The 61,909-nt window shown below is 42.0% G+C and overlaps 1 protein-coding gene and 1 long non-coding RNA gene across 9 annotated transcripts; one reads left to right on the forward strand and one right to left on the reverse strand.

Moving 5' to 3' along the window:
* The first annotated feature begins 12,692 nt into the window (after window positions 1-12,692).
* LOC144615311 (uncharacterized) lies at window positions 12,693-60,704 on the forward strand. Of its 7 annotated transcripts, XM_078442207.1 has the most exons (14): window positions 12,693-18,076; window positions 20,341-20,412; window positions 25,684-25,755; window positions 29,610-29,681; window positions 30,405-30,485; window positions 41,205-41,276; window positions 41,840-41,914; window positions 49,729-49,847; window positions 51,881-53,865; window positions 54,248-54,352; window positions 58,529-58,578; window positions 60,116-60,170; window positions 60,250-60,392; window positions 60,494-60,704. In XM_078442207.1, exons 1-14 carry the CDS (start codon window positions 12,708-12,710, stop codon window positions 60,594-60,596), a joined length of 8,373 nt encoding a protein of 2,790 aa, XP_078298333.1. In that variant the 5' UTR covers window positions 12,693-12,707; the 3' UTR covers window positions 60,597-60,704. The 7 variants fall into 7 exon arrangements, with proteins under 7 accessions (XP_078298333.1, XP_081650875.1, XP_078298334.1 ...); XM_081794749.1 differs by lacking the exon at window positions 30,405-30,485; XM_078442208.1 differs by lacking the exon at window positions 29,610-29,681.
* Window positions 18,250-31,258, reverse strand: LOC144615314 (uncharacterized). Of its 2 annotated transcripts, none has more exons than XR_013553729.2 (3): window positions 31,179-31,258; window positions 30,429-30,483; window positions 18,250-19,173 (listed from the first exon to the last, which is right to left on the reverse strand). It is a non-coding gene; the product is annotated as an uncharacterized LOC144615314 (long non-coding RNA). The 2 variants fall into 2 exon arrangements; XR_013553730.2 differs by lacking the exon at window positions 18,250-19,173 and adding an exon at window positions 26,019-26,205.
* Window positions 60,705-61,909: the final 1,205 nt, after the last annotated feature.

Here is a 61,909-nt window from a genome sequence, read left to right on the forward strand (position 1 = left end):
ATACTTATGAAGGGCTGTTTTGTGACTCAGTGTGTGATCTATCTTGGAGAATGTTCCATGTGCACTCGAGAAGAAAGTATATTCTGTTGCTTTGGGATGCAGAGTTCTAAATAGATCTGTCAAGTCCATCGGATCCAATGTATCATTCAGGGCCCTTGTTTCTTTATTGACCGTGTGTCTAGATGATCTATCCATTTCTGTAAGTGGGGTGTTAAAGTCCCCTGCAATGACCACATTCTTATCAATAAGGTTGCTTATGTTTATGAGTCATTGTTTTATATATCTGGGGGCTCCGGTATTTGGCGCATAGACATTTATAATAGTTAGCTCTTCCTGATGGATAGACCCTGTGATTATTATATAATGCCCTTCTTCATCTCTTGTTACAGCCTTTAATTTAAAGTCTAGTTTTTCTGATATAAGTATGGCTACTCCAGCTTTCTTTTGGCTTCCAGTAGCATGATAAATAGTTCTCCATCCCCTCACTCTCAATCTAAAGGTGTCCTCAGATCTAAAATGAGTCTCTTGTAGACAGCAAATAGATGGGTCTTGTTTTTTTATCCATTCTGATACCCTATGTCTTTTAGTTGGCGCATTTAATCCATTTACATTCAGTGTTATTATAGAAAGATACGGGTTTAGAGTCATTGTGATGTCTGTATGTTTTATGCTTGTAGCGATGTCTCTGGTACTTTGTCTCACAGGATCCCCCTTAGGATCTCTTGTAGGGCTGGTTTCGTGGTGACAAATTCCTTCAGTTTTTGTTTGTTTGGGAGACCTTTATCTCTCCTTCTATTCTAAATGACAGACTTGCTGGATAAAGGATTCTCGGCTGCATATTTTTTCTGTTTAGCACACTGTAGATATCATGCCAAGCCTTTCTGGCCTGCCAAGTTTCAAAGGAGAGATCAGTCACAAGTCTTATAGGTCTCCCTTTATATGTGAGGGCACGTTTATCCCTTGCTGCTTTCAGAATTTTCTCTTTATCCTTGTATTTTGCCAGTTTCACTATGATATGTCGTGCAGAAGATCGATTCAAGTTACGTCTGAAGGGAGTTCTCTGTGCCTCTTGGATTTCAATGCCTTTTTCCTTCCCCAGTTCAGGGAAGTTCTCAGCTATAATTTGTTCAAGTACCCCTTCAGCACCTTTCCCTCTCTCTTCTTCCTCTGGGATACCAATTATGCGTATATTATTTCTTTTTAGTGTATCACTTAGTTCTCTAATTTTCCCCTCATACTCCTGGATTTTTTTATCTCTCTTTCTTTCAGCTTCCTCTTTCTCCATAACTTTATCTTCTAGTTCACCTATTCTCTCCTCTGCCTCTTCAAGCCGAGCCGTCGTGGTTTCCATTTTGTTTTGCATTTCGTTTAAAGCGTTTTTCAGCTCCTCGTGACTGTTCCTTAGTCCCTTGATCTCTGTGGCAAGAGATTCTCTGCTGTCCTGTATACTGTTTTCAAGCCCAGCGATTAATTTTATGACTGTTATTCTAAATTCACTTTCTGTTATATTATTTAAATCCTTTTTGATCAGTTCATTAGCTGTTGTTATTTCTGGAGATTCTTCTGAGGGGAATTCTTCCGTTTGGTCATTTTGGAGAGTCCCTGGCGTGGTGAGGACCTGCAGGGCACTTCCCCTGTGCTGTGGTGTATAACTGGAGTTGGTGGGCGGGGCCACAGTCCACCCTGATGTCTGCCCCCAGCCCACCGCTGGGGCCACAGTCAGACTGGTGTGTGCCTTCTCTTCCCCTCTCCTAGGGGCGTGATTCACTGTGGGGTGGCGTGGCCCATCTGGGCTACTTGCACACTGCCAGGCTTGTGTTGCTGGGGATCTGGCATATTAGCTGGGGTGGGTAGGCAAGGTGCACGGGGGCTGGAGGGGCAGGCTTAGCTCGCTTCTCCTTAGGTGATCCACTTCAGGAGGGGCCCTGTGGCAGCGGAAGGGAGTCAGATCCGCTGCCGGAGGTTTGGCTCCGCAGAAGCACAGAGTTGGGTGTTTGCGCTGCGCGAGCAAGTTCCCTGGCAGGAACTGGTTCCCTTTGGGATTTTGGCTGGGGGATGGGCGGGGGAGATGGCGCTGGCGAGCGCCTTTGTTCCCCGCCAAGCTGAGCTCTGCCGTCCGGGGGCTCAGCAGCTCTCCCTCCCTTTGTCCTCCAGCCTTCCCGCTTTCTGAGCAGAGCTGTTAACTTCTGACCTCCCAGACGCTAAGTCGCGCTTGCTGTCGGAACACAGTCCGTCCGGCCCCTCCGCTTTTGCCAGCCAGACTCGGGGGCTCTGCTTGGCTGGCGAGCCGCCCCTCCACCCCAGCTCCCTCCCGCCAGTCCGTGGAGCGCGCCCCGCCTTGCCGCCCTTCCTACCCTCTTCCGTGGGCCTCTCGTCTGCGCTTGGCTCCGGAGACTCCGTTCTGCTAATCCTCTGGCGGTTTTCTGGATTCTTTAGGCAGGTGTAGGTGGAATCTAAGTGATCAGCAGGACGCGCGGTGAGCCCAGCATCCTCCTACGCCGCCATCTTCCGGAACCTTCTATTTCTGGGTTTTCTATTCTGTTACATTGATCTATGTGTCTTTTTGTGCCAGTACCATACTGTTTTGATTACTACGGCTTTGTAATATAACCTGAAGTCCAGAATTGTGATACCTCCAGCTTTGCTTTTCTTTTTCAAAATTGCTTTGGCTATTTGGGGTCTCTTGTGGTTCCATATAAATTTTAGGGTTTTTTTCTAGTTAAAAAATGCGTTGGTATTTTGATAAGGATTACAATAATGTACAGGTTGCTTTGGGTAGTATAAACATTTTAAGAATATTTGTTCTCTCAATCCATGAGCATGGAATGTCTTTTCATTCATTTGTGTTTTCTTCAATTTCTTTCATCAGTGTTTTACAGTTTTCAGAGTAGAGGTCTTTCACCTCTTTGATTAGGTTTATTCCTAGGTATTTTGTTATTTTTGGTGTAGTTGTAAATGGGATTGTTTTCTTCATTTTTCTTTCTACTACTTAATCATTAGTGTATAGAAATACAACAGATTTCTGAATATTGATTTGTATCCTGTGACTTTACTGAATTCATTTATCAGTTGTAGTAGTTTTTGGTGAAGTCTTTAGGGTTTTCTTTTTTATTAGTATGTTTTATTTAAACTTTAACAGTTCCCCCTCCCTTTTTTCTTGCCATTCATTTATTAAAGAAACTGGGTCATCTGTTCTAATATTTCTTACATTCTAGATTTCATTGATTATATCTCCAGGGTGTTCCTCAAATTTTTTTAAGTGTTTTATTTATTGTTGAGAGAGAGAGAGAGAGAGAGAGAGAGAGACAGCACAAGTGGGGCAGGAGCAGAGAGAGTGGGAGACACAGGCTCCGAAGCAGGCTCCAGGCTCCAGGCTCCAAGCTGTGAGCACAGAGCCTGATGTGGGGCTTGAACCCATGAACTGTGAGATCATGACCTGATCCAAAGTCAGACACTCAATCAACTGAGCCACACAGGCAGCCCTCCAGGGAGTTCTTTAAATGTTCCTCTACCACCTACACATTCTGTACACTAGGCAGACCTAAACACTTGATTAGATTTCAGGTTTGCTTTTTTTCCCCAGAAAGAATATTTACACCTAGTATCATGTGCTTCATATTGCATCACATGAGGAAGTGCATTAGCTTATATCTCTTTCTTTTTTTTTTGTTTTTTGTTTTTGTTTGTTTTTTTGTTTTTTTTTTTTTTTTTTTTTTTTGTATCTCTTTCTATATGATGTGAAAATCTACATCTGGACTCTGATGATGTCATTCTGATCCCATCCATCATAATATTCTCTGTCAGCCTTTTACCTAATTAATAGTTTTTAGCAGCTATTGATAATCACTACTTAAACCCATTATTTCACTTGGAGTTGCAAAATGGTAAAAATTCTTCATTCTTCCTGCATTTATTAACTAAAATACTTCTGAAAGAATTCTCTCACTAGTTATTTGGATTTTTACTTTTTAAAAATCTGAAATCTGAATCACTTACATCTTCAACTTAAGAACAATGACTTAATTATTAGATTTATACAAAAAGAAATCAATGTTCAGTCTACAAATTTAGAAAAATATACAACTGTTTGGGTAACAACAAACATCCATATACTGGTATTGCAAAGCTCTTATTACAAGAATAATTCCTATTCTAGTTCAAAGACTTTTTCAACAAGAAGACTATATGACAATCTTGTAATTTAGAAGTAACTATGTATCATAGTCTCTTGGGCACCTGGCTGGCTCAGCGGGCTAAGCGTCTGACCCTTGATTTTGGCTCAGGTCATGATCTCAGGATTCAGGAGTTCAAGCCCCATCTCAGGCTCCGTGCTGATGGTGCAGAGCCTGCCTGGGATTCTCTCTCCCTCTCTCTCTGCCCATTTCCCACTTGCTCTTTCTCTCTCTCAAAATAAATAACTTTAAAAAAAAAAGAATCTCTGTACATCAACAGATGAAGTAAAGATAAGCACCTGTGGCAAATGCTATGTGGATATCTCTGAATCAAGAACAATATCTGCTAGTAATGGAAAGACTGCAGACCCTGGCCACCCCCATCCAAAAAAAAAAAAAAAAAAAAAAAGTTGTTCAAAAGAGTGTCTGGAGATTTTGAACAAATCCAGACAAGCATGAAGAAGCGTGTCTGGAGCTGAGCCATGGTGAGGAGTATAGATAAGACTTGTCTACAGAAACATAGAGGCTAATAGTCAGACAACAGGTGCTCTGCTCTCTTAAGACTACAAAAAGAGGCAGCTCAAAATTAGCTTGCACACTGTCTTTCCTGGGGTCTCCTCAGCAATGAAAAACTACAAGGCTCCGGGGTTTTCTATATAGAGTATCATGTCATTTGCAAATAGTGAGTTTTACTTCTTCCTTACCAATTTGGATGCCTTTTATTTCTTTATGTTGTCTAATTGCTGTGGCTATGACTTCCAGTACTATGTTGAATAAAAGTGGTGAGAATGGACATCCTTGTCTTTGTTAGCCATGGATTTTTCATATGTGACCTTTATTATGTTGAGGTGTGTTCCCTCTAAAACTACTTTGTTGAGGGCTTGTGTCATGAATGGATGTTGTACTTTATCAAATTCTTTTTCTGCATCTAGTGAGATGATCATATGGTTTTTATCCTTTCGTTTGTTGATGTGATGTATGACGTTGATTGATTTGCGAATACTGAACCACCCTTACATCCTAGGAATAAATCCCACTTGATCATGGTGAATGATTTTTTAAAAGTATTGTTGGGTTCTGTTTGCTAGTATTTTGTTCAAGATTTTTGCATCTATGTTTATCAGAAATATTGGCAGTGGTGTCTTTATCCGGTTTTAGTATCAAGGTGATACTCACCTAATAAAATGAATTTGGAATTTTTCCTTCTTCTATTTTTGGAATAGTTGGAGTAGAATAGGCATTAACTATTCTTTAAATGTTTGATAAGATTCACCTGTGAAGCCATCTGATCCTGGTCTCTTGTTTGTTGAGAGTTTTTTAGTTACTGATTTAATCTCCTTGCTGGTAATCATTCACTTCAAATTTTCTATTTCCTCCTGCTTCCATTTTGGTAGGTTATATATTTCTAGGAATTTATCCATTTCTTTTCAGTTGTCTAATTTGTCGGTGTATAGTTTTTTCTAATATTCTCTTATAATTGTATTTATGTGGTGGTGTTTGTTATTTCTCTTCTTTCACTGGTGATTTTGTTTGTTTGAGTCCTTTCTCTCTCTCTCTCTCTCTCTCTCTCTCTCTCTCTCTTTTGATGATGAGTCTGGCTAGTTTATCAATTTTGCTGATCTTTTAAAAGAACCAGCTCCTAAAAATCTATAAAGAACTTATCAAACTCAACTTATCAACTCAGTGAAGAAATGGGCAAAAGACATGAACAGATACTTACCCAATGAAGACATGGCTTCCAATGAAGATGGCTAACAGACACATGAAAAGATGCTCAACATCACTTATCATCACAGAAATACAAATCAAAATCACACTGAGATACCACCTCACGCCTGTCAGAATGGCTAACATTAACAATTCAGGAAACAACAGATGTTAGTGACATTGCAGAGAAAGGGGAACACTTTTGTGCTGTCGGTGGGAATGCAAACTTGTGCAGCCACTTTGGAAAACAGTGTAGAGTTTGCTCAAAAAATTAAAAATAGAACTACCCTATGATACAACTGCACTACTAGGTATTTACCAAAAGGATACAAAAATGCTGATTCAAAGGGGCACGTGCACCCCAATGTTTTTAGCAGTACTGTCAACAATAGCCAAATTATGGAAAGAGCCCAAAGGTCCAGCGACTGATGAATAGATAAAGAAAATGCAAAATATATATGCAATGGAATACTATTCAGCAATCAAAAAGAATGATATTCTGCCACTTGCAACAACGTGGATGGAGATACAGTGTATTATACTAAGGAAAATAAGTCAGAGAAAGATAAATATCATAGGATTTCACTCATATGTGGAATCTAAGACACAAAGCATGTGAACATAGGGGAAGGGAAGGAAAAAATAAGATAGAAACAGAGAGGGAGGCAAATCATAAAAAGATTCTTTTAAAAAAAAGTTTTTATTGTTTATTTATTTTTGAGAGAGAGAAAGACAGAATGTGAGCAGGGGAGGGGCAGAAAGAGAGGGAGACACAGAATCTGAAGCAGACTCCAGGCTCTGAGCTGTCAGCACAGAGCCGGACATGGGTGAACCCATGGACCTTGAGATCATGACCTGAGCTGAAGTCAGACACTTAACCACCACCCAGGTGCCCCCATAAAAGATTCTTAAGAGAGCGGGAAGCAAAGCATAAAAGACTCTTAATGGCAGAAAACAAAATGAGGGTTGATGGAGGGAGGTGGGCAGGGGATGGGCTAAATGGGTGATGGGCATTAAGGAGGGCACTTGTTGGGATGAGCACTGAGAGTAATATGTAAGTGATGAATCACTAAATTCCACTCCTGAAACCATTATTACATTATATGTTAACTAACTTGGATTTAAATAAAGTTTTTTTAAAAATTAAGGGGCACCTGGATGGCTCAGTTCATACGGCATCTGACTTCAACTAAGGTCATGATCTCACAGTTTGTGAGTTCGAGCCCCACATCAGACTCTCTGCTGTCAGCACAGAGCCCACTTTGGATCCTCTGTCCCCCTCTCTCTCTGCCCTTCCTCCATTCATTCTCTCTCTCTCTCAAAATAAATAAATCAACTTAAAATCTTAAAAATAAATAAATACAACTTTAAAAATTAAAAAAAAAATTAATATGAAATTTATTGTCAAATTGGTTTCCATACAACACCCAGTGCTCATCCCAAAAGGTGCCCTCCTCAATACCCATCACCCACCCTACCCTCCCTCCCACCCCCCATCAACCCTCAGTTTGTTCTCAGTTTTTAACAGTCTCTTATGCTTTGGCTCTCTCCCACTCTAACCTCTTTTTTTTTTTTTTTCCTTCCCCTCCCCGATGGGTTTCTGTTAAGTCTCTCAGGATCCACATAAGAGTGAAACCATATGGTATCTGTCTTTCTCTGTATGGCTTATTTCACTTAGCATCACACTCTCCAGTTCCATCCACGTTGCTACAAAGGGCCATATTTCATTCTTTCTCATTGCCACGTAGTATTCCATTGTGTATATAAACCACAATTTCTTTCTCCATTCATCAGTTGATGGACATTTAGGCTCTTTCCATAATTTGGCTATTGTTGAGAGTGCTGCTATCAACATTGGGGTACAAGTGCCCCTATGCATCAGTACTCCTGTATCCCTTGGGTAAATTCCTAGCAGTGCTAGTGCTGGGTCATAGGGTAGGTCTATTTTTAATTTTCTGAGGAACCTCCACACTGCTTTCCAGAGCGGCTGCACCAATTTGCATTCCCACCAACAGTGCAAGAGGGTTCCCGTTTCTCCACATCCTCTCCAGCATCTATAGTCTCCTGATTTGTTCATTTTGGCCACTCTGACTGGCATGAGGTGATATCCGAGTGTGGTTTTGATTTGTATTTCCCTGATAAGGAGCGACGTTGAACATCTTTTCATGTGCCTGTTGGCCATCCGGATGTCTTCTTTAGAGAAGTGTCTATTCATGTTTTCTGCCCATTTCTTCACTGGGTTACTTGTTTTTCGGGTGTGGAGTTTGGTGAGCTCTTTATAGATTTTGGATACTAGCCCTTTGTCCGATATGTCATTTGCACATATCTTTTCCCATTCCGTTGGTTGCCTTTTAGTTTTGTTGGTTGTTTCCTTTGCTGTGCAGAAGCTTTTTATCTTCATAAGGCCCCAGTAGTTCGCTTTTGCTTTTAATTCCCTTGCCTTTGGGGATGTGTCGAGTAAGAGATTGCTACGGCTGAGGTCAGAGAGGTCTTTTCCTGCTTTCTCCTCTAGGGTTTTGGTGGTTTCCTGTCTCACATTCAGGTCCTTTATCCATTTTGAGTTTATTTTTGTGAATGGTGTGAGAAAGTGGTCTAGTTTCAACCTTCTGCATGTTGCTGTCCAGTTCTCCCAGCACCATTTGTTAAAGAGACTGTCTTTTTTCCATTGGATGTTCTTTCCTGCTTTGTCAAAGATGAGTTGGCCATACGTTTGTGGGTCTAGTTCTGGGGTTTCTATTCTATTCCATTGGTCTATGTGTCTGTTTTTGTGCCATGAATATGATTCTTATATTAGGGTCAGCTATATTTTTGTGAACCTTGAAAGTGGTCAGGCTATTGAATAGCATCGATTGTGTTCTCTATTGAGTTCTACGATGGTGTGAATGTTACAGGCTGTGCTCCAAGGGAATTTTATAATTAGTAACGAGTCCCCAAACAATTGCCGCCCCCACCCCGCCCTCGCCGCTTCACAGTCTTGCAGGCTTAGAGACTGAGAAATCCTAGCTAAGTTTCAGAGGCCTTATTTGCCCATAAGAGTTGACCCTGGATTGGTCTCAGGCTTCCAGCCTGGACAGCTCTTGCAGTGAAAGTTGACTTCCCTGGTCATCAGGTAGAATCTCCATTAGCTGTCAATTCTGAGTAACAACCTTTAAGAACCAAACTAAACCTTTGGGTTGCTGACCTCTCCCTAACATGCTATGGTATCCCTTGTACACGATCAAAATGTTGTAGCTGTACTTTGCCTTAAGGGGAATTGTATTGTCTATAAGGGACATGGGCCATTTCTGCCAATAAACTGTCCAAGCGCATTCTCTCCCTCCCCCTCCCCCTCCCCCTCCCCCTCCCCCTCCCTCTCCCTCCAAAGCATTGTTCATCGTATCTGGTGGGATTTTGTTTCCGGGGAGTAGACACTTGCCTTGTTTCTAACATGAAGTATCAGCTATAGTCCATGGTCTGTATTCCAGAACTCACACTGACCTCTACCTAATGCCTTACTGTCTAGTCATCTGATTTTGAACATTGTTGTTTCCATAGTTTTAACTTCCTGTGTCATTATTCCTTAGTTCCTATCTCTTAAGATGATAGCGTTTTTGAACTACACAGTTGTTAACTTCATGTGTATTTTTTCACACATAGTTATGATTAAAAACTGAAGTGTGAGATGAGAAAACTTCTAGGGAAATGCTTTTATTTTCTGCTTTTATAAATAAAAAGAATGTCTAGTTATTGGGTGCTATCATTGTATACAGCTAGTTTTAGAACAAGGAAAATTCTGAATTGATCTTGTTAACTTTATTTTTTAAATGTTGATTTTTGAGAGAGTAAGCAGGGGAGAGGCGGAGAGAGGGGGACAGAGGATCTGAAGTGGGCTCTAGTGCTTACAGCAGAGACCCCAGTATGGGGCTTGAACTCATGAACCATGAGATCATGACCTAAGCTGAAGTCAGACGCTTAACTGACTGAGCCATCCAGGCGCCCTCTTTTTTTTTTTTTTTTTTTTTTCCAATCCTTATTCACTTTATTTCAGAAAGTGGTAAAATAGCTGTGGAATACAGACCCTGTGAAGAGATCACAGATGCCAGTACTGAAGACGAGCTGCAGGATTTAATTCAAGTATGTGGAGATTAAAGTTCAAGGGTGACATAGCCACTGTAGCCATAATGTAAAGCAACCAGCAGAATTTGGAAGACTTTGGCATTAGCTCTATCATCCTTTGGGAAATGTGAAACTCAAAAACTGCTTTTGACTGCAGGGGATTTCTGGGGCTTTTCCTGAAGTCCTGACCCTTGGCTCTGACCCCTTATTTGAAATTTGGAGAGCAAATTTCATCAGAGCACTGCCACAGTTGTGGACATAGGAGAGGACACAAGCCTTTTAGAGCTCCCCTCAAACAGAATCTCAAGGATTTGGGAACAGAGTAACTATGGCCTTAAATGTGATTATACTACAGCGTTTGAAACCATTATGCCATTCAAATAGGATGTATCACCCAGATGTCGGCATCTCATATATATCTTGCGTGAATATCTTGCTGAAGAACTTTTCTGTAAATCACTCACATGGATGTCCTGAATTAGGGATTAAGTTGCCGAAATAATTTCTAAAAAAAATTTTTTTTTTACATTTATTTATTTTTGAGACAGAGAGAGACAGAGCATGAACGGGGGAGGGTCAGAGAGAGAGGGAGACACAGAATCTGAAACAGGCTCCAGGCTCTGAGCTGTCAGCACAGAGCCCGACGCGGGGCTCGAACTCACGGACCACGAGATCATGACCTGAGCCGGAGTCAGCCGCCCAACCGACTGAGCCACCCAGGCGCCCCGCCAAAATAATTTCTAAAAGAAAATAGTAATGTGCCACATACAGAATGTTAAAAAAAAAAAAAAAAAAGCAAAAATGTGTTTCAGCTCATTGAGAGCTTAATTTGGGGCTAGATTTGTGAATTTTTTTTTTAGATTTTTTTTTTTAATGTTTATTTATTTTTGAGAGTGAGAAAGAGCGTGAGCTGGGGAGGGGCAGAGAGAGAGGGAGACGCAGAATCTGAAGCAGGCTCCAGGCTCGGAGCTGTCAGCACAGAGCCCGGCGCGGGGCTCGAACTCACAGACTGCGAGATCATGACCTGAGCCGAAATCAGGCACTCAGCCAGCTGAGCCACCCAGCCGCCCCTCGATTTCTGAATATTTCACTCACCCCACAGTTGCAAAGTTTGTTTTGAAGGGAAGAGAGTGGAGAAAGAGAAGATGGTTACTTTCTGAAAAAGCACTGGAAGATTTTTCGTGCAAAATAATAATGTTAATTGAATCTAAATCAAACCAGTCGAGGAAACTTCAGACGTTTCCAAGTTTAGGCTTTGAGAAGTCTCGCTTCCTGGGGTGCCTGGGTGGCTCCATAGGTTGAGCATCCGACTCTTGATTTTGGCTCAGGTCACGATCCCAGAGTTTGTGGGGTCAGCCCCACGTCGGGCTCTGTGCTGAGCGTGGAGCCTACTTGGGATTCTCTCTGTCTCTCCCTCTGTCCCTCTCCTCCGCTCACGCTTTCTCTCTCTCAGGAAAAAAAAAATTAAAAAAAAAAAGTCTAGCTTCCTGAAAAAGGTGAAAAGATGAGAAAAAGATTCAGCATTGATGCTAAAGATTTCAGAAACCTGATTATAGCAACAGATCCATTCCTGCATGAGGCCAGTCTTGGAATCAGTTCCATATAAAAACTATTCCTGTGTGCTAGACATTGGGATTAAGATAAAAATCCCCTCTCTCTTGCATTTTACATGCTAGAGGTTGTGCCAGACCATAAGCAAGGACTAAAAATACATTAGAAAAGGGGCTGTGAAGGAAGTAAACTGAGTGCTAGTTGCAGTATTTCAAGAAAATTGTTTAACACGCTGACTATAACATCCTAAGTGCCTTCTCCATGTGGGCGCACAGAGTGGACCTCTGAAAAGTGGCCTTGTTACTTTTTCTAGATCAATGGCTATGTCCAGTCAAGATGAGATGGGGGAAGTTTTCCCACCCAGTGTAAATAAAGGGCTAGAATTGGTTTCCGGCCCTCTTTCCCAGAATGAATTGCTTAGCACTCCCCCCAAACTCCTCCTACAGACATTTAGGGGCCATCGCAGATTCAGTGGTAGGCCCCCATCTAACAGCGTGGTGAATTAATAATCAGCCATGGGTACTGAGAATTTAGAGGAAATGGCAACATTTTAGAATATCTGACTGTGAAGTGTGTTCTCCTCCCCATCGCCCTAACTGGTGCTTATTTTGCAGGTCAGCTACTTTTCTTGGAAGCAGTATGGCCAGGGGGAGGAAGAACGTCTCTCGGATTTAAGCTTTGAAGAGCAAGAGTTCAAATTGCTAGAGCTGGACTAGCATTTTTTAATTTCCCAGGATGCCAGGTCCTGTGGCTTCCTTGGAAGCTCTGCTCCACTCCCCCACCCTTCCACCCCTCAGAGCTGCGGGAGTGCGGGGCCACCCAGATCTGAGTCCAAGTACTACCTTGCTGTGAGCAGCCCCGGGCCGGGGAGGGGGGGGGGAGGGGGGAGGGGGGGAGTGGGGGGGGAGTGGTGGCCTTTGCAGGGTGGAGGGAGGCCTGGGCCCCAAGTGATTCTGGGAAAAGGGCCCGCTCTGCTGGTGCGGAGCCCATCTCCAGGGAGCTAATAAAGGTGGCGTAAATAAAGACATCATAAATAAAGGGTGGGACGTGGGCGGGGAGGGCGCACAGTTGCTAACTGCGCGTGCGCATCATGGGGCTGCCATAATGGTTTGGCTCCCGCTCAGGGCCCAGCGCCAGTACCCCACTCGCCTGGGTCGCTGCACCCCGGAGCCTCCGCGTGTCATGTCCCGGCTGCGCCTGTTGGCCCCACTGCTTCTCTTTATGTGGCAACCATTGTGGCTGCTGGTCCAGGCAGCTCAGCCTCCGGAGTGGGCCCTGGACCCTGCCCAGCTGACTTCCGACCCCCTGGAGGCGGCTGAGCCCTGGTCTTCTCACTCCTCTGATCCCCCGCCCGAATCGCCCCAGGCACTTACACCCCCAGCTGAGCCGGGGGGCTTTAATTACCTGGGGTCCTCTGCTCCAGCCCAGATGTTGGCCCCGCCTAAGGAGTTGACCGAGACTTTGGTTCCATTGCTGGACACGGATTCGTTTGGAGAACTACCCCCAGGGCCAGATGAGGATCTGAATCACCAGCTAACCCAGCATCAAAGGCTCCCAGAGGTGGTTCCAGTGCCAGGTTGGGATCAGAATCAGACCATAGCTCCGCCTCCTCATCTCAAAAGTAAGACTAAAACTGTAGGTTTAGATCAGGCCGAAGATCACCAGTCATTTGATTCCAATATGGGTCTCCTGTATCCTGAGGAGAACCTACCTATGGGTTTCCCAGGGGGACCAGATCAACTTCCAAACTTCTCTGAGGAGGCTGAAATTCCTCCACCCTTGCAGAAGACCCCACATCATCTAGAGTCCCCTGAGGAAGCTGAATCTTTTTTGCCCCAAGGGGAGGCTCAGGCTCAGCATCCAGAGCCCTCTGAAGAGACAGAACCATCTCTACTTGAGCAGGAGGCTCCATCTCAGCGTCCAGAGTCCCTTAAGGATGGAAATTCAGCAAACCCACAAGAAGCCCCAGCTGAGCCTTCAAGTACCCCTGAAGAGGTCGAACCTTCTTCAGTCCAGCAGGAAGCCTCAGCTCACCCTACAGAGGCCCCCGAGGAAGTGGAACCTTCTCCAACCCCCCAGGAGGCCCCTGCTCAGCCTCCAGAGCCATCTAAGGACATCATATCTCAACTGTTAGCACATCATGAAGTAAATGTGCTATCTCCAAGTCAGAGTGAAGCTCAGAAGCCAAGCTTCCCCAATGTCACTGTTAAACCTCTGGATCTTACCATAACTCTAACTCAGCCTGCGGAGCACCCTGAGGAGGCTGGACCTACCCCAGTCCAGCAGGAGGCCCCTGCTCAGCGTGCAGAGCGCCTCGAGGAGGTTGAACCTACCCCAGTCCAGCAGGAGGCCCCTCCTCAGCCTGCAGAGCGCCTCGAGGAGGTTGAACCTACCCCAGTCCAGCAGGAGGCCCCAACTCTAGTTCCAGAGTTCCCTATCGAGTATTTAACTCAACTTGCAGTAAGTGATGAGGTGACATCTCTACCTCTAGGTCAGTATCCAGATTATTTAATGTTTCCCAGGGTTATAGGTAAGCCTTTAGATGTGGAATTTACCACAACTCCAGGGCCTGATAAAGGTGTTGAATCTTCTATAGCCCAGCAAGAGGCCCCACCTCAGCCTCTTGAACATACTGAGGAAGCAGAACTTTCTCTAACCCAGCAAGAGACCTCGGGTAAGCCTCCAGAGGAGGTTGAGCCTTCAAGTGAGCAGGAGACCCCAGGTCAGCCTTCCGAGCCTCCTGGGGTGATTGATCCTTCTCTAAGGCAGCAGGAGACCCCAGCTCAGCCTTCAGTGCCTCCTGAGGAAGGTAAGCCTTCTCTAAGCAAACAGGAACCCCCAGCTCAGCTTCCAGACCGTTTTGGAGAAGCTGAACTTTCTCCAACCCAGGAGGAGGCCTTAGCTCAGCTTGCAGAGCTCCTTAATGAGGCAGAATCTTCAACCCAGCAGGAGACTCCAGCTCAGTCTCCAGGGGAGATAGAATCTTCTGCAACCCTGCAAGAGCAACCAGCTCAGCCTCCAGAGCTGCCTTCCAGGGAGGTGGAACCTTCTCCAACCCAGCAGGAGCACCCAGCTCAACCTCTATGGCATCATAAGATGACAGTTTCACCTCCAGGTCACTACCATGATCAACATTTAAACCTGCCCAATGTCAGTGTGAAACCTCCAGATGTGCAGCTTACCATGACTGCAGAACCCACTACAGAGGTGGGACCTTCTGCAGTTCGGCACGAGACTATAGCTCAGCCCTCAGTGCCTCTTAATGTGGAACCTTTTGAAACCCAGCATGAAGCCCCAACTCTGCCTCCACAGTCCCCTGAGGTTGAATCTTTGCCAGTCCAACAGGAGACTCCAACGCAATCTCCAGAATCTACCACACAGGAGAAACTTCCAACACAGCAGGAGACCCCAGTTCAGTATCCAGAATATCCTGGAGAAGTTGAACCTTCTACAACCCAGCAGGAGGCCCTAGCTCAGCAATCACAGGCCCCTGAGGAGGGTGAATCATCCTCAACCCAGGAGGAGGCCCCGACTCAGCTTCCAGAGGCCCAGGAAGAGGGTGAACCTTCCCCTCTCCAGGAGGAGGGCCAGGGTCAGCACCCACAGGCCTCCGAGGGGAGTGAACCACCTACAACCCAGGAGGAGTCCCCAGCTCAGCATCCACAGACCCCTGAGGAGGTTGAATCTTCAACCCAGCAGGTGGCCCCAGCTCAGTTTCCAGTCCTCCAGGAGTCCCCAGCTATATCCCCTGAGCCCCCTAAGGAGGTGGAACCTTCTCCCACACCTCAGGAGCCCCCAGCTCAGCCTTCAGAGCCCGGTAATGAGGCAGAATCTTTTCCAACTCAGCAGGGAGCCCCAGTTGTATCCCCTGAGCCCCCTAAGGAGGTAGAACCTTCCACACAGCAGGAGGCCCCACCTCAGCCTTCAGACCCTCCTGAGAAGGTGGAACCATCTCCAGTCCAGCAGGAAACCCTATCTCTACCTCTCGAGCCACTTAAGGAGATAGAACCTTCTCTAACACAACAGGAGGTACAAGCTCAGCCTTCAGAGGCCCCTGAGAAGGTAGAACCATCTCCAATTCTGCAGCAGTCTCCAACTCAACCTCCGGAGCCCTCTAAGGAGGCAGAAACTCCTCCAGCCCAGCAGGAGGCCCCAGTTCAGCCTCCAGAGCCACCTGAGGAGGTTGTAGCACAACCTCCAGTCCATAATGAGGTGACAGTTCCACCTCTAGGACAAGAGCAAGCTCAGCATCCAAACTTGCCCAATGTTACTGTTCAGCCTGCTGACCTGGAGCTTACTGTAACTCCAGAACCTACTGTGGAGGCTGAGCAGTCTACAATCATGCAGCAGACTCTAGCTCCTCCAGAGGACACTGAGGCGACACCTCCACATCCAGAGCAGGTCCAGGCTCAGCATCCAAATTTGACTGAAGTCAGAGTTCAGCCTTTAGACCTGGAACTGACCATAACTCCAGAACCCACTACAGAGGTTGAAACTTCAACCACGCAAGAGATCCCAGGTCACCCTTCAGAGCCACCTAAGGAGGTTGTAGTTCAGCCTCCACTGTTTCAGGAGGTGACAGTTCCAACTCCAGGTCTGGATCAAGCTCGTCATCCATCGTCACCTAATGTAACAGTTCAGCCTTTGGACCTAGAGCTTACCATAACTCCAGAACCCCCTATGGAGGTTAAAGCTTCTACAGCCCTGAAGAAAACTACAGCTCCTCCAAAGGACCTTGAGGTAACATTTGCACATCTAGAGCAGGTTCAGGTTCAGCATTCAACCTTGAATAAGGCCACAACTCAACATTTGGACCTGGGGCTTACTATAACTCCAGAATTCAATAAGGAGATTGAACTTCCTCTACCTATGCAGGAGACTCCAATTCAGCCTCCAAAGCCACCTGAGGAGGTTATTGGAGCTCAACCTCCAGTATATCAGGAGCAGACTGTTCTGACACCAGGTCAGAATCAAGCTCAGCATTCATCACTCCCCAATATAACAGTTCGACCTTTGGACCTGGAGCTTACCATAACTCCAGAGCCCACTGTGGAGGTTAAAACTTCTACAGTCCTGAAGAAAACTACAGCTCCTCCGAAGGACCTTGAGGTGACATTTCCACATCTAGAGCAGGTTGAGTCTCACCATCCGACGTTGACTGAGGTCACAGTTCAGCCTTTGGACTTGGAGCTTACCATAACTCCAGAATCCACTACAGAGGTTGAACCTTCTCCAGCCATGCAAGAGACCCCAGATCAGCCTCCAGAGCCGCCTAAGGAACTTGTAGCTCAACCTCCAGTATATCAAGAGGCAGCAGTTCCAACCCCAGATCAGGATCAAGCTCAGCGTCTGTGGTTGCCGAATGTAACAGTTCAGCCTTTGGACTTGGTGCTTACTGTAACTACAGAACCCACTACGGATGTTAAACATTCCTCAGCCCTGCAGCAGACTACCGCTCCTCCAAAGGACCTTGAGGTGACATTTCCACATTCAGAGCACATTCAGCATCCAACCTTAACTAAAGTCACAGTTAAACCTTTGGACCCAGGGCTTACCGTAACTCCAGAATCCACTACAGAGACTGAACCTTCTCTAACCATGCAAGAGACCCCAACCCAGCCTCCAGAGCCACCTAAGGAGGTTGTTCAGTATCCGTCCCAACAGGAAGTGACAGTTCCTACTCCAAGTAAGGATCAAGGTCAGCAACCAACATTGCCCAGTGTCACAGCTCATCGTGTGGACTTGGGGCTTACCATAACTCCAGAACCTACTACAGAGGCTGAACATTCTACACCCGTGAAGGAGACTACAGCTCCTCCTCCAAAGGACCTTGAGGTGACACTTGCACATCCAGAGCAGGTTCAGAGTCAGCATCCAAACCTGACTGAAGTCACAGTTCCACCTATGGACCTGGAACTTACTGTAACTGCAGGATCCAGTGTGGAGACTGAACCTTCTCCAACCATGCGAGACACCCCAACTCAGCCTCCAGAGCCACCTAAGGAGGTTGTAGTTCAATATCCATTCCAGCAGGAAGTGACAGTTCCAACTCCAAGTAAGGATCAAGGTCAGCATCCAGCATCACCCATCATCCCATTTCGTCATGTGGAGCTTACTATAACTCCAGAACCTATTACAGAGGCTGAACATTCGACAACCCTGAAGAAGACTACAACTCCTCCCCCAAAGGACCTTGAGGTGACACTTGCACATCCAAAACAGGTTCAGAGTCAACATCGAAACCTGACTGAAGTCACGGTTCCACCTATGGACCTAGAAATTCCTGTAAGTCAGCAACCAGAGTCATTTGAGACAGGTTTTCCTCCAACAACTGAACATCCTGTGGTGCATTTTGTAAAGTATACCTCAGAAAAGGCATACACAACTTTAACTTGGCAACCAGAACAGAATGCCACCACAGACCTCAAAATATGTGAGCGCTGTACCTGCAAAGAGGAGACACTGTCGTGTGTTGGTCTCAGCCCACAGCAGAGGCTCCGCAGAGTGCCCGTGCTGGAGCCCGACACCTACAACGGCACCTTCACCATCTTGTAAGAATCGCCTTTACTTGTTTGTTCTCTGCCTCCTGCTTGACATGGCAGTCTCTTCCTCAATGTCGCCCTGGGCCTTCCTCATCTCCCCAACCACGTTGACTGACTTTCTGTTTTTACCTTTTCTTTGTCAACTATCCCTTATCTTCATTTTCCTTTTTACTACTGTTCGCCCTTCTGCAATCTTTTACTTGTAATTGTCCTTATTCTTTTTCCTTATCCAATTTTTAGCCCCATTATTTCATTCCTTAACCTCTACTCTCCCATTTTTGCTCCATCCTCTATAATAGGATACAACAGAGTAGTGAAGAGTAGAGATTCTGGAACTAGATTGCCTGCGTTTGGGCCGAGGTCTGTCATCTATTAGCTTTGTGACTCAGTTTCCTTTTCTGTGAAATGGAAATTATGATAGTTACCATCTCATGGGATTATGGTGAGATCTAGATGAGGTAATACATATGAAGCACTTGGATCAGTGCCTGGCGAAATATGAGTGTTAGCTGTTATTATTTTGATTCCCCAGACCTCATCTTTGACGCCCGGCCTTCCACATACAGTACTCAGTTTGGGCCCAACCCAAGAGTAAGTACTATGGGCGCCACACTAGGATGAAATCGTCTTCAGAACATGAAATGACAGGTGGGAAGAAAGGAAATGGTCATAAAAAGGGAGGTGGCATGTAATTAAGTACTAAAAGAGGTACCATGGGTGTTGGAATTCAGCAGACTCTGTAATCAGCGGAGTATGGAGGTCAGGGAGAGCTGCATGGATAAGCTAACACTTTAGCTGAGACTTAAAGAGTGGCTCTGATGTGTTAAATAGAGAAAAAATGGGTATAAGTCTAGGCAAAGGCACGGCTGCAGGAATGATCAGGAATTAAGAATTAGGTTAAGCAGTTAAAGATCCAATTACGAGAAACCTTGACTATCAGCTAGAGAGGTTTGAACGTTAGATTCTGAGTTATAGAGAGCCATTGAAAGTTTTCAAGCATGAGATATACAGACCGCTGAAACAGGATTATTTTCAGTTCCCCATATAGGCCGATCTGGAGAGGAGAGCTTGATCCAGCGAGACCAGATAGAATGTTCTAACAAAACCTGGGAATAAAGTAACAAGGGGCCGACTCAGAGTGGCTGAAAAGAGTAGAAAGAAAAGCCTTGAGAGCACTGCAAAGGAGGAAGTGACAAGATAGACTAACTGATGACAGTCGCGGGTGGGGTGTGCACGGGAAAGAGAAAACTCAGATATTACTCTGAAACTTCTGTCCCAGATAAGAATGATGGAAGTTGAGGCATCTTTTACCAGGGAACACAGAGCAACCAGAAGGCTTCAGGTTGACTGGAAATGTCCACCAGGCACATGGGCAGATGGGTATCTGTTTTGAATTTATTCCTGACTCCCCTGAAAAAAATGTGTATATAAACTGACCAGGTAAGCTGTTGCTGAGGGAAGAGGACAAAACTAAAGGTAAAGATTCAAAGTCATACGCAGAGTTAGCGGTTGAAACTGAACCTCAGGCATTTAATAGCTTCTCTTAAACATGTGTAATTCATGGATACATGAATTATCATGGATACTTTTTTTTGTTTTTAATGTCACAGGTATAGAGGATAAAACGTGAAAATCCCACCCCACCCTCCCTACCACTCATAAGATAACTCCTGTCACCTTTTTGGTGTGTGTCCTTCCTTCCCATCTCTTTCCTTTGCATTTTTTCCTAATTTCCTAATGAGGGGATACTTTTTAATTCCTTGCCCAGTGATTTGTTGCTTTTCCCTATACAATATGTCTAAGAAATCTTTCCATGTTAGTTATTCTAATTTCTAACTTCCCTTATCCTTCTAACACCTAGAGAGGTTTCAGTAGAGGGCTTCTTTACATTTGTTTGCTGATAATGGTAAATTTTTTACCATTTTTTTCGTTGAATTATTATTTTCTCATTGATTTGTGGAAGGAACCATTTTAGACACATAAGTGATTTGGGGAAAAAAAATACTTATCTCCAGAGTAATTAACAGGCGTTATCTACCCAAGGAATGGAACAAATAGGAAGTTCAGGTTCTAAGGAGCTGGCTTGTTTGTGCCAGTGGCCCCACGCTATCTCTTTATTAATTGCACCACCTGGGATGCTGATAGCCGCGGAAATTAGAAAGTTGGCATTTACTGCATTGGAATATTCCCCACAAGGTTGCCAGTGATTCTTTTATTTATTCTGTTCATTCCTTTCCTACCTATTCAAGGATCTGAACTGTGTTTCTTCACAGAAATTTCCAAGGAAACTCTATTTCTCACATTGATGAAAATGTATGGAAGGGATACCGTTGGGCTGAGAAACTGTGAGTATATTCTCTCCAAATACGAATACAAAAAAAAAAAAAAAAAAAAAAAAAAAAAAACTAACTGCATTCTAAGGTCCTTCTTGGTCCAGAACTTTGAAGTCAGTAGCTCTGAGGAAAGGTGTTTCCCCTTCCATATCCCAACTCGACCTCTACCGATTGCAATTCTGTGTTAATTTTTTTTTTTAACGTTTATTTATTTTTGAAACAGAGAGAGACAGAGCATGAACGGGGGAGGGTCAGAGAGAGGGAGACAGAGAATCTGAAACAGGCTCCAGGCTCTGAGCTGTCAGCACAGAGCCCGACGCAGGGCTCGAACTCACGGACCGCGAGATCATGACCTGAGCTGAAGTCAGCCGCTTAACCGACTGAGCCACCCAGGCGCCCCATCTGTGTTTATTTTAAAAATTAAATTTGGCAGGTTCCCTTTAAAATTAGAATCAATTTCAACTTATTTTCCATTATACAAGGAATACGTGATTATAGTCTCAATATATAAAAATGAAATAACAGGGGGGCCTGGGGGGCTTATTCGGTTAAGTGTCCAACTTCGGCTCAGGTCATAATCTCAACGGTTCGTGGGTTCAAGCCCCACGTTGGGCTCTGTGTTGACAGCTCAGAGCCTGGAGCCTGCTTCAGATTCTGTCTCCCTCTCTCTCTGCCCCTCTCCTGCTCATTCATTCCCTCTCTCTCTCTGTCTCAAAAATAAATAAACATTAAAAAAAATTTTTTTGATGAAATAACAGATCTAGTGAACACCTGCCTTATGTTCTAATCCCCCCACTGCTGGGATAGCCACTACTCTGGATTTAGTATATATCCTTCCAGACCTTTTTCCATGCATTTGCCTACATACATATTTACAGCAAAATAGGTTTGTTGTGTGATTTTCTTATCTTTTTTTTACATAAATTGTAACATCCTACAACTCGATTCTTTTGCTTCGTGGTATGTCTTAGACTTTTTTTCTTCCAGTACATAGAGGGTTACCCCATCCATGCAAGCTGCTGCATAATATTCCATAGTATGAGTGTATTATGATTTAGTAATTCCCCTCCTGATGGATGTTTAGGCTGTGTCCAGTTTTCTTATTACATGCATTGCTGCATGGACCACCTCATACATGCATCTTTGTGTACGTGGGTGGGTATTTCTGTAGAATAGATCCCTGGAAATGGAACTGTTGGGATGAAGACGATGTCGATATATACAATTTTAATTGCCCTCAAAAAAGGTGTGCCAATTTACACACCAATCCATACACCATGACAGCATTCATTTCCTCCTACCCTCCCACTCTTGGATATTCTCCATTTCTTGGCTGATCTGGTGGGTGAATAAAATGGGTCCCTTCTGAATTTGAATTTTTCTGATTACGTATACATTTAAATATCTCTGTATGTTTCCTGGGCATTTGTGTTTCTTGTCTGAATTTTCTGTCCTTTGCCAATTTTGTTGTTATCTTTTTTTTAAATTGATTTGTAGAAAAAGTCAGTGTAGACACAAGTAATTTTGGAAACAATATTATACTCAAAGTAACTGACTGGCATTTTTCATGACAGATTGTGTGTCATATCATTAGTTCAACTTGGGTAGATAAGTCATAAATGACTTCTGAATTAATAATAAAAGACATAACAGTCATAGTAATCTAAATGTAGGGATTATGATCCCCCTAAAGTAGATTCCCCCCTGCCCCTTAGTCTGATAACCTTACTGGTAAGGGACAAATGGTAGAACAAGGTAGTTGTTTTCTTATGAATTTTATGAATTTCTTAAATACTATATATAGTTTATATTTTCTCATGATAGTATCTAACTTGGAGATCTTATTTCCCAAACTTGTAAGAAAAATGAAAGTAATTTGGCACAAGGAACAAGAGAGAGTGGAGAGAGTGGGTAGGCTGAGGGACAGGGGTAGGAGAAAAACTTTGAATTGTGTATTATATACCTTTGGAATTCTGAGCCATGCAAATATATATTACCTATTAAAAAAAATAAACTGAAGTTAAAAAAATATTTTTTGAAAAGCGTGTATTTGGTAGTTTATATACTAGAAGATGAATCTGGTAAGATTTGATGATTCTTAAAAAATTTTTAAATGTTTATTTATTTTTGAGAGAGAGAGAGAGAGAGAGAGAGAGAGAGTGAGCAGGGAAGGGGCAGAGAGAGAGGGAGACACAGAGTCCTAAGCAGGCTCTAGGCTCCGAGCTGTCAGCACAGAGCCTGATGTGGGGCTCGACCCCACAAACTGTGAAATGATGACTTGAGCCGAAGTCAGACACTTAAGCAACTGAGCCACCCAGGTGCCCCAAGATTTGATGATTTCTAATTCAGCTTGAGGGTTATGCCTTGTAAGACAGAAGTTTTTAACTATGGGTCAATAGTCCCCTGGGGCAGGATTTTTAACCTTTTTTTCTATATATCAAATTTTTAAAAAAATTTTTTTCAACATTTATTTATTGCTGAGAGACAGAGCATGAACAGGGGAGGGGCAGAAAGAGAGGGAGACACAGAATTGGAAGCAGGCTCCAGGCTCTGATCTGTCAGCAGAGAGCCCAATGTGGGGCTCGAACCCACGAACCGTGAGATCATGACCTGAGCTGAAGTTGGACACTTAACAGACTGAGCCACCCAGGCACCCTTCTATATATGTATTGATGATCTGCAGAAGCTTATGTTCTTGGGATGATGTTTTCAAATGTATAATAAGTTAAAATATATAGGAAAAGGAAATTATGTGGAAATAGAGTTTTCAAAAAATTTTTAAAAAGATTAGTGATATAGCAATAAATCTGCTTCTGTTAGAATATTAAATAACAAAATATAATGGTACGCCTACTAACTATTATAACTTCAAGGTACTGATGAGAATAAATGATATTTTGAGATATCCATGCCAAATATGTGATATGAAAATATCTGATTTCTGCTGGGGACCAAATTAACTACACTAATCTGTGGTTTGTTGCCTACATTCATAATGGAAGGAAATGCTAATTCTAGTTAGAGGTTTGTGAAAATAGAGATGTGATTCTATTTCCCATCCAAGTTTGGCACCCACAAATTCAGTCCATTCTATTCACGGACCTGAGCCCTAAAGGGATGGTCTGCAAATTGAAATCGCATGCACACCTTTGCACGTATTCAAGAAAGTGCAGTTTTCTAGGGAAAGGGTCCATTCCATAGCTTTTATGAAATTCTCAAAAGGTTCTTGTCTCAAAAGATTGAGTCACAAATTGGGGCGGAGGTGGAGAAAGACATTTGTTTTCCTGTGAAGTTGTACTTATTCTCATAAATGATGATAAATGAATGATTTGTTTTAATTAAAAGTAGTATATTTGCAAATTGATACCTGTCACTTTCTGAATTCATTCAACAAATATTTATGGAGCATCTCCTATGTCCCAGGAACTGTTTTACATGCCAGGGATATAAGCCCAAGAACAAAACTGACCAAATATCCCACTTGTCAAGGGGTTTACAAATATATAATATAAAAACAAATATGTAAATATAATAAATACATAGAATTTCAAGTATTGGTAAGAAATCAGTGGCCAGATCTCTCAAGTTTTCTAATTTATTCAACGACCGTTTCTGCTGCTCATAGACTGAGTTTTTTACTAATGATAATACTTTTCATTCATATAATCTTGAGTTGGTTCTTTTTATTAGATGTACTGTTTACCTCTGTCTGAGGATATATTAATGATGCCATTCTAAATTTTGTATACTGTTTAGTTTTGAGAGAGAGAGAGAGTGAGAGACAGAGTGCAAGTTGGGGAGGGGCAGAGAGAGAGGGAGACACAGAATCGGAAGCAGGCTCCAGGCTCTGAGCTTCAGCACAGAGCCCAGTGCAGGGCTTGAACCCATGGACTGCAACCTGAGCCGAAGTCGGATGCTTAACCGACTGAGCCACGCAGGTGCCCCATTAATGTTGGTATTCTCAAATCCTTTTGTGTTTTCTCTGTTAACTGTGTCATTGACTATAAGCTGTTATATTTGTTTTTTATTTTCTGTCCTGAATAGAATTGGCTTTCTCACTCCATTTGGTCATTCCTGAGTGCAATTTATCTTTGTAGTTGAGATTTGACTTGCTTCTGTTTTCTGGTCCTAAGGAAGAGGTGAAATGAACCACGGGGCTTGTTATTGGTGACAGGTCCCCCTGAGAGTTAAAGAAGAGGTGGGAGGTGACTTCTAATGGCTAGTCAGAGTGTATACCCTTCCTCCAGGGTTCTGGGACCCTGCCCCCTTCTAACACCAATGGCTCCTGCCTGGAAGAAAACACCCTTTGCTGCCAGATCCAAGGAGGAAGGATGTGGGGTTGATGTGCTGTCCTTGGTCCTACTGCAGTATCCCAGCTAATCACCCTGTAGGTGGCTCCAAGGCATTTCTGGTGGGGAGTGTTTGTAGAGCTACTCCCTTGGCTTTGAGCTAAGGTTGTGGATTTTCTAATTGTATCTTTTCTAATCATCCTTAGGGACTTTGGTGGAGTTTGGAGTTTGGTAGAGACTTGGCATGTTTCAATCTGCCAGCTTGAAATAGCACAACCTCTTAGGAAGACAATTTTGTACCCCTGTTAAATCCTGGAGAAACTTAGGCAAATGTGTACTAGGATATAAACAGAAAAATGTCCAAAGCAGCACTGTTTATAATAACTAAAAATTAGAAAAATCTAGTATCCACCAACAGTAGAATGAACAAATAGTGTTACACGGGTATTTACTCTATACTTATTAAACTGAGCATTTATGTTATGTGCATTTTATGCACATTTTTAGTTCTCACAGATATTTTTTAGATGGGGAAAAAATTAGATGGCTTTACTTGTAGCACTGATATGGTTATAAATAGGGCTTCCACAATAAAATTTGGGAAAAGAGAGGAGGAAGTGGCAGTTCTGTCCATGTTTTTGCCACTCAGGGCTGGGTTCTAACAGAGATTTTATGATCCAGAGAGTAGGCATTAAATGTACATTTTGGTGTGAAGAGTGGATAGGGGTGTGTGTGTGTGTGTGTGTGTGTGTGTGTGTGTGTGTGAGAGAGAGAGAGAGAGAGAGAGAGAGAGAGAGAGAGGGAGAGACAAAGGAGTATGTGAGAAGAAAAGATTTGAATCAAACAGCAGAGATCACCATCCCTACATTAAATAAGAATTAGTGTATTTGGTGGCACCATTACCCAGGTTTCTCTCACATCTAGCGGTCCTGTGTAGCAAATAGTTGTAGTTATTTTTGCATTTTGACCCAGAAATGACCTTTTCATTTTGCAGAATTCTCAGGGACAATTATCTGACCGAATTACATAAAGACACATTTGAAGACCTGCTATCCCTCCAGTATTTGTAAGTTAATCAGTTCATCATTTATTATGAGTTTTTAGTTATATTATTTATTAAAAAATACAGGGTTCAAATTGGATAATTGCAACAATTTCTTCTAACAGTAGAATTCTATAATTCTCTATAGTGGAATTCTATAATTCTCTCTATTAAATTCTATAACTCTGTAAGTCTGTGGGGACCCAGCCCATCTCTAGCATTAAATACCTCCTATGCATTTTCAACTTTTTAATTTTATAGACAAGATATAGGAAAAAGCCCTTCAGTTGTAGAGGAAAAGGGGTAATGAAGTCTGAGCAATTATGGACACCCATATGAACCTTGTTATGTAAGTGTTCATATACCATCTGCTTTTATTTATATTTATTATTTGTGGCCCATGGATCAAATCCTGTGTATGGTCTGTCTTGATACAACCTATGAGTTCAGAATGATTTTCATGTTCTTAAAGGGCTGTAAAAGAGAAAAGAAGAGAAAGAAACAGAGAATATGTGACAGAGACCGTATATGGCCTGCAAAGCCTAAAATATTTACTGTCTGGCCTTTACAGAAAAGGTTTGAAAAAGTTGGCTTAGTAAAATGAGAGGAATTGAAGTTAACCTCAAATTGTCACCTACAAGACAAGAAAATATAGAACACTTACATTAATTTGAATGCCATTAACCCAGAATTTTTAAATAATTTAATCTAAATTAAATATTTAAATATTAAATATTTAACTAAGCAGGTGAATTATGTAAGCAGTATTACCAAGTACATATTAAATTATTAAGAGATTAAGGATTTCAGTGTGGGAAATTTTATTAGTTTATTTTTTTATTATTATTTTTTATGTCATTTATTGTTAAGTTAGCTAACATACAATGTGCACTTGGCTTCAGGAGTAGATTCCTGTGATCAGTGTGGAAATTCTTATGCCACCATAAAAATAGATGTTTAAAATGATGGTTAAGGGGTTGGGGCTCCTGGGTGGCTCAGTTGGTTGGGCGTCCGACTTTGACTCAGGTCGTGATCTCACAGTTTGTGGGTTCGAGCCCCGTGTCGGGCTCTGTGCTGACAGCTCAGAGCCCGGAGCCTGTTTCAGATTCTGTCTCCCTCTCTCTCTGCCCCTCCCCCACTCATGCTCTGTCTCTCTCAAAAATAAATAAACATTAAAAAAATGATGGCTAAGGGGCACGTGGCTGTCTCAGTCATTAGAGTCTGCAACTCTTGATCTCGAGGTTGTAGGTTAGAGCCCCATGTTAGGTATAGAGATTACTTAAAAAAAATGAAATCTTTAAAAATATAATGATGGTTAAGTGGTATAGTTAGAAATGTTTACACTAAACAAACATCAGAAATGCCTCTAACTTCGCTAATTACAGAATAAACATCTCTCCAGCCTCATTGTCAAGGAAGAAATGTTTGCATATATCTCTGTACATTAGACATACAGAGATACTAATGTTCTTTGCTATGGAGGTTCAGTGTTTATTCTTTGTCCATGCCATGCAAAGCTGTGTGTTTCATTAATCCTTTTTAAAAAAATTTTTTAATGTTTATTTATTTTTGAGAGAGAGAGAGAGAGAGACAGAGTATGAGCAGGGTAGGCACAGAGAGAGAGGGAGACACAGAATCCGAAGCGGGCTTCAGTCTCTGAGCTGTTGGCCCAGAGCCTGATGCGGGGCTCGAATTCATGAGCAGTGAGATCATGACCTGAACCGAACGAAGTCAGATGCTCAATCGACTAAGCCATCCAGGCACCCCTCATTAATCCTTATTAATGATGTGCTTTAGAAAATAGATTCTTCTTGCAAATGTGGAAGGCTTAAGGGTAGTGAGTAAAAAGAATCTCATATGACACTAAAAATAGCCCTTCAAATTATCAAACCTTCCAAGTCTTAGGGGACAACCACTTTGTATTGGTCTTCTTGGCTACCTCTGCCATCTGGGCTCCAAACGTTACAAACACAGTTTGGAGAAAACCAAAAGAGACAAACTGCGCAATGGATAGGGCCTTTCATTATTTCTACTATGAGGTACTTTGTAAGCCAATTATTTCATGTCAGGTGAAGTGTTCTCATTCATTCATTCAAAAAAAATGTGAATCAAAACCTAAAAAAGAATGTGACAGGCCCTATGCCCAGTACCATAGGCACGCAGATGGTTAAGACAGGCTTCCCACCCTTGTAGGAACTCATGATTTCACAGGGAAAATAAACAGAAGCTTAAACCATAATGCCTAAGCACTAAATGGATGATGAAGCACTGACAAAGTGCAGAAGAGGGAGCCACAAAGTCGTAAAACCACATTTCTTTTCAGTCGTTTTGCTCCTTCTACTCACTACCCAGCTGTTAATTTATTTTATAAATATTTGAGTTTGTTCTTTGTCCATGCATCAGTTTTAAACACAGTAGACAACGCAGATGAGCAAGACTAGTCCATACTTTCATGGAGTTTATTCCCAGAGGAAATGGAATGCCAGAATAACTATATTAAGAAGAAATTGGGGCACCTGACCGGCTGAGTCAGTAGAGCATGCGACTCTTGATCTCAGGGTCGTGAGTTCAAGCCCCAGGTTGGGCGTGGAGTCTACTTTAAAAAATTAAAAGAAGGAGAAGAAGGAGGAGGAGGAGAGGGGGAGGGGAAGAAATGGATTTGGGCAATGAGAAGTATAAGTTGTTTTTGGAACACAGAAGAGGGGGGGAAGACTTCAAGTTGGATCAGGGAAGTTACTAGAGAAATACTGTTTGAACAGAACCTTGAATGGCTATGACGTATCATCAGATAGACATCTTGGGAAGAATATGCTTGCAAGATAGAGTGAGTGAAAGGCAAAATGCAGGAGAAATTTCTTTGGTATCTGTAGAGTAGGAAACTAGAGCCGGATTTAGGATTTTGAAGGCCTTGGATGATATGCCAGGCTACCGTGTTATCACAGCAGTGCTCTAGGACAAACTTTAGACTGCACCAGGGTCACCGGGAGGCCTTGTCAGAACACAGGTTCCACCTCCACAGTTCCTGATTCACTCAGTCCAGAGTAGAGCTGAGAATTTGCATCTTGAGTAAGTTCCCAAGTGACTCTGATATTTGAGAACCACTCCTGGAGAATTAATCTGGTGACTGTGTGCAGTATAGATTAGAATGGGAGAGACCAGAGATGAAAATGCCAGTCAGAAGATGGTGGTACCCATGTAGGTGGAAAGTGAGGGACTCGGCTGAAATCCATGGAAATAAGAGGGTCAACCATAATCAAGAATGGGTGTTTCCAAATAAAAATCCAGGACCGTGTTGTTTTTTTGTTGGCCCCACTTGCAGCTGAAGCAATTGATAAATTCATAGACCGTTTAGGCAACGTACAACCAAAAATAAATTTCTATTAATATGATAATATAATTCTGAGTTCGTTCAAAGTTAGGTATTGATTAGAGGAGTAACTTCTTTTCAAGTTAAATGAAAAGGTATCTTTTACCTCTTCTGGTATTGACTTGGTGTCAAGAAATAGAACTAAACCAGGAAGGTGTGCTAATGTGAGAATATCCCTTTTAATATTAGAAATTATATGTGGCGATCACAACTTTGAGCTCATAATTTAGAAATTGATGAGGCCACAAACAGTCATTTAATCAATTCTTCTGCTCTCAGGAAAGATTACTTCCAAGATCTATCAAGATCTATAGTTGCATATTTTATGTATGAAGATCACAAAGGTGAGACTCTTAAGAAAGGTGAGGACAGGGTTAGGGGCTCTGGAAGGTTCAAATAACAATTCCTAATACTCAGAGTTTAGCCAAAAGCTACTTATTCAATACTACCATCCTACTAATTAGATATCTTATAGCTAATTGAGGCAATATTTTCCTTTTCCTTTTCCTAGAGATTTATCCTGCAATAAAATACAATCTATTGAAAGACGTACATTTGAATCACTACCTTTTTTGAAGTTTATGTAAGTTACAAATATAAATTCATTATATTTGGAATTTGTATTAAACTTAATTGTAAACCTCTTTGTTATTCATTTGGAATGAATGAAACTTTATTAGTCGAAAGCTACTAAAATTATGTAGCAAATCTTTTTTGTCTGTGGCAAAGTTTGGTGTGAGAGTTATTATAGAGATCAGAGTGAATCGTTCTAGAGCAGCAGTTCTCTGCCAGGGTGATTTTGCATCCAGGTGACACTTGGTAGTGTCTGGAGACATTTTTGATTGTCAGACTGTAGATGTGCTCCTGGCATCTAGTGGGTGGAGGCCAGGGCTGCTGTCACACCCTACAGTTCACAGGGCAGCACCCCCCCCCCCCATAACAAAGATTATCCAACCATAAATCTCAACAGTGCTAAAGTTGTGAAACGTTTTTCTAGAGAAATAAACTTACTTCTCTAGAAAAAAATACTTACTTAACACAAGTATTTATTGAGCATTTACTGATTTGTATCTAATGCACCACATGTATAAACATGAAAGTATAAATCTTTCATGCAAATATTTTTTTAAAAAGGCAAGTATCTTTCATAGTGAGATTTCTTTAGTGTATGGAGAGAGTATTGTGGTTATGTTTCATTATCTATAAATTAGAATCACTGCCAAAGGATAAATATTCTGAAAGAATATCTTTTTTTTCTCTTTGTTTGTGTCTTGTTTTGTGTGTGTGTGTGTGTGTGTGTGTGTAGAAATCTTCGTTGCAATTTACTCACCGAACTGAGCTTTGGAACATTTCAGGCCTGGCATGGAATGCCGTTTTTACACAAGCTGTAAGTGAAATAGAAAATGAATACATGTAAAAAAAAAAAAAAAAAAAAAACTACATGTAAAAATATCATACAGTGATTGGTTAGGTGTGTGTTAATAAACCCAGTATGAATTCTGGAAAGTAGGTCTTAAAATCCATTTTTTTTTTCAAATGAGGAAACTAAGGTACAAAGAGGCCAAGAGACTTGTCTTAACTCCTAAATGGCACTCTCTGCCCTCCCTCGTAACCAGCTTTCGTGGGCAATGAAAGCCCCAAGCAAGTAACACCCAAGTCAGTATTATCATGGGAATTCGTGACAGTGATGCTTCCCCAAGGTGTGCATGGTCCTTGAAATCCACTTTTGAATTTAACTTTGATTCCTGCTCATGTGCAAGTTTCCTATGCAAAAGAGAACTTCAAAGAACTAAGTTTAGCACAGAGTTCTCCAGGCAGCAAAAGGTGTGGGTGCTTCTTGAGCCATCAGGAAAGCAGAAAGAACTCCTGAATGCCTGCCACAGGGCACTGCTCTCCATGTGTTTTCTTTCCTGACCACTCTTCAATTAAGAAGTGTGTTATTCCCTTTCAGCCGGAAAATTCTGTGATTTCTCTGTAAAAAAGCAAATCATACTGGACATGTTCAGTGGCCTGAGGGGGATTTTTAGACTCAAGGTTGAAGACCCTCCTCTAAAGCAGACGCTGGAAAAGACTGTCTTACTGTCTTGTGGTTCAGAAATCCGATTTCACAACTTATCTTCCATTAGATGAAAGTGTTTACGGTGTGTCCGGAGCTGGAGTTAAGTTCCTGCGGGTGCCCAAGAGCAGGGGCCTCCTCTCTCCTCTCATTAATTTGCTGATGCCTAACTTGGGGAAAGAATACTGAGGGTCAGTTTTTTGTTTTGCCGGCATGCCAGAGAACGGGCTCATTGAGTTTCTCCACCAAGAGGTTTTAGTGGTGTCAATATAATGTCTTAAAACTCACCACCTCTACTAAGCATCTTATAACACCGAGAGTCTCTTCTAAGAATCTGAATTTCATAGTTATGTAGGCAATACAGGACAAAATAGGGTGGAATCCGTTGATAACAATGAATGAATTCATTGAAAAACACTCAGTGCCACGCGCACTCTGTGTCGACAGTGTACTAAGTACTGGGGGTACAAAGAATACACAGGGACTGTCCCCAAGAATCTTTCATACTGGAAGGAGAAAAAGATGGCCGTTGATGGGAAAACGTATGTGAGCCATGCTGGCATCAGTGCAGCAGGGTAACGAGCTAGGGGGTGACAAAGTAGGGGATGGTTGTGAAATAGAACAGATTTGTCGTGGACAAGGCAACAACTTGCTTGTGTTGAGTTTTCACGTTCATCTTGATGAAGTTTTGGGGAGATGGTGGGGAGTCGGGAGCCGACGGCCAAGAAAGAATTCTTGAACATGTCTTTGGTGCAAAAAGGCGATTTTATGAAAGCACAGGGACAGGACCGTGGGCAGAAAGAACTGCACTGGGGTTGTGAAGAGTGACAGGTTATATGCTATGGAATTGGGAGGTCAAGTCAAAAGGGAAGTCTCCAGAGGGACTGTGATATGTGAAAGAGGACTCCTAAGATACCAGAGGCCTTGCTATTGTCAAGCTAAGGTTGTTTTTCCGTCTAGCAAAGCAATAAGACAGTAGGGAGTTCCTGGAGAAATATTTTATTTGCCTGCCTCAAGTATCTGTCAATAGGCTGCAGGTTATAAGGAAATTTAATTTTACCTGAGATTTCCTTCTTGCCTTTGTTCCCCATATCACTATGGAGGGGTGATGTTGGGGCTCCAGGACGCTGATTCTGTAGGTTTCTGGCGATTAGGCTATTGATAAGATTGCCTTTTTCTTGTAATTTACTAAGATATTTGTAAACTGATGGAAACTCCTATCTTGCCCGACTGAGATCTCTTATCAGTTAACCATTTGTTTTCTTTCCTTTCCTTTGTCCTCGAGCAGCCAGAATCACACATATCCCACCTGGGGCGGGGGCATGTGCTAACTTGTATTTTGCCCTCAACTTGCCTCATGCTCCCTCATCGATCTTACATGACAGAAAAAGGTAATTAAAGAACCAGAGCTAGCTGGTATTGAGAATAAATTAATACTCATGTCATGTGTGTTATGCCCAGAATTCGTGATCCCCAAATACCGCCAGGGAGCCGAGTCCGATGTAAAAGCAAAAGAGCCTTTATTCGAGCTAGCTCGAGCTCAATCCCCTACCTGCACTGATGCAGAGGTGAGATACCGGGGAGAGAGAGCCAGTTTCAAAAGGACAAAGGTTTTATGGGGGCCTAGGGGCAGTTGGTGAGGTAATGGCTGTGGCCTCAGCTGATTGGCTGGGGAAGGGTCCTGGGGAAGAGTGCTGTTAGGCAGTTGGGGGGGGGGGGTTACTCAAGGGGAGGAGGTGTGGTCAAGGTGAAGGACACAGAACAAGATGGAGTCAGCCGGCGTAGGCCCGCCCTTTCAATGTGGTTTGAATAGAGCTGTACTACTAAAACGAATTCACAGTTAACTTCCAAAAAATTATCACAGTACAGTAAGTGTGTATTGGAGGCTGGGCTCCTTGTTTGGGGCCAAACTTTTCTTTTCTTTTTTCTTTTTAACGTTTATTTATTCTGAGAGAAAGAGAGCATGCGCAAGGGAGATGCCATCCCGTGAATTCAGTCACGTTATTACCTATGTGACTTAATTACTGGGGTGTTTATAAGTTGAAACAATATTTTCTCCAGCATTAAATAAGTTTGTAAGCCTTTTGGGCCCCAGCTGAGGTGGATTTATCTTGAACTGACTGAAGCTTAAACTTCAGGTCTTCTCACTTACATAGGCCCCTTCCGAAGTCTTGGGAGGGACCCTCGCAGTTCCTGTACGCATAATTTTGCATGTTTTGATGAGGCAGGATTTCCCAAAGTAGATGAGGTCCAGACCCTACAAGGCCTCGATTCACCCCTGGGTTTCAGGTAATTCTATCTCAGTAAGTTTTTTGAATGAAGCCTCTTAAGTTATTGATAAACACTGAGTGAACACGTTAGCGGTGTGGTAAAGTCTATTTTGAATCTGAAATCCACCTCAAAGCCATGCCAAGAGTTTATTAATAAGGTACCACTTTTTGAATGGTAGTAATAATCCTATTTCTTTCAGATGAAATCAGGAATGAAATATATTATGGAAAACCAACAGTGGTTGATAATCCTAAATGTTAAGTATACTTTTTTTTTCCTGACTTTAAAGTGCTTCTCCTTCATTCACCTACACAGGTGCAGACCGATGGCTTATTTTAAAAAATTCACTTCATTGCTTCTAACAGTACGAGCTCCATGAGTTTAGAAGCCGAAGGACTCTACGATGTAGAAAGGCTGTACCTTATCGGGATAGAGCACATTCACATGCTGGCTCGTCTGTGGCGCATCAGTATTGTGCCAAGAACATAAGCTCTAAGGGAGAATAAGGAAAATCTAAGCCTTACCCCTTTTGAATTATTGTTGAGAATATCGTTGAGGTAGGTGTGGCCACCCTCTGAAGGCAAAGTCGAGCCGCAGTCACAGAGACGCCCTAACGCTCCCCCAGTCAACCACCATCTGCTTCCTTTTAGACGGCTGCGTGCCCACACAAGTTGACACACTTCAGGATATTGTCATCGCTTTTTGGTATGTACTGGAAATCCTGACAGCTTCTTCTCAGATTCAGAAAGGCATCAACGTTAAGGATGAAGATGACAACTCAGGGCTGTCCTTTTGGGGTGATTTAGGGTAACTTTTATTATTTTCCGTGTGTGGTAGTTCAGAAGCTTTGCGATAGTCATACCCAACTGTTACTTTTCTTCTCCCAGCTGCCTCTGATTCTTCCCACGTATATGCCAAGGCATCTTCTTTCTCTGGGAAGCATGGTAGTTGCTCCTCTGCCCCATATCATTTCTTTAATACCTACCTCTGTTAGGTATTTACTGCGCCCCGGCACTACGCTGAGACCTTTCGCTTGTGCTGCAAGTAAGACAGTGTGTCTTAAACTCTTAGAATAGAGCCTGGCACGTGGGAAATGCTCCGGACGTGGCCCCTCACACGGCACTTCATTTTCGTTTTTCCAGCAACTCTTGTGATACAGGTAGTATCATCCTCATTTCGGGGATGAGGAAGTTGAAACTCAGAGACATCGGGTGACTTGCCTAGGTTCACACTGTCAATAAGTGACAGAACCACTTAAGAAGCTTCGCGAGTAATACAATTCCGCATTCCCTGGCACTAGGTAGGACCTGAATGACAACCGGCCTTTTGGGCGTCGTCCCTTGGAGTCAGCTTCTCACTGGAATAGGACCTTTCGAGCAGGGAGCTCCTTTTCCCTATGCTTCGGGAGCTCCTGGCCATGCCACCTATGGGCATCCCCAGGCTTCCTGCTCACCGCCTGGTGCAAATATCACATCGTCACTGCTAGGCACCCACTCTGTGCCCAGCCTTATGCTAGGTGCTTTGCACATGCTCTTTCCTTTAATCCTCAAATTGCCTTATGAGGTAAATGCTGCTAAAAAGACTCGGAGACGTTCGTTACTTAAGTCCCTTCACCAGGAAGTGACAGCCAGAATTCAGACCTAGGTCTGCCTGATTCCGGGGCCCTTGCTTCTTGGGCTGTTCCTCACTGCCAGAAACTCCTCTTCAAGGCTGTTCTCAGAACTTGAATTAAAACATGGGCTCACCATTTCAGATTCTTTAGGCTTCGCCCCTCCCCCCGCCCAACCCCTGAGAGAGGATCTACGTGATGCCGTTAGATGTCTTGTATTGAGGAGCTTCGCATGGGGAGTCATGTTCTCATGGCTCATGGACCTATGTAGATGAATAAAGGAAAGGGGTTATTCTATCCCCAAGTACTTCAAACATACTGGAATAGGGTCTAGATCACTCTACTTATTTCTTCAACTGCTTTCCTCCAAGGAGCCAGTTTTCCCTCCATGCCTTGGGATTCCAGCATAGAGAGTTTGGAGTCTGTCCTATTTGAAATGTATTTTCACTGCCTGCTTTGGACATTTTTTCAGCCAAAGCTGTTAGGATTTCAGGACATTCAGGACAGTGGTGACAAGCTTCAGTCCTCAAGTCTTCTCTGTCTCCTCAGTTAATAGAAAGGAAACGTAGCCCATCTGTCTGGACCTCTGTAGAAGAATTTGGAGAAAAAAAAAATAACACGTAAGAAATGTTCCCTTATTTTGTGAGCTACCTTTAGTCTGTCCCGTTGCTCTGCAACGGAAAGCTTTTGCAAAAATACTTGAGTTTTCCTCTTCAAATAAGATAGAGTTTTTTAAAAAACAAAAAAATATCTAGAACAGTATTTCTTCAACTTTGATTATGAGACAGTCTTTGAGGATAACTGTTGTTATGTTTTACTCCCATAAAGATAAGCCCACGAATATCCAAAAGCCAATAGACTGAGTCAGCACACGTTTTATCTGTAAAATGAGGGAATTGAACGGAAATGGAGATGATGTCTAGTGCAGCGTCCACCGTTCGTGCGTATCGCAGTCTGTGGAAAGACAATTGCTGTCGGTCCAGCAGATGTAACCTGTCGGGTCAGTTCTCATTCTCCCCTTGGCTCAGGCACAATAGCTCCATGAAGAGAAGGCGGCACTAAAGACAGGAGGAGATAGGATAACTTGGAGTGGCCTGTATTTTGTTTTCACTACAGATAAACACAGGGCATTCATCTCAGCAGGAGGGCTGCCTGGGTAAGAGGAAGCACCGAGCCGATGGGTATAAGGCCATGGGTGAGCTACCAGGAAAGAGGGGGGGACAGTGGGGGTAGAGCACTGAGATAGTTGGGGGAAGGATAACAAACTACTAAATTGTTTTGGCTGCATAATTCTTCATAGTCTTTCTTAATAGGGAGCCAGGGGGGCGGGGCGGGGGGGGGAGAAGTGGGCAGGGGAAGACACACACGTGGAAGAGGTTACTTGCACAGAGCCCGCCAGTAAGCTTGTAGGTATTAATGCCATTTTTATTTTTTCAAAGCCAAAGGACATTCGGAGCCTCAAGGTTGAGGAACTGTGTTTAACCAGACATGTGACACTCACGTTCTTTCTCTTCATAACATCGTCTGACTGGATATTAACTAGTGTTACACAAACCCGACATGTTAATGGGCCTGAAAAAACGTAGAAGAAGGGGCTGGAATAGGAAGAATAGGGGAGTTTCCAAGGCAAGAACAAAAATGCATGGCTCCCAGCCGCACCGCTAACTCCCTCTGACCTCCGTTGTGGAAGAGTTTGAATCTTCGCTCCCCTTTTCTCCACCTACTAACATGTTTGATCTTCTGGCAACTGGTTCTCTATTTATCACAACATGGTTCTTTTTTTTTTTCTTCAAATTGAGATATAGTCCGCATAATAGAATATGCAACATTATAAAGTATATAGTCCAATGGTATACTTTGATAGACAATAATCACTGCTAATTCCAGAACATTGTCATTGCCCCCCTCGAAAGAAATACCATACCCATCAGCCTTTACTCCCCATTCCCCCCTCCTCCCAGGCCCCTGGCAACAACTAATTTACCTTCTGCCCCTATGGATTTGCCTATTCTGGACATTTCATAGAAATGTGTGTCTAGTTTCTTTCACATGGCTTGTTGGCTTCAAGATTTATCCGGTTGTAGCATGTTTCAGTACTTCATTCCTTTTTTTAATGTTTATTTATTTTTGAAAGAGAGCGCACACACAAGCGGGGAAGCGGCAGAGAGAGAGGGGGACAGAGGATCCAAAACCACAGAGCCTGATGTAGAGCTCGAACTCATGAACTGTGAGATGACGACCGGAGCCAAAGTCAGATGCTTAACCGACTGAGCCACCCAGGTGCTCCAGTCACATTTTGTTCATCCATTCGTGAGTTATTGGACATTTGGATTATTTTGACTTTTTGGCTATTGTGAATAATGCTGCTATGAGTATTCATGTACAAGTTTTTGTGTGGTCATATGTTTTTAATTCTCTTGGGTACATACCTAAGAGTGGAATTGCTGGGTCATGTAGTAACTCTATATTTAACCCTTTTGAGGAACTGCCGAACTGTTTTCCACAGTGACTACACCATTTTACATTCCCACCAATGTATGAAGATTCTGGTTTCCCCAAATCTTGCTACCACTTATCATTGTCTCTCTGTTCGATCATAGCCATCTTAGTGAGTGTAGAGTAGTATCTCATTGTAGCTTTGATTTATATTTCCCTAATGACCTAAGACATTGAGCATCTTTTCATGTGCTTATTGGCCATTCATGTATTTTCTTTGGCGAAATGTCTCTTCAAATCCTTTACCCATTTAAACATTTGATTATTTGTCTTTTCACTGAGTTTTAAGAGTTCTTTATATATTCTGGATGTTCTGGATACTAGACTTGTATCAGACATATGATAGTTTTGGGTTGTTTTTTTATTTTTAAATAAAGTCCAGTTTATCTATTTTTCCTTTGGTTTGTTGTGCTTTTTGTGTCATGTCTAAGAAACCGTCGCCTAAATCCAAGGTCATAAAGATTTCTCTCCTGAGAGTTTTATAGCTTGAGCTCTTCCTTCTAGGTCTTTGACTCATTTTGAGTTAATATTTATATATGGTGTGAAGTGTAGGAATCCAACTACATTATTTTGTATGGGGATATACGGTTGTCCCAGCATCATTTGAAAAGACTAGTCTTCCCACGTTGAATGGTGTTGGCACCCTTGTTGAAAATCAGTGGGCCATAAATGTGAGGATTTGTTCCTGGACTGTCAGTTCTGTTCCATCAACTTACATGTCTGTTCTTTTGCCAGTACCACACCGTGATTACTGTAGTTTTGAAGTAGGTTTTGAAACCAGGGCGTGTGAGTCTTCCCATTTTGTTGTTCTGTGTCAAAATCGTTTTGGAGCACCCGGGTAGCTCAGTTGGTTAAGTGGCCGGCTCTTGATTTCAGCTCAGGTCATGACCTCATGGTTTGTGAGATGGAACCCCGTGTTGCAATCTGCACTGACAGCATGGAGCCTGCTTGGGATGCTCCCTCTCCTTCTCCCTCTGCCCCTCCCCTGCTCACACTTTTCCCCACTCACACTCGCTCATGTTTGCTCTTCTGCACGGGTGTGTATGCTCGCTGTCTCTCAAAATGAATAGATAAACTTTTTTTTTTTTTTTAAAAAGATCATTTTGGCTATTCTCGGTCCCTTGAATTGACATACAGATTTTAGAATTAGCTTGCCAATTTTTGGAAAGAAGTCAGTTGGGGTTTGGATAGGGATTATACTGAAACCACAGTTCAATTTGGGGTATAGTGCCATTTTAACAATATTTTCTTCTGATCCGTGAACATGGCATATCTTTACACTTATTTCAATCTTCTTTAATTTCTTTCAACAACGTTTTGTGGTTTTTAGTGTGATTCTTGCACTTCTTTGGTTAAATGTTTTCCTAAGTATTTTGTTCTTTTGAGTACTGTTATACATGGAATTGTTTTTCTAATTTTATTTTTGGAATAGTCATTGCTGATGTATAGAAATAAAGCTAATTTTTACATATTGATCTTGTGTCCTGTAACCTTGCTGAACTCATTTATTAGTGCTAAGGTTTTTTTTCTACATTCCCAGGAATATGTCTTGTGGTCTTCTAGTTACCCAGGAAGATGTTGGAGCATTTCAAAGTCCCTATGGACATCTCATTTCTCAGCTTTTTCCTTTTAGGCTTTTTGTTTAGGCTATTTTTTGTCTTGTTATCAATTGCCTCACATAGCTGCCAGATTAAAACATTTATCTATAATTGTTTTCAAAAAATGCCCCTTGGGAAGAGGCTATTTTAGCACTGTGCAGTTCTCAGTGAGGTCAAGGGCAAGGCTTTCAAGTGAAGTTTTTTAGGGACCCCACTAGACAGGTAAAACAATGACAGTTTGTTCCTTGGGAATGAGGCTTTAAGGAACTTGAGCTCCATTCTGTTCCCCTGGGATGTGGGCAATTTTTAAGGCTACCATCACGATGGAGAGCAGAGGTTGAGGACAAGTTAAAACAACAGAGCTCACTGTTCTCATAGAAATTAGTAATTTTTTCTTTAATAAATGCTCTCCGGGTTGCTGCAAGCCCATTGGTTAAAATTTCCAAAGTTCTGAGAAAGTTGATTTTGACCATTTTTGCTAGTTTTTTGTTGTTGTTGTTGCTTTTACGGAAGGATGAATTTTCAGACGTCCTTCCTTTCTCATTTTCACTGATTCACCTGTAACAGGGCTTTAAAATGTCTAAAGTCTCAGGGCACCTGGGTGGCTCAGTTAACTGCCTGACTCTTGATTTCGGCTCAGGTCATGATCTTGCGGTCATGGGATCAAGCCCCATGTCAGGCTCTGCACTGGGCATGGAGCCTGCTTGGGATTCTCTCTCTCTCTCTTCCTCTGCCTCTCCTTCACTCATACTCTTGTACTCTCTCTCTCAAAAAATAGAATACAAAAATAAAAAATGAAATCTCTAAAGTCTCAATGATCACAGGCTAATTAAATACTTAATCATGGGAGATGATTAGAGGAAAGGAATAAAAATAGAAAATGTAATTCTTAGAGAAGCTCTCCCAGATGGAGAGATGAAGTTCAGCAAAGTGTTTCTATATTTAATGCTCTCAAAGTTAAGTTTAAGGTAACGGCTATTTTAAACCCCCTTTTTTTTTCATACAAGTTAAATACAGGCTTTGGAGTCAGAACTGAGTTCAGATTCCAGCTCTGCTTCTTGACTGGCTTGACAAACTGGGACAAATTATACAACCTCTCTGTACTTCAGTTTCCTCACTTGTAAAATGGGGTAATGATGTATCTATCACATAAGGTTATTGTGAGGTTTAAATGTGAAATGCTGATCACAGATGCCCTATGGCTCAATAGTATTGGTTGTGATGATTATCCTTATAATTTTGCAAAAGTACAGTGATGATTCTTGAGCAGAGTCAACCTAAAGGCAGATTTTCTTTTCTTTCTTCCTGTTTCCTTCACTTTATTTTTGCTGTAAAGAACTGAGAAGAAAATCTACTTGGCATTTTGGAATAAAAACTTGTGTCAAGCAGTGACAAAAAGTTATTTATTCAACAAGCCTTCACTAAGTAACTAGTAAATAACAAGCACTCTGTCAGGCACAGGGACAAAAATGACAATAGAGTATGGTCCCTGCCCTCAAGGAGCTGGCAGTCCAGGAGATGGATAAGGAAACGGGATCATATGCCACCTAACAAAGGCTGTCATAGGAGAATACACATGGTGGGGGTATAGCTTTCACCATTTCCTCTTAGATTAATCCCTTTGTCTTTGGCCCCCAAACTGAGGAATTGGTCCTATTTTTGTCTTTAACCGGGTGTTTTAAACTGTGGAATTTTTTACATTTCTAGAGATAAAGGAAAAGCACCTAGAATTACAGAGGACACTAGAAACAGTATTTCCTACAGAGCCTGGGCTTCCTACCAGCATAGTCACTTCTAGGATTTTCAGCCCAAAAAGTTCTTTGGCATATCTTTGCTTTGCTGTCCACGTAAAAAAAAAATTTTTTTTTTTCCTCTTTCTGTTCTCCACTTTATCGTCCAGAGAGCTGGGTAGTTCCCAAAGGAAGAGTGCTTTACAGAATCTAAGGGTGATTTATAGGCAAAGGCAGAAAATGATTAGTTTTCACCTTCCAGTTCCATACCCCCAAAATGAACATAAACTTTCATGGTAGTCATTACTGGAAATGCAGATAATTTTAATTCCATTGCATTTTTCAGAATTATCAGTCGTAACCCTCTGTCAACTGTTGAAGATTCCTATCTTTTTAAGTTGCCAGCATTAAAATATTTGTAAGTATTGCAACAATCTCATGGCTCATGAGATGATTTCTGATCTTTTTTGTTGTCATCAAAAGATTAAGTATTTTGCGTTTTGGTTAAAAAGTCGTAATTTAAATTTTAACTGGGTTATTGAAATAAGCATTATTAGCAAAGAAAAAACGTATATGGGCAAGATAGCCTGCAGAGGAAGGAGTAGTATTGAAGAACACATAACAGACATGGGACTTGTAGATGTAGGTAGAAATACCATTTATCTCAAAGTGGAAAGTGGAGTAAGGTGTATATTAAAAGAAAAAAAGACTAATCAAGAGAGGTGGATGCAATTGAGAATGAAAATGAGGATAAGAGTAAAAAGGATTGTACTGTTGAGCACCAAGGTGATTAATTTGATGATGCACATAAAATGTCTTCATTGGGAGCTTTCTGAAATTATTGTCCATAGCAAGAAAACTCTTGAGCTGACTTGACAAAGAAGCCAGAATTGAAGTAATCACATGTTGCTAAGTATCTTTTTAGGTACAGAATTTTTATCCTTGGGTTCAAATCACGCATGTTTGGGCTTTCTCCTTCAGAGACATGGGATCAACACAGGTGTCACTTACAACAGTTGAGAGCATCCTCATGATGACCGTTGAATTGGAAACACTGTAAGTTGATTTTTCTTATGTGTATTTTCACTTAGTTGTTTACTTAGATTTGTTTTATTGTTTTCTTAAGTCAGATTTATTGAGGTATAAAATTTACTCTTTTTAAGCATACAGTTTGATGAGTTTTGACAAACGTGTAGTTATGTAACCACCACCACATTTGAGACGTAGAACATTTCTGTCACCCCAAAAGGCCCCTATGTGCCTTTGCAGCCAATCCCCTTTTCTCACCACCAGCCCTGGCAACCACCAACCTAATTTTTGTCCCTATAGTTTTGCCTTTTCTACAGTGTCTTATAAATGAAATCATACAAGGGGCACCTGGGTGGCTCAGGCAGTTAAGCGTCCGACTTCAGCTCAGGTCATGATCTCGCGGTCTGTGAGTTCAAGCCCTGCATCGGACTCTGTCCTGACAGCTCAGAGCCTGGAGCCTGCTTCAGATTCTGTGTCTCCCTGTCTCTCTACCCCTTCCCCATTTGCACTCCATCTCTCTCTCTCTCTCAAAAATAAATGAACATTAAAAAAAATAAATAAATGAAATCATACAGTATGCAGTCTTCTGTGATTGGTTCCTTTCAGCATAATCCTTTTGAGATTCATCCATGTTTGTTTTTTTTTTAACTTTTTTAACGTTTATTTATTTTTGAGAAACAGAGAGCATAAGCAGGAGAGGGGCAGAGAGAGAGAGAGAGACACAGAACCCGAAGCAGGCTCCAGGCTCTGTCAGCACAGAGCCCAATACAGGGCATGAACCTGCGGAACATGAGATCATGGCCTGAGCCAAAGTCGGTCACTTATCTGACTGAGCCACCCAGGCACCCCAGAGACTCATCCATGTTTTTGCACATGTCAGTAGTTCATTTCCTTTTTATTGCCGAGTAGTATTGCAGTTGTGAGGATATACCAGTTTGTTTATGCATTCATCAGTTAATGGGCATTTGAGTTGTTTCTAGCTTTTTGGCCTTTATGAATAAAGTTGCTTAAAACACTTACATGCAGGTCTTCGTGTGAGCATATGTTTTCATTGGGGGAGGGGGGCAGGTGGTAAAATACCTAATGGCAGGATTGCTACATCATATGCTGAGTGTATATTTAACTTTTTAAGAAACTGCTTACCTGTTTTCTAAAGTGGATGTACCATTTTGCATTCCAGCCAGCAGTATATGAGATCTTCTATCTATCCTTTCTTCTAATGTCTTTATCTATTTTTCATAAGGTGAATGTTGGCCTTAAAATTGAGTTGGGAAGTATTCCCCTCTCTTCAATTCTCTAGTACAGTTTGTGCAGAATTGGCATTATTTTTTCCTTAAATGTTTGCTAGAATTCACCAGTGAAGCCATGTGGGCTTGAAGCTTTCTTTGTGAGAAAGTGTTAAACTACAGATTTTATTTTTGTAATAGTGCTACTTAAATTACATACTTTATTTTTTTGAGTAGTTCATGTCTTTCAGGGAATCTATTTCATCTTGAAGTTATTGACATAAAGTATTTTATAATAATCCCTTATTATCCTTTTAGTATCTGTAGAATTGTAGTGATGTCATTCCTCTCATTTTTGATATTGATAATTTGTGTCTTCTCTTGTCTTTTCTTGATAAATCTGGCCAGAAGTTTATCAGTTTTACTTATCTTCTCTAAAAAGTGCCTTTTCATTACAGTGACTTCTCTATTTTTGTTTTCCTTTTCAAAAATTTCTGCTTTGATCTTTATCATTCCATTTTCTCTCCTTACTCAGTGATGAATTTCCTTTTCTTTTTCTAGTTTCTTAAAAGTGGACACTGGGGAAGATGAATACTATATGAGCAACATCCCACATGTTGACATGTTGTGTTTTCAGTTTCAGTTGGTACAAAATAGTTTCTAATATCCATTTTGACTTATTTGACCAATAGGGTTACTTAGGAGTGTGTTGGTTAGTTTCTAAATATTTGGAGATTTTACAGATCTGTTAATTTGTTATTTAATTCCATTGTGGTCACAGAACAATATGTTGGATGACTGAAATCCTTTTAAATTTATTGAGGCTTGTTTTATAGCCAATGAATTCTGGTAATAGATGAGAATATGGCCTATTTTGATAAATATTATGTGTCCACTTGAAAGAAAATATGTAGTCTGCTGATTTGGTGTGGAGTATTCTATAAATGTCAACTAGGTCAAGTAGGTTGGTAGTATTTTTCAAGTCTGATGTATCATTACTCATTTTCTATATATTTTTTCTGTCAATTATTGAGAGAGGGATATTGAAATCTCCAACTATAATTGAGTGCTTATGTGTCTCTCTTTCCTATTCTCCTTAATATATTTGGAAGTTCTATTATCAGACACATAAATTCTTAAGTTATGTCTTTTCTAATAGTTGACATTTCTATCACAATGGAATAACCTCATTTATCCCTGGTAATATCTTTGCTTTGAAATTGACTTTGTCCTATAGTAAATATAGCCACTCAAGGTTTCGTTTGATTAGTGTTAGCAAAGCATAATTTCTTCCATATTTTTAACCTACTTATATCTTTGTATTGAAGATGAATCTTATAGACAGCATATAGTTGGCTTTTGCTTTTTTATCCAGTATGACAACTCTATCTTTTAATTAGGTGATTATACCATTTATATTTAATGTAATTATTTATATGCTTACATTTAAAGCTACTGTCTACTCTTTTCTATGTATCCCATCTGTTCTTTGTTTCTTTTCTTTTTCTTTTTCTTCTTCTTCCTGCTCTTGGGTTGATTTAGTACGTTTTATTATTTTTTGGTGGGGGGATAAATAGTTACAACTCAGGTTTTGTTATTTTAGTAGCTGTTTAATGGTTTGTAGTGTTCATGTTTAACTTATCACAGTCTATCTTCAAATGATATTATATGATTTCATGAATAGTATAAGAACCTTACAATAAATAGTGTACTTCCATTGTTCCCCTCCTGACCTTTGTGCTATTGTTTTCATACATTTTACTTTTAGCACACCATATTATTTTTTTTGTTTAAATAGTCAGTTATCTTTTTTTATTTTTGTATTTTTGAGAGAGACAGAGTGCAAGTGGGGGAGGGGCAGAGAGAGAGGGAGACACAGAATCTGAAGCAGGCTCCAGGCTCTGAGCTGTAGACACAGAGCCTGATGTGGGGCCTGAAATCACAGACTATGAGATCATGACCTGAGCTGAAGTCAGATGCTTAACTGACTGAGCCACCTGGGTGCCCCTCAATTATCTCTTTTATTGAAGTATATATAGATCATGTAATATTAAATTAGTTTCAGGTGTACAACACAGTGATCTTTTATATACATTATGAAATGCTCACAACACAGTGATCAATTATATACATTATGAAATGCTCACCACAATAAGTATATTACAGTATTATTGACTATATTCCCTATGCTGTACTTTTCATCTGGTGACTTATTTATTTTATAACTGCAAGTTGGTACCTCTTAACCCTTTTCACTCATTTTGTCCATATCCCCAGTTTGTTCTCCGTATTTACAAGTGTTTTCTCTTTGTTGTTGTTGTTTATTCATTCATTTGGTTTTTTGTTTATTTTTTGTTTATTTTTTACCTTGTTTTATTTTTTATTTTTTAAAATTTGCATCCAAATTAGTTAGCATATAGTGCAACAATGATTTCAGGAGTAGAGTCCTTAGTGCCCCTTACCCATTTAGCCCATCCCCCCTCCCACAACCCCTCCAGTAACCCTCAGTTTGTTTTCCATATTTATGAGGCTCTTCTGTTTTGTCCCCCTCCCTGTTCTTACATTATTTTTGTTTCCCTTCCCTATGTTCATCTGTTTTGTCTCTTAAAGTCATCATATGAGTGAAGTGATAGGATTTTTGTCTTTCACTGACTAATTTCACTTAGCGTAATACCCTCCAGTTCCATCCATGTAGTTGCAAACGGCAAGATTTCATTCTTTTTGATTGCCAAGTAATACTCCATTGTATATATATACCACATCTTTCATCCATTCATCCATCAATGGACATTTGGGCTCTTTCCATACTTTGGCTATTGTTGATAGTGCTGCTATAAACATTGGGTGCACATGCCCCTTCAAATCAGCATTTTTGTATCCTTTGGTTAAATGCCTAGTAGTACAATTGCTGGGTTGTAGGGTAGTTCTATTTTTAACTTTTTAAAAACCTCCATACTGTTTTCCAGAGTGGCTACAGCAGTTTGCATTCCCACCAGCAGCGCAGAAGGGTTCCCCTTTCTCCACATCTGTTGTTTCCTGAGTTATTAATTTTAGCCATTCTGACACATGTGAGGTGGTATCTCATTGTGATTTTGATTTGTATTTCCTTGATGATGAGTGATATTGAGCATCTTTTCATGTGTCTGTTAGCCTTCCGGATGTCTTCTTTGAAAAACTGTCTATTCATGTCTTCTGCCCTTTTCTTAACTGGATTATGTATTTGATTTTTTGGGTGTTGAGTCCTTTATATATTTTGGATACTAGCCCTTTATCAGATTATGTCATTTGCAAATATGTTCTCCCATTTCATCAGTTGCCTTTTAATTTTGTTGATTGTTTCCTTTGCTGTACAGCTTTTTATCTTTTTTTCATGGATGTTTATTTTTGAGAGAGAGAGCACAAGAGTGGGGTAGGGGCAGAGAGTGAGGGAGACAGAGGATCTGAGCAGGCTCCGCACTGTCAACAGAGAGTCGATGCGGAACTCGAGCTCACAAACCGTGAGATTATGACCTGAGCTGAAGTCAGAAGCTTAACCGACTGAGACACCCAGGTGCCCCAGAAGGTTTTTATCTTGATGAGGTCCCAATAATTCATTAAAAAAAATGTTGTTTGTTTGTTTGTTTATGTTTATTTTTGAGAGAGAGAGACAGAGTGCAAGCAGGGGAGGGGCAGAGAGAGAGAGGGAGACACAGAATCTGAAGCAGGCTCCAGGCTCCAAGCTGTCAGCACAGAGCCTGACACGGGGCTCAGACTCACGAACTGTAAGATCATGATCTGAGCCAAGTGAGATACTTAACCAACTGAGCCACCCAGGTGCCCCTATTAATTAATTAATTAATTAAGAACATGGACACACACATACATGTATGCATGGGGGGGAGCAGAGAGAGAGGGAGAGAGAGAATCTCAAGTGGAGAGAGAATCCTGATGCGGGATTCAATCCACGACCCTGAGATCACGACCTGAGCCAACACCAAGAGTCAGGCATTCAACCCGCTAAGCCACCCAGGCACTCCTCAGTAGTTCATTTGTACTTTTGTTTCCCTTGCCTCTGGAGACATGTCTCTAGTAAGAAGTTGCTTTAGCTGAGATCAAAGAGGTTTCTGCCTGTGTTCTCCTCTAGGATTTTGATGGTTTCCCGTCTCACATTTAGGTCTTTCATCCATTTTGAATTTATTTTTGTGTATGGTGTAAAAAAGTGGTTTAGTTTCATTCTTCTGCACGTTACGGTCCAGTTTTCCCAACACCATTTATTGCGAAGACTATCTTTTTTCCACTGGATATTCTGCTTTATCGAAGATTAGTTGACCATATATTTGTGGCTCCATTTCTCGGTTCTCTATTCTATTCTATTGATCTATGTGTCTGTTTTTGTGCAGTACCACACTGTCTTGATGATTCCAGCTTTGTAATACAGTTTGAAGTCCAGAATCATGATGCCTCCAGCTTTGTTTGTTTGTTTTTTCCCAACATTATAATTCGGGGTCTTTTCTTGTTCCATACAACTTTTAGAATTGTTTGTTCTCGCTCTGTGAAAAATACTGGTGTTTGATAGGGATTGAATTGAATGTGTAGTTTGCTTTGAGTAGTATAGACATTTTAACAATATTTGTTCTTCCAATCCTTGAGCATGGGATGTTTTTCCATTTCTTTCTGTCTTCTTCAATTTATTTTCATAAGCGTTCTATTGTTTTCAGCATACAGATCTTTTACCTCTTTGATTAGGTTTATTCCTAGGTATCTTATGGTTTTTGGTGTATTTTTTTTTTAATTTTAGAGTCAGAGTGTACAAGTTGGGGAGAGGGGCAGAGGAGAGAGAGAGAGAGAGAGAGAGAGAGAGAGAGAGAGAATCTTAAGAGAATCTTAATCTAATCCATGCTGAGTGTGGAGCCTGACACAGGGCTCGATCTCACGACCCTGAGATCCTGAGCCGAAATCAAGAGTAGGATGCTTCATCGACTTAGCCCATCCAGGCACCCCTTGTTTGTTTGTTTTTTTCTGAGATTCTACATATAAGTGAAATCATATAGTGAAATGATATACATACATATAGTGAAGTGAAATCATAACCTATATAGTTACCAGTTCTAATGTTCTTCATTCCTTTGTGTGGATCCACATTTCCGTCTGCTATCCTTTTCCTTCTGCTTAAAAATACTTTCTTTAGGGGCACCTGGGTGGCTCAGTCAGTTAAGCATCCAACTCTTGATTTTGGCTCAGGTCATAATCTCACAGTTTGTGAGCTCAAGTCCCGCGTTGGGCTTTGCTTGGGATTCTCTGTCTCCTCAGTGCTCTTTCCCCCTTGCACACGCATACTGCACGTGCCCTCTCTCTCTGTCTCTCAAATAAACATTTAAAAAAATACTTCCTTTGGCATTTCTACAGTGTAAGCCTGCTAATGATGAATTCTTCCAGCTCTTGTATGTCTCAGATAGTCTGTCTTGCTTTTATTTTTGAAAGATTTGGGTATAGAATTCTAGCTTGATAGCTATTTGGTCCCCCTCTCCTTTTCACTGCTTGAAAGATGTTGCCCCACCGAGTTCTGGCTTACATTATTTCCAACAAGAAATATGTTGTCATTGTTATATCTTTGTTGCTCTGTGTGTCATGTGTGGTTTTGTTCCTTTGGCTGCTTTTAAGATTTGCTCTTTATCGCTGGCTTTGACCAGTTTGATTATCATGTGCCGTGGTGTAGTTTTATCCGTGTTTAATGGATTAAACTAAACATGTAGTTTAATCCATGTTGTGCTCAGATTTCATTGACCTTGCTGGATTTGTGAGTTTATAGGGTTTACTTATTTGGAAATGTGGGGGCTATTAGTTTTTCAAATTTTTTTTATATCTCCTCTCCTTCGTGGACTCTAAGTATACATATATTAGGCCACTTGAAGTTGTTGCACAATTCATTGAGTTAAGGAGAGGCATGGGGTTTTTTCCATATATGAAATACTGTTATAATAACTTTTTTAAATGCCCTTGTCTGCTAATTGTAGCATTTGTGTAGATTATGGATTAGTTTTTGATTGATTGCTTTTTTAAAAAAAAAATTTAACATTTGTTTATTTTTAAGACACAGAGAGTGATCAGGGAAGGGGTAGAGAGAGAGGAAGTTAAATCTGAAGCAGGTTCCAGACTCCGAGCTCTCAGCACAGAGCCTGATGTGGGGCTCAAACCCATGAACCACGAGATTATGACCTGAGCCAAAGTTGATTGCTTTTTATCCTCAGTATGGGCCATATTTCAGATTTATTCAAACTCTTAGAAGTCTACCCTCTTTCTGTGTGCTCTCAACCCGAAGTGAGACTTTTGGCTTGGAAGGAGTTACCTGTGTATTAAACTACTGATCAGTGTCACCCAGTTCTAATCTCTATCTCATTCTAAGGGTACCATACCCCATGTCATCCTTACCTTTCCGTTGGGCACCTCTGTCCTTCTATCTGTGTATTTATAATATTCAAGAGCAGCAGTTGGCCAACTGGTCCCTACCCAACCATCCAGGCCATGTGCCTCAAGAATTCCTTTTTGCACAGCCCTGTGATGACTTTGGCCCGCCTCTTCTACCTGCTCGAGTAACTCCTTTACCACTAATTTAATTGTCTGTGTTTCCATTTATAGGATTTTACCTAGCCGTATGGCCTGCTGTCTCTGCCAATTTAAAAATACTATTGAGGTTGTCTGTAAGACAGTCAAGCTACATTGTGACAGTGCATGTCTGACAAATGGCACACGTTGTGGTAAGTCCTAATTGCCTGATGATAAATTTGTAAATTTTTATTTTATTTGTGGTTTAACTTTTATTTTTAATCAACAATGATAATTTTTTTTAATGTTTATTCATTTTTGAGAGAGAGAGCATGCACGTGCGTGAGCTGGGAGGGGGCAGAGAGTGAGTGAGGGGGACAGAGAATCCGAAGCAGGCTCTACACTGACAGCAGCAAGCCCCATGCGGGGCTGAACTGTGATATCATGACCTGAGCCAAAGTCGGATGCTTAACTGACTGGGCCACCCAGGCACCCTAACAATGGTAAATTTTTAAACTAATGATGTCATTGCATTATTTTTACTCATTCAGAGTTCAGATCCCTAAATTTCTAAGAACTATTCCTTTGTGAAAAGTCAGATTCTCAGTTACATTATTAAGTCAACTACCCACCCCCAAATGAAAACCTGTTCACATAGTACATCACAGCTTATAAGCTGATTTTACGTGCGTTAGGTCTCAGGTGCCCTTTGTCTTATAGGACAGGTGGAGATACCTTTTTGTTTATTTTGTTGTTTTTATAAGTGTGTAAGAGTACAAGTGATGCTGATTTCTGAAAAAGTTTTATTTGGAGCCTCTGTGTTTCTGTGCCCTAACCAGAAGCTGCTACCCAACCGTTCTAACAGATGAGAGGGCTCTTCTATTCTTGGGCTGTCCAACTCTTGTTCTGAATCTTAAGCTTTTCTATCCAAAACACAGGTGCTTTTAGGTATTTTTCTGTTCTTAGGTTTTATTGGCACTAACTTGGTGACTTCCAAAATGTGCTTTTGCACCTGGATAGCTTGAATATGGGTCCCTGTCAATGGTCTAGGGCACAGCATAAATTACACTTTGCTACTTCTATAAGTGGTGTTGCTTGTTTTCCAAAACAATGTTTTACCAATTATCTTACTCCCTTCTCCCTTAGAGGTGGGCAGAATAGGCATTTTTTTTTTTTATCTCCTTTGACAGGCGAGGAAAAATGAGATCAGAGGTGCCTTAGCCTAGCACTCGAGTCTCCTCTCCCGTTTTGGGCGCTCCGCCAGCCCGCTGCTCCTCCTCTCTCGTGACCTTTATCACCTCCTCCTCCGATTCTCACCAGCACCACTAAAAATACTTTTAATTCTTCTGGAAAAACCCAGCTGCACAGTGCTGTTCAGTGTACACAAGCTGTACGCTTGACCTTCATGTAGTTGGAAGCTCTGGATGGTTCTCTCAGTAAAGCTAGAAATCTGGAAATGAAAGGAAATGAAAGCAAAGTAGGCATTTGACCAAAGTTTCTTTATCCCTTCTGCATTTTAAAACCTCAAGTATCATTCCGTTGATTTTTTTGAATGCCCCACAGTGGCATCTCTCTCATAGCTGGAAAATCTCTTAACCTATACCCCACATCTCTGCCCAAATTTAAGCAAAGAACCAGGGTGGACTTAGCGGGTCTTGTGTTTAGTTTTTTCTGTCTAGAGCTTATGTTACGGGAGGTGCGATATATGGGAGCAGGGACCAAGCGAAGGAATTGGTGGGTGGGCGGAGAGGGCGTGTCCAGATGAGGGCCTGCTGGTGACGGGTGTTGTCCCGTGCATATGTGATGGTAGCAAGAACTCAAGCCCACTGAAGACGTAGAAGGAGGAAGACTCGCGCTCCCTCTGCCCCCGAAGCAGGACAGGGTGGGGTATGTGAATGCCAGGAGTCGCACTAGAGCTGCACACAGTTTAGCCGAGTATCTTCCGGCCTTGGCTTTTCTTGAGGCCTGGGCAATCGGCCCTTAGGGACCAATGGAATAACTCTAAATATACTTATTCACACTGTGGAATGTTCTGAGGAAATAGCTACTTTTTCAAAACACATCTTTTTGTCCTTTTGTTGTTGCCAATCGTGGGTCCAAGTTTGAGTTCGTCTCCTCTCTAAATGGCGCTCGAGTATTTGCTGATTCTTAATTTGCTTGACTGGGACGTATGACTGTGCATTGACAAAGAGCTGTGCTGTCAGTCTTCCATTATCAGAACTCATCTCTTCTTCTTCTTCGACAGATCAGGAAGTATACCTAAGGAAGGCAGAGGGATCATTCATGAAGGTATTGACAGCTCGAAAGAAGAGCGCCAGCACGGAGCTGACTATTGAGCCAGAGAAGGCGTCCTCAGACATAGATCGTGTCAGTTTGTCAGCCTTTATGAACGAGCAGCTAGACTTCAATGACGAAAGTGATGTCATTAGTGCACTGAATTACATATTGCCTTATTTCTCGGAGGGCAATCTAGAAGACGTAGAATCGACGCTGTTACCGTTCATTAAACTTCTGTTTTCAAATGTGCAAGAGGGAGACAAGCCCGTGGGTCACTCGATGAACGACACAGGGGACCCTTCTCTTAAACCTGGATCCAACAATTCAACTTACAAGAATAAACTGAGAAAACTCTACTTTCTGGAAAATTTGGTAGATGCAGAAATTCAGGAAAAAATTGATGACGTGAAAAAGAAAGAAAAAATGGCCATGCTTATACATTCCAGCCTTTTAGGTCCCAAGTTTAAACGTCAAATCTTTCCAAAGAAATTGGAAACTGCCCAACCGCAGGAGAAGAGCCTAGACGAGGTTGAGAGTGTGGGGAAAAAGTTCCTGAGAGTGAACAAGGTCATCAAGGGCCCAAAGGGCATACGGAAAAGGCACTTAAAAGAACTGAGACGTCAGAACATCCAGAGGAAACAGAGCGCCCAGCCATCTGTGGAGAACATGGCCAAGGAAAGAAGGCTCAGGACACCATCCCCGGGGGAGCTTCCCGTGGCGCACAGGCCCAGCAAATCAGTGGGAAGCTCCTTCAATACAGAGCCTTCGTTCATAGATGAGCACAAGGCAGCGGTCTCTTCTCTCATGAAGCAATACTTTTTGGACAGGCCTTCTGCCACCCCCGCTCCCAAGGAAAGAAGGCTCAGGAGACCATCCCCAGGGGAGCTTCCCGTGGCGCACAGGCCCAGCAAATTAGTGGGAAGCTCCTTCAATACAGAGCCTTCGTTCGTAGATGAGCACAAGGCAGCGGTCTCTTCTTTCCTGAAGCAATACTCTTTGGGCAGGCCTTCTGCCACCCCCGCTCCAAAATCCCCACCTGACGTGAAAAAAGAATCAAAAGACTTAACGTACACCATTTTTGTTTTAGAAGATGCAAATGCTAGAGTTAGAAATATGAAGCCTTTCAGACCAGCCTCACTCCCCAGAAAGACACACCGCTTTCATAAAAGTCGCTCCCGTGTGGTCCACAGAACACCCAAGGCCAAACTGAATCGAAAGTCCAGAAAGGAAAGTTCACTCAGTAATAGACAGCTGCTTGCAAAGAGGCCTCCATCCTCTGCAGTCAGGAGCCTCATAAATTCCCCTTCACGAGAGGATTTTTCATCTCCGGGAGAACTGAGTCCTCAGAAAAATCCTTTTCCAGAATTATTTGCTCCTTCAGGAACTTACAGAGAAAACACTACTGTAGAGAACACTACTGCCCAAAATGTTTCTGAAGAAAATATTTCTACAGGAAACACTACTGTGCCAGAACAAACCCTCCCTGAATTCACAGACCGTAAGAATCTTTCCACTGCTAATTCTACTGTTACTGCAGACAACTCTATGCCGACCATTAAACAAACCAATGATACACAACGGGAATACCACAATGTGGGCACTGGCTTGCCCCCAAAAGCCACAGGCTTCACTGTGTCAAAGCTCTCGTCCCCAGGTGATCTGTTTGAAATTCAGTTAAACCAGCAGCTACAGTCCCTCATCCCCAGCAATGACGTGAGAAGGCTCATTTCTCATGTTATCCGGACTTTGAAAATGGACTGCTCTGAGACCCAGGTGCAGCTGGCCTGTGCCAAGCTCATCTCCAGAACAGGCCTCCTGATGAAGCTTCTCAGCGAGCAGCAAGAAGTAAAGGTGTCCAAGGCAGAGTGGGATACGGACCAATGGAAAAATGAGAATTATATCAATGAGAGCACAGAAGTCCAGAGTGAACAGAGAGGGCAGGAGTCAAGGGAGGTGAGGATAAATCCCCAAATGTGGGGTCTCGACATTTAGGTGGTTTAGGACATGGACCCAAGCACAAGGACCAGGGGCTCCTAGTCCGGGTCTTGTCTTGGCCACATAATTTTGGCTAAGGCAGTGATCTGCCACTTTGCTCATTTAGGAAACAGTGCCGCTGTTCCCAGAGGAGACAAAAAGAGGACCTAACATACAAGATACATCAAGTCTTGAAGAAAATGCTAATGATTAAGATTACATATCACATTAGATTTGGTATATTCCTTAAGAACCTATAAGCGATTCATCGGAAAGAATGGGGTTTTAGAGTCGTTAAAGAATAGTTAACTTTCATCCTATCTCTGTTTTCTAAAAAAATTGTTCTTTCCCTTTTTTTTAGCTCACAAAAGAAGTTCCAGGCTATGGCTATAACAACAAACTCATCTTGGCAATATCTGTGACTGTAGTAGTGATGATTTTGATCATAGTGTTCTGTCTCATTGAGGTAAGGACAACAATTAGTTCAGATTCCCAGACTATATTCCTTCTTTATAATAGATTCAGAACCCACAAACTGAAAATCAAAGCCACTTTCCCACCTATCACGACTTGATATCCCTCTTCAGTCTGGAGGACTGAGATATGCTTTGTCCTTTTATTGCAAAGTATATTCCAGGGATTTTAAAAGGAACCCCACTGCCGGGAGACATCTGTGGATTGTAACCAAGATAACAAGCCATTAGCTTGTTCTGAGACATTAGGTCTAAGAAGGCCACAGTTGACATGATAGTAAAATTTCTTCAACTCAAAAAAATGATGTCGATTCGATGCACTCACCAGTCATCCTCCTACTACCACTGATTTCTTTCCTCGTTGGCTAAAATGATGAGAGAGAAATAGTCTTCACCTTCATGGAGCTATCAGTCATCTTGGAAGAAAGGGCATGGCTTAGAGATAAAAGTGTCATCTTGTTGATTAATTAGATGTGCCTACAGCTCTCTCCCCCACTTCGCAAGGCATTGTGTAAACAGGTTCAGTTAAAACCCTGCAGCTAAAATCCTGCATCAGGCTACTCAGAGCGTGTCATAATTACAGTTGCCTATTCCTGGAGCTTGCCTGTTTACCTTTTATTCAATTATGTATGAATTGAATATATATTCAATATATTTATTCAAATATACATATGCTTATTATATATCTATATCTATATCTATCTATCTATCTATCTATCTATATATAGATATATATATATTGCCATCTGTCATGGCAACCCTCCATTTCAGCCAAAACAGCCCCTCACCATCCCCTAGTCAGACCATGCCCATTCCTACTTTTGTTGGTGACTTTGCCCACTTGAAATTCCTTTATTTCACTCTGCTGGTGGAAGTCCCGTGAGCCTTCAAAAGCCAACTCGAGTTCATCTTTCTTCACAAAGCCTTCCCCGAATACTGTAATACTCCTGGACCTAGTCCTTCTGTGAGATTGTCACCATTTCTTAGGGTCTACAGTGACGCATTCCCCTCCCCTGATAACAAAAATATGCTAAACAGTTTGTTAAAAGGCAGCTCCTCAAGAGAGAAATATCAAGGTCATGGATCAGAGCAGAGATATGTAAGGCTTCCTGGTCTATCAGATTTGAGTAAAACCTGACTGGATGTATTAACTGCTAAGGAGAAACATGTCTGTCTTCTGGAGGGTTGGTCAGTAGTAAAAGCATAGAAATGGTGAGGAAGAGACCAACATGGGCAGTGCCCACCTAGCCTTGCCTAAGAGTAGAGATGGCACCTCAGGCAGCAGATGAGAGTCAGGCCCACCAGCCGGGCTGTGCCCGCGGGGCAGATGGATGGATCTAGCTACCTCCGTCCTTTCCATGAAACACTGGATTCAGCTAATTACTTTTCTTCCACTTCTCTTCTCACCAAATAGCCTTCTGATTATACTTCAGTGTGCCACAGAGGCCTGTCTCCACAGGAGGTGATGCCCAATCATGTGGACACAGATGCCCTATCTGTGGAATGGATGTTTTCCTTATTGTCAAGTCATGACCTGACATTCTGATTTTGATCAATCCTGTGACATTGGTAAGGTGATATTGCCTCCATGCAGAAAGAAGTGCGTTCTCTCTTGATGAGATCAGAGTCTGATTTCTCAGCCTAAGAGCCTAGGAACTAGCGTGGGGTCAACTTACCATGACCTCTGGGAAGAGAAATCATTGGCCATTGTCCAGTCAGTACTCTGCATCTTGAGGTGGCCTGCAGCCTTTTGCTTTTGGGAAGTTCTATAAACTCCTATTGCTGTTTTAAATTCCTATGTGGTTTAACCTTGTGTTTATATTTTTTTATGTGGTTTCATTATTTCCTCTCCCTACTTAGATGATACACTTTTTGAGGTCAGAGACCATGCAGTTTTTTTCCTGTAGTGGACAATAATGATGTTCAAAGGAAGAGATGAGGCATTGTGTCAATTTCACAATGAGGAATAATGCAACGTAATATTTATGTGAAGTAGCCTACAGAGTCCAGCAATAGACAGATCCGTGGGTGACGAGGACTTTTAAAATGTTACCTTTTAGAGGCGCCTGGGTGGCTCAGTTGGTTAAGCGTCCTACTTTGGCTCAGGTCATAATTTCATGGTTCAGGAGTTCGAGCCCTGTGTTGGGCTCTGTGCTGACAGCTCAGAACCTGGAGCCTGCTCTGGATTCTGTGTGTGTGTCTCTCTCTCTTTGCCCCTCTCTCACTCTTACTCTCTCTCTCTGTCGCTCTCAAAAATAAATAAATAAACATTGAAATGTTACCTTTTAGTATTCAAATCAGTGGAAGAAAATAAATAAATGGTAATAGAACAACTGCTTAATTATTTGGGAGGAAAATAACAACAGATCCCTATTTCTCACCTTAAAAAAACATATTTCAGTACATGTAACAAAAGAGAAACAGGAACCCATCAAAGTGCTAGAAGAAAACAGAATCAATACTTTTATAATCTTGTGGTGAGAAAAAGCTTTGTGACCTGATACCACATGCAGAAACATTTGATAGATTTGATCGTCTTGTCTGATTTCTGCTTGGAATAAACCAGACATCTGATTTAATCCCCACAGTCCTGTGAGGATGATATCACCATCCTTCTTTCCTACATAGAAGGGGATCAGCTTAAGGCCCCTGTGGCAAAACCCAAAGCAGAACCCAGCTGTGCCTGCAGTCAGCCTGTGCTCCTATCCCACTGTTCCGTCTCCTTCACGATAAAAACACTGACAAATATTTGAAACATTGAAATTCAGTGAAAGCCTTTGAAAGGATTAATATATTTCATATGAAGAGAGTTTTATAAATCAACAGGAAGAGGACAAACAATCCAGGGGATCAAGGGGGCAAGGACTACGATGAACAGGGGGTGTGGACAGTCCGTCACCATATCTGCCTCATGGCTTATGGGACATGGGCCTCGTTAACAAGGCCTTTTCGCCTCATGGTATAAAAATAGTCTCTGATATTTTCTTCTGTACTCTTATAATATTTGTTGTGATTTATTTATTTTTAATCTGTATGGAATCTGTCTGGTGTTTTGGTACGGTCGAGGTAGGGGATCTAACTTTTTTCCCTTGCATAAAGATCCAGTTACTTTAAAATCTTTTATTGAATGGTTCATTCTTTCTTCATGGATCCAAAATACTAGTGTTATCTGGACTCTATTCTATCAACCTGGTTTTCTTTTCCTGTATCAGTATCACGCTACATACTTAACTGCAGTTGCTCTGTAAGAACGTATTTTAACGTCTGCTCTGTGATCTTCTTCTTCATCCATTTTGTAGCTATGCTTGCACATTTTCTCTACCAAATGTCAGCTGGCCAGTTTTTGTTTGAAAAACTGTCTTGGGATTTGAATGGGATTGCCCCGAATTTGTAGGTTAATTTGAAGGGAACTGACATCTTTACACTATTCTCGGAAAATAGTGTCTCACATCACGTATTCGTTTCTTCTTAATGTCCTTCAGAAGAGCTTTAGTGTTTTCATCTCATAGGTCTTACCCATTCTTTGCTAAGTTTATTCCTAGGTACTTTATGCCTTTTTATTGATAATTGTAAATGGGATAATTCTTCCATCTTTTGATTAATTATTTATGGAACATAGGAAAGTCATTGAGGTTTACATGTTGATCTCTTGATTTTATATATATCTAGCCATCTTGCTGAATTCTCATGTTTCTTCCAACAAAATTTTAGTTGATTCTCTTGGGCCTTTTAGTTTGTCTGTAATTTCATATGCAAATACGTCTTAGTTCTTCCTTTCCACGACTCCATTTTTTCCCAGTGCATCAGTTAGGACCTCCTCAACACCAATGAATAGCAGCAGTGATAACAGACATCCTACTCTTGTCCTTGATTTTAAAACAGTGCTGCTGTTTAGGTTTCTGGTAGACACTTTTCTTTTCCTCCTCCCAAGAATTTTTATTAGGAATTACCTGTTGAATGTTATCTGAGGCAGTCAGTAAAATGTATTACCAGCTGCACGCGAGTTAGGTGTTATTGAAGAGTCAAAGGACTATTCAACAAATTCCTGTCCTAGGAAAAGTTATCATCTCACTGGGTAGATAAGACCTAAAATGCAAAGGAATGAATAAAGATGTGGAGGGAGTGGTTATTGTGATGGGTAACTGTGATCATGTTTTCTTCCAAAACAGATTTATTCTCATAGAACAGCAGCCAAGGAAGGTAAAGAAGGAAGCTCAAGGTAAATATTAGTCTGGCAATCGTTAAAGTAGAATTTTAGAACTAGATTTTCAAACTCATCTATTTCAATCCCCTTGTTTTACAGCCAGGAAATCACCAAAGGCAGAAAGAATACATATTTGGCCTAATGCTTTGCCTGGATCCAGCAAAGTTAGCTGCCCAGCCAAACCCGAGTTAGAATGGGACTGGCACAGAGCACCTGCTCACTAGACCTTTAAAGAAAGATCGTGGGGGGACGGGGGTAGAAATGTTCAGACCCGTTCCCGCTGGCGGTGGGCATCAGGCCTGGCCACAGACCTTCTCAGAGGCTCTGGAGAAGGGATAGGGAGGGCCAAAAGTCGTGGGGTAAAGGGGCTAGTCTTCAAGCATGATGGAAGGTAGAATACATGAGTCCTTCCCGTAAAGTAGGGGGAAAACTTCCTTCTTCCTCCTTCTGGTTTTCGAGGCCCCGCTCTCCATTCCCTTTATCCAGACCCAATAGAATTTGAACTGGGAGAGACCTTAGATAATCATTTATCTCTTCCTTTTATAATAATGAGATGGAGAAGGAGAAAAGGAAGATATCTTGCCGGATGGTTGTATCACTAGTACCACTAGAACCAGAAAGAAGATGGTTCCTTTCCAGTTGGGCACGTCTCTGACTACACTGTGCTTGGGCTGTGAACTGCATTTTATGTCACACGCAGTGCACACATACCGTATAGACATAAGTACCTTCTAAAACAAACTTACCATACACTCTGATTCTTTCTGTTCTGTTTTTTTTTAAGTTTATTATTTATTTGGGGGGGAGGGTGGAGCAGAGAGAGAGAGAGAGAGAGAGAGAGAATCCCAAGCAGGTTCTACACTATCAGCACAGAGCCAGACACAGGGCTCGATGTCACAATCTGTGAGATCATCACTTGAGGCAAAATCGAGACTTGGGCTGCTCACCTGACTGAGCCACCCAGGTACCCCCTATTCCATTTGTATTCAAAAAGAGTATTTTGTGTTTTAGCGCTAGCCGTGTGTTTTCAGGTGATTTCACGACTCACTCACTCATCTGCCTGCAGTGTGAAAGTCAGTGAGCTAGATAACTGCTGGTTGGACTCAGGCATTCACTCGGTGCGATTCATCTTGTAAGGTAAAGCAGCTAGGAAAATAGAAACACCTCCCCACCCGCCAGCAAATGATGCCTGTGAGGCTAAGCCTGGCGGGGACTGATGTAAAATGCTTCTGGAGAGAGTTGGTGCTTCTGCCGTGTGGTCACCCAGTTTGTTGACTGTACAAGGGCACTTGGCCAAGGGCCAGAAGGTGAGCAGGGTGAAAATCCTGCCTATACTTCATGTCAAGTTACATACAAAGGTCTCCCAGGGACACTGTGGGGCCATTATGGACAGACACAGGAAAATTCTGAAAGCCCAGCATGTATGGAATTATTTCTGAGATCCCAGGTCTGTGTTGATTTTGCTTGCTAATAAGACTGGAGAAATACATTGTGAGAGGCATGGAAAATGGTACGAATCACTAATTGTCTGTGTGTGTGTGTTTCCTTCAAGGGGCTTCTTTGGATCTCTGCTGCGTAAGAGATGCTCAGAGGAAAGTGACAATCAGGTAAATCTGAGGAGGATAAAGTACCGTGGCTGGAGAAGGCAGGGGAAACAGACCTAACGTTGTCCTTTCTGTTTTCTAGGAGGGCTTTTTCTGGAGAAGGCGGCCACTTTGGCTTAGGGACATGTACAGACCCCTCAATGCCACACGCAAGAAAAACATGGCACAGAAGCTACACGACAAGGATTCTTCTGATGAAGATGAGATTTTCAACATGGAACTAGGGTACGTGATTGGGGAAGATTTTCTCTAAAACGAGGAAATTATGAAGAGTTGAATTGTTCCTTTCGAGAGTCAAAGCCTTGGCATTCTTCTCCTTTTCCCAGGGAGGCTGGCAAAGCCACAGCAGAGAAGACTCGGACCACAGATTCCACTACTGAAGAGCTGGGTGACGAGAGTGAGACAGCATGTGAGATTGTCACAGAGTGAACGCCGTCCTGCCTCAGGCCACCTACAAAGTTTACTTTCCGATACTGGCTTCTCAGCATTGCTTGTAAAATACTTGTTTTTCTCATATTAAAATGTATAAATCCATAACCAATTCTAGCCACGTGGTAAGGAATTAAAACGTAAACGGTTAAATATTTATCTACAGACAACAGGGGCCACAGGCGAGAGAAGCAGGACTGAAGCCAGAGTCCCTCGTGGTAGCCAGTATTTCCACAAGACACAGTATGGGCAAAGTAGGGTGAACGGGGCGTCTTTCCGTCATTTCCCTGATACGGTCAGTCTCTGGAAACTGGAAAACGTATCTTCAAGGGGCTTAGACTATTAAGTTAATTAACAGCCTATTCTGGTGCTCTCTCCCCTGGCTCACCAAATACCAGTTATTCACAACGCGCTTGACCCCCTGCCCATAGAGGATCATCTCTCTCTGGCCCCTCTGTGAGGTCTTTGGGGTTGCCAGAATATTTGGATCGCTGAGCCGACCTCCACTGTAGGGCTGAGGCCTGTCTTTCTTCCCAAGAGCTCAAACTCAGACACAAAATGTGTAGTTGGAAGTAGGGTGTTCCTCAACCTTACAAGCTAGTAGATAATTCCCATTGGGTTTTTTTGTTTGTTTTCTTTAAAAAAAAAAAAAAAAAAAGTCCCCACCCTCAGAGAGCTAGCAGGGAGATGCTGGAGGGTTAGAGTAAAGAATGTGTGAGAGCAGTAATTACCCAGGACTGCCCTGCTCAGGCCTTTATTTCAGAACACTTATTGGTGGGGGCACTTACTGTTCACCTGTACCCCACTAGCCTCTGCTGACCCCACTGAGGGTCGGATGCGTGCGGCTGGGCTCTCTCCAGTTCAGCCCAGCACCACACCTACCACTGCTTTCCTACCCAGCTCAGATCAGGGCTGCACGATTCCAAGAGATAATGCAGCACAACGTGCAGAAGACGCAAACATCCCTCCACTTCTGCAGAGGAGGGCGTTAACCAGTCACATTTAGGATGTTGGGAGGAGTCGGGGTGCCTGGGTGGCTCAGTCCAGTGAGCATCCGACTTTGGCTCAGGTCATGACCTCATGGTGTGGGAGTTTGAGCCCTGCATTGGGCTCTCTGCTGTCAGCACAGAGCCCACTTCAGATCCTCTGTCTCCCTTTCTCTCTGTCCCTCCCCCCAGCTCACACACTGTCTCTCAAAAATAGATAAACATTAAAAATAATGAAGTCATCTATGCTTTCTGAGTACATGAATGACAGGTTTTAGAAAAAGGACGTCAGAGTCAAAATACAGTAGTGAATAAAAGAAATCCTGA

The sequence above is a fragment of the Panthera onca genome (assembly GCF_046562875.1).
Source record: "Panthera onca isolate mPanOnc1 chromosome E1 unlocalized genomic scaffold, mPanOnc1 haplotype 2 h2.Chr16_ul_13, whole genome shotgun sequence".
Classification (NCBI taxonomy): domain Eukaryota; kingdom Metazoa; phylum Chordata; class Mammalia; order Carnivora; family Felidae; genus Panthera; species Panthera onca.

Coding starts and splice junctions, on each gene's coding strand:
- LOC144615311 (XM_078442207.1), top strand. CDS start 12,708: ATGTCCCGGCTGCGCCTGTTGGCCCCACTGCTTCTCTTTATGTGGCAA. Junction 41,915..49,728: donor ACCGTTGAATTGGAAACACT/GTAAGTTGATTT, acceptor TTCCATTTATAG/GATTTTACCTAGCCGTATGG. Junction 58,579..60,115: donor GGTAAAGAAGGAAGCTCAAG/GTAAATATTAGT, acceptor GTTTCCTTCAAG/GGGCTTCTTTGGATCTCTGC.